Source organism: Lagopus leucura, unplaced genomic scaffold (assembly GCF_019238085.1).
Source record: "Lagopus leucura isolate 7727_CA_CO unplaced genomic scaffold, USGS_WTPT01 Super-Scaffold_100033, whole genome shotgun sequence".
Classification (NCBI taxonomy): Eukaryota; Metazoa; Chordata; class Aves; order Galliformes; family Phasianidae; genus Lagopus; species Lagopus leucura.
In genome coordinates this window covers 3,956,414-4,019,249 of record NW_024962282.1, presented here as the reverse complement: position 1 = coordinate 4,019,249, position 62,836 = coordinate 3,956,414, and the positions used below count along the sequence as shown (strand labels likewise).

At 36.4% G+C, this 62,836-nt stretch overlaps 1 long non-coding RNA gene across 1 annotated transcript; it reads right to left on the bottom strand.

Annotated features, from left to right (window-relative positions):
• Nucleotides 1-20,462: 20,462 nt before the first annotated feature.
• LOC122185942 lies at nt 20,463-44,020 on the bottom strand. Its single transcript, XR_006180998.1, has 5 exons — nt 43,970-44,020; nt 42,123-42,276; nt 33,489-33,589; nt 32,706-32,791; nt 20,463-20,671 (listed from the first exon to the last, which is right to left on the bottom strand). It is a non-coding gene; the product is annotated as an uncharacterized LOC122185942 (long non-coding RNA).
• Between the last annotated feature and the right edge of the window lie 18,816 nt (nt 44,021-62,836).

Below are 62,836 nucleotides of genomic sequence, written 5' to 3'. Positions count from 1 at the left end.
AAAATAAAATAAAATAAAATAAAATAAAATAAAATAAAATAAAATAAAAAATCAGAAAGCTTTAGAAAAAGAAAAAAGCATTCTGAAGAAAAGAGTTCTCTCCCACAACAGGCTAGCATGTATGTGCTGATTTATCCTCAAGAGCTTATATACTTAAGTGTACCTTGTACTTCTGTACTCATCAGAAAATCAGAAAATAGTCTCGATAGCTAACAGCCAACATACCATTCTATCATCTAGAATGAGACAACTGCAACCACCAGTAAGAGGGTCACTGCGCTCTTAATATCAGTCACAGAGCTCCACACAATTTGTTATCTAGACAATAATTTAAAACTTAGTTTCAGAATTTTACGAAGTTCAAAGGAATAAAATAAGCTTCTTTTTCTGTATTTCATGTGTCCAACAGATGGACAGTTTAAAAAAATTGATACAATGGCTACTTTCCCCAGTACTCACAGGTTCTCAAAGTTATCTCAACGTATTATGATTTCTAGGTGTGAATACTATTAGTTATGACATGATTAAGAAATAGAATTCAGTCAAGATGCATGCTTAAACTACTAGAACTATAAAGACAACATCTGAAAATAACCGTCAGTCACAGATAAAAGAAACAGACATGGATTAAAGTCACCAACCTTTTTGTTTCTTTTCAATCTTCTTGCAAAGTATGGATTTCTCAGTAACTTAGCAGGGTTCTAACTTGCAAGAATGGAAGAAAACCAAATGCATCCAGCAGCACCTACAAACACAATGACCACCACGTAGTACTTAATAAAAAACATACTTTTAAATAGCAGACCAAGAATAGGAAAAATAGTAACTAAAAAAATTACTACAAGCAGATAAGTACATATAATCACATTACACTTACAAAAAGAACTCCTAAGAAACTGGTTCACATCATCTTTGAGTCAGTTACCTTTTCTTACATGTCTCAAAGAGCAGGATTGAGTGTTTTTATGATTAAGCAAATTCTGCTGCCTTGTATCTAGAGCAGTAGGTCTTGGTTTTCAGAGACCCTGGAGTCCCATTTTTCCTTTCAGAACGACTAAGATTTGCAGTAATTCAAGACTAGAGGGTAGTATGTCACACTAGCAGTTACAAAGACAAATGAATCCTTTGACAAACGTTAGTCAACACCTTATTTTTCCCTCTTGTGCTACACCCTTTTGTTCCACCACACCTCCACTATTCTCTGTCCTCCATGGCTCCTGCAGTTGTGTACTCTGGTGGCCGCACCCCAGCTGCATGTCATCGTATTTTCCTTACACCTAGGATGCACTCAACTCTCCTCCTTACCCCCGCCTCACTGCTTTACACATCTCTGTGGTTTGTAATTCAAGCTGCCGATCTGAATTGTTAAAAAAAATTTAAAAAAAGTAAAAAAATACAAGTATGAAGGTCAGACTCAATAGAGTCTGAAGCTAAAAGGCAGTATAAAGAAATAATGTGTTCCAATGGATAGAATTCCTCTAGTTCCTAGTTACTATTGCTTATGCTGAAATTCCTCAAAACCATATTAGAACAAAATCTTTGAGAGGGAGGTTATTGTTTTTGTTGTTTATTTTATTCTTAATTTCGGACTGAAATCAAAATATAATGTTGTAACTGAGTATTTAAAAATTACTGAATGTAGCTTTGCTTCTTTTATTTTGTATCTCTAAGTGATGATTTTCCTGGGGAAACTTTATTTTCAAGATTACTTAGTGTCTTCTGATGCCTGCATTTAAAGAAATAAAATGAAATAAAAATTCAGAAGATGGCCTTAGTTTATACGTAGTATTTTAGCTGTGTTTCTTCAAGTACCTGTACTGTTTAGCAGGGCTACTCATATTAGAAGAAAACAGTGGATACTGACTTGAGTGTGTTACATTTGTGCATTCTCTCCTTTCAGAACAGATGGGGCAGCTTTCCTTTTTCCTCTGAGCTTTTATGTGGCCCAAGTACTACAAATGTAACTAGTGCAGTAGTGTAATTAACTCTCGGGTTGACAAGAAAGTGAGAGGCACAGTGCTGTTTGCTTGATAAAATGACCAGATGATGATCACTTGGTGTAAGTGCAGTGTGCAGGACAACAAAGATTTAGTGTAATGTAAGGCTAAGGCAAGATTGATGTGTTACAGTGTTTAGACAGACAGACAGTGTTTGTCACTGTAAGACTGATTGATGATGTTCAAAATGAACACATTCTGTATCTATCCTGTTTTTATCAGAATATCAAGTAGACTATGAGACGGAAAGCAATTGAATGTGGACCTGAAAGAAGAAACAAGTTTCCATACGTACATTTCAATCTTAGTTTAACAGAAATTTTGAAAAGAAATAAAAACAATGACATTCAAAGATTAGTTGTTAAATCTATTACATTTATACAATCTGTTAAATTTATACAATATTTTTTCCACTGTTTATTCTAAACATACTAACATATTAATGTTCTAGAGCGAACCCTAACATCTGTGTGACCTCCTCAGTTGTGCTGACATCAAGTTTTTCTGTATATTTTCCCTAGCTTAACAGATGCATGAAAAGAAATTCAAGGAGGAAACATACACTTAAATTGCATAAAACATTACATTTGCATATTGCATTAAAAAAAAAACCCAAACATTACGCAAACACAAATGCATACTGAGCAGGTAGATAGTGGGTTAAATGGTCTTGTAAAATTTTGAGACTCCCTGAGAAAGAGGGATGGATACCACAGAGAACAAAGTCTATAATTCAGCTTCTGTTTTGTTTTATTACTGTTCTACACGTCTCTTTCAGTATTCTGGAAAAACCATTACATCTGCTGTTTGTAATATTTCTGACTGCGCATGAAAGACATTCTCTGTCTTTACAGGTAGGTTCCAGTGTCAGCCTTCTGTTAGATTGCTTCTTATCAGGCCAGTGCTCTGTATTAAACACTAAAAAAATAAAAATTAAAATCCCACTCGACACTTCATGCCACTGTTCTCCCTAGAAGAAATTTTTAAGAGGAAGCTGGATGTTTTGGCACTGAATAACTTCATTTATAGTGGTAGCTGAAGAAGTTCAAAGTTCTTTTGCTGAGTGAAAGCTCCTCAGACACTTTTTGTCTGAGAGAGCCATAAGCTCTCCATTAGCATTTAACTTATGGGCTTTGAATATCGGAGGACAAAAATCAACCCAGTTTATAAAAAAAAGCTGTTGGTACTAGTGAAATTCCTGTTTGTACTAGTGAAATTATTTCCTACCAAATAGTCCTCTATCATATTAGTCTGCAGAACTTGCCTTCTAATAAGGCTAGGTTCTCAGTCTATATATATATATATATAAGTAATTTTATTTGTTGCTAGCAGCCTTTGTGAAATTTCTCTAAATATTCATTCAAGAAGTTGCATGGCCTCTTATAATATGCTGCTGCCTTTCAGGGAAAAGAATATATTCCATTGCATAGTTAGATTCTAATACGTATGTGCTCATGTACTTTGTCTTCTCTTGTGATAAGACATTAACAATGAAGCATTTTCACTGATAAAAAATAAAGATAAGAAGTCATGGAAGTAGGAAACAACTACAGGGTGGGGGCTATCATGAAAATTTCTTGATAAATTCAATCTTAATGTTTTATGGCACTTTGACATTTTGTTGCCAATGTCATCTTTTTCTTGTATATTCTGAAAAGTAAAACCCTTTGCAACAGCTATAAGGGTTTTCATGCTAACTGTAATACAGAGCAATAGGATGCTTGTTTCCAACACTGGCAGTAAATAAATTTCAAATGGCACGCATTCCAACTAAAACGTATTTGCAGTCTTTCTAAGGTCACTGTTCTTTCTCAGGCCTAACATTTAATTTGAAAGTTACTTGTTTTATTAAAATTATTACTTTTGTGGGTTGTTTTTTTTTTTCTTCCTTGTGCAGTTGTGCTCCGAATAATCCCTTTCAGCATTAATATTGTGTAAGACAGTCCATTCACTGGTGCCGAGCACAAGATGTTCAACATCTTGGGCACAGACTGTAACAATTTGGGTGCCAACCCCATCTGGCAGATTCTTTTAGAAGAAAAGATTACAGGGCAGCCTGTGAAGAAGCTGATGCTGTTGCATGCTCTGAGAATTTGTACTGCGATAGGAGACTGAAGAAAAGAGAAACTTGAGCAAAGTCCCTGGACTACACTTACACAAGACTTACAGCTGTTTTGGTGAAAAATGAGGTGACTGATAGTCTCAAACTTCTGCATGCATAAAACACAGAGCTGTGTGCATGTATTTTTATATAAAGAACTTAAAAATATGTTACAGGATTATATCCCTATCCTTCCACATCATGTGTAAATTAATTGCAATGTGAGGAAACAGAACATGCCTGTTGAAATGCTAGTGTCTTCTTTTCAACTATATCAGTCTCCTTGCACCACATTCTTTATGTGTGGCCACCAACAACAACCTGAGATAAGACTAAGATAAAGTGCGATGCAGTTTTTAACCCAGTGATTAAGATACAGGATTGGAAAAAGAATTTAATTAGATACATTGAAAATAACATGATATTAATTCCTTGACTTCCATCAATAAGATTATTAAAAAATATATTCAGTTGTACTCAGTTATGTGGACTATGCATAGGTGATAGCTTTTAAGCTCTTTGACTTCATTCTCATTTCAGTGCATTTACAAAGTGCATGGCTATGTAAAACCATCATAAATAAGGAAAGTGCAAAGAACTTCAGACTGTGCTGTTATTGAAAACAGTACCGGTATAAACAATTTATGGCACTGCTAAAAGCATGTTACTATTTCAAACCAGAATGTTAACAGTAGCTCCCTGGTACCCTGACTTGCTAATTCTACTCTGAAATTACTTGGACTTCTCAGCATTCTACTTTTTGTGGACTAATAGACACTGGCATCAAGTTTCTCATTGTTTTTTATGCCATTTTTACATATTTTATCCAGTTTTAAAATGAAACATTTTTTTTATTTTCCAGCATCTAAACATCTGTTTTTTCATATATGCAACTATGATTTTTGTTAGAAATTTTTAGTTCTGCTCCATGTGTCTCTTTGCTTCACAAAGCAAAAATATAAATGTATACATGTATACTAGTACATCCAACCTGCCACATTGCCTGATTATGTATAAATATTCAAGGACCAGCTATAAACATTTGCTGCCAGAGCAGAATTTCTTTTTTAAAAGAACATTATTCTTTTTCTGCATATAACGTAATCAGGAAGTGGTGGATGACGTTCATTTTTTCAGTTACTTGTTTACTAGGTACCTTCACCTATAAAACTTGATCGGTACAGAATTTTGCTTATTATCATTTATGTTAAAAGACTTCTCAATTACCTGACAGTTACATTTTTCCCCTTGATAAAATTTCTTTAAAAAATGATAACTTCACAGACTACTTACAGATATGAAGAGATCATAGTGTGTCTTTTTACCTATCTTTAACTTTCTGTCCCTACAGAAGGCAGTATTAAGAATAAGGTTCAAAGGGCTAGTAAGCAAGCTTACTCATTTACTCATGAAGATATGCACTGAAACGCATGGATGCTTTCATGCTATGCACAGAATCATAGAATCACAAGGTTGGAAAGGGCTTACAAGATCATCTAGTCCAATCATTCTCCCATCACCATTGCCACCACAGGCTACTAAACCGTATCTTTAGCGCCTCATCCAGATGCCTCTTGAACACTGCCAGGGACAGCGACTCCACCACCTCCCTGGGCAGCCATTCCAGTGCCTGACCACTCTCTGAGAAAAAAAGATTTCCTTATGTTTAATCTAAACCTCCTCTGGTACACCTTGTGGCCATTTCCTCAGGTCCTGTTTGTCGCTGGGAGAAGAGGCCAAACCCTTCCTCATCACAACCTCCTTTCAGGAAGTTGTAGAGTGCAATGAGGTCTCTCCTGAGCCTCCTCTTCTCCAGACTAAACAATCCCAGCTCCCTCAGCCGCTCCTCATAAGACTTGTGCTCCAGACCCCCCCCAGTTTTGTTGCCCTTCTCTGAACACATTCCAGGGCCTCAATATCTTTCTTGTAGTGAGGGGCCCAAATGTTTGATGTTTCCAGGACTACATTTAGGATTCAAAGTTGGAACTTGTTGGCTGACAAAAGAAAGTGGGTATCTGTGTTTCAACAACCTGCAGCATCTCTGTAAAAATAATTTCATTTCTGTCTGGCAAAGTGAAGTTCGAGTTAATTAGTTTATTAATTTCATTTCTACTGCCAGCATCTTTTTCAGGGTGATGGCAGTGTTCTCTGATCTCAACAATGTAACATTTTTTATGCAGAAATGAATTCTTAGCTTCCTTATTGCTGCTGCCAGTATGTGTAAATAAAAATAATATATTACTGCTCTGGTATGTATTCAGCTGATCTATGATTCTTATATTATGTTCCCCCTTGAACTTGCTTCACAACTTGTTTACTCAGGTATAATAAATGATGTCAGATGTTACACTTTGCTTAAAGATAGCAGCAATAAAAATCATCTCAAAAGCTGAGAAGTTACTCAGCTTTCAGACTTTGAAATATCTGCTTAGTTTGATATTTCTATGCACAGCTCTATATATTGCTTGTAAATTAATATTAAAGTATCAAATATCCCAGGATTGATTTACTGATATAAATCAAAGTGTGACCCTTATCAGTCATAATGTTGTGTGTTTGTTTTGTTTTTTTTTAATTATAGATTGGTTGATCTTTCTAATTAAGAGCCAGAGGACAGTTTGCTACACTAATGCTTAGTCCCTAGGATAACAGTAGGACAGCAGAATAGAAGATCAGAATTTCTCCACACTAGGTGAATCTTCTCACTTCAGAAACAGAAGACCTTCTTCAGGTGTTCGATGGTAAGACCTTACCAAGAATAGGCTACGTGGAACTTCATATGGCCTTGCAGAGGGGTTCCAGAGTGTGTGTTCCTTTTTTTCAGGGATTTTTTTTTTTTTTTTCCCAGAGGAAAAAGGTTCAGACAAAAGGCCACAGAATTTTACTTCTACTATATTTAATAATTAAGACATTGAGGGAAACAGCAAACTGATATGATACTTGTCAATAGCATAATATTGAAAAAGGTATGGGTTATTGGATTGAGGATGCATAAATGAAATTTCTTTTTAAGCCCTTTATTCTTCTGTGCAAGGTCTTTTTATCAACCTATTCAGTAATTGCACTCTAGAGAATAAAATTACTTTGTACTTGTTTCTTTTTTCACATAGCAAAAACTTAAACAGAGATAAAAACATAAAACAGTTTCCCAGTCAGACCAGGAGGACATGGGATGTTTTGCATACTTTTGGACTACAGCAGAGGAAGAGTACCCTCAAGATGTCATTTAAGGGGCAACCCTAGAAAATGATCATAGAATCATAGAATCACTAAGGTTGGAAAAGACCTAAAAGATCACCCAGTCCAACCGTTCACCTATTCCCAATAGCTCCCACTAAACCATGTCCCTCAACACAACATCCAGCCTTTCCTTGAACACCCCCAGGCTCGGTGACTCCACCACCTCCCTGGGCAGTCCATTCCAGTGCCTGACCACCCTTTCTGAAAAGTAATACTTCCTCATGTCCAGCCTGAATCTCCCCTGCCGTAGCTTGAAGCCATTCCCCCTGGTCCTATCACTAATGACACGAGAGAAGAGGCCGACCCCCAGCTCACTACAACCTCCCTTCAGGAAGTTATAGGAAGTTCAGGAAGTTATATATATATGATGTGTGTTACAACTTCACATTTTCTTCAGGATGCTTTGTGCTGCCGAGTTACTGCAAAGCGACAGGAAAACTATATCTGAGAAATCCTATCCTGAGAAGTGAGACACTGAAAACAGAGAAGAACATATAAATATAGACTGAAGCCAATCCTCTGCTACAACCTGTGCGTGAGACTGTTCTCCAAGTGCAACTGGGCGTAGTTGGCTTTTGAATGCCTTGAAAGTCCAAAATTTCAGCTGGGGACATCCAACAGATGTTATATACAGTTCTGAACAAGAAAATAGTGTACTTATTGAACAGTAAGCATGAGCCATCTGAATTGAAGGTTACCCTCACTTAAGTGAGGGACAGCATTGTTATTTTCCTTATTTATTTATTTATTTATTTATTTATTTATTTATTTATTTATTTATTGCCACAAGACTGTACATCTTTTCCGTCAAGATATTCCAGGTCTAGAAATGGCTTCAGGCGTGGGATTCACTGTAGTTTAATCACACACACCATAAACTACTCCCCAGTGAGTTAGATCTGATTCCTCAGCTGAATTTCTAATCTAGATTCTAACCACACACACTTTGGGAAAGCAGATGAGAATTATCTCATGACATAGGAATTTACTGCTATTTTGTCTTCAGCAGCTTTCCTTTCATGTGGTGAGAGAAGGCAATGTTACCAAGGGCTAACACAACAAATGCTTCCTTCTAAGATCATCTAAAATCATTTTGATTTTTTTTGCTAGTGGACAACGGGTAAAAATCTGTAACTGTCGAATAAACAAGGAAATAAAAATTATTTTTAAATGTTTGCCATTTATATCACTTGTTTATCCAGTTCATAATACTCTCTGCATTTTACTGCATCATGAATCCTTCATTCATACAATTACTGTTTTTCCTTTTAACATTTTTCTTCCTTGCGGAGTTGCTGTGTTCTTTTCACTAAGAAATGGCTGTTATCACTGTTAGATAATAGAAAAACAGGCAATGTTTGTTTTGCTTTTGATCACAGTTGCTATTGCATCCTATTACTTTTTTTCTTTTTCCAAGCAGTGAACACCACATGGGTTTCATTTTCTAATCCAGAAAAAAGATGCTGCAACCAAATTAGCTTGGATTACACTGAGATTTCCTTTTTCATCACTGTCTCCACACATAGCAGAGACAGATACTTCACAAAACATTGAGAACAGATTTATTTACATGACTGTAATTAGTCTTATCCATGCAATTACAGAAACAGAACTACACTCTCAAAGCTTAAATATACGCTTTCTACTTAATACTGATCCACTTGAAATCCCTCCCATCTTATTTGTACATATTTCCAAGTGTGATATGAACTGTTTATATCAACCACTTTAGTAGTTCTTCAAAAGCCGTAAATTACTTAATTATAAACAAACGGGCACACTTAATGGGTCTTACAAATAATATATCTAGACACATAGATCACTAGATCACATCTAGTATGTGAATGATATCCAGCTATTAGCAGTGATGCAGTTCACTTAATGATGCCAAACACTAGAACCCTTTTAGTACCAAAAGGCACGTCTGTGTGCTTAGAAAAGAAAATAATGTACCTTCAGTATATAAAAAAAGCACACGTGCACTGTGTACAGATAAACTGATGTGGTCACTTAAGTGTAAGCAACTAACTCTGAACTTACATTAAAAGAGAAAGATCTCACATGATACTTATGTTCTTATAGAATAAACAAGATGCATACTTACTGAAACATCTTGTCACTCATCATCTCAATCAAAAATGAGCAGCTGTAGTTTTGTTTCCCTGTAAAATAAAGAAATATACAGAAACTAAGTACATGAAGTAACTTAATCCTATTTAGCAAACTGACAAACAATCTGTTTATCAACTTATCTAGACTGTTTTACATGGCCATTTAAACATTCTCTCTATGAGAATTAGAACTTATGGTTTTGCAGAAGGCTTCATGGAGATAAAGATATCCAAGGTCCACTTTTTTTTCAGTGTGGTTTGATAGCAAAGCCTTATGAGTGGTAGAGTTCAGAAGCTTCAAAGTACACTCCTGGCTTTCATACTTACTACTAAAGACTAAAATATGGTGCCATATACAGGGTCACTACAAATACCAAGCAGAAGCATGTTGACATCATTCAGCTATGAAAAAAATACTGAAGGGAGATATGGTACAACAATTCATGCATTTCTTCAATATTTTGGGACTAACTTCATTTTTCAAAGATTTGATGCTGTGCCTCCCCTTAGTTCAGTGGCTAAAACCTTTACAAAGAAGAAATCTGGGCTGTTTCTGAGGAGCATTTAAAATCACTTAAACTTTTTCTCCAGCAAAGATGTTAAAGTTTAACTAAACCACTTGGAAGGCAGATAAAGAGGCAAATACAGATATGCTCTCAAAATCAATCTCACAATCAGTTGACTTCATCTGTAATTGATTATCTTTATGTATTTACAAATAAAGATCAACAGCGCTCTTCTGCACAATGTACCACACAACCACATACTGTGCAAAGTTCCCCATCTAGAAGACATCACTTGATGGTATGTAACAATGTGCAAAAGAAAATGCCTTGAAAATTTTCTTTCATGGTACCCTTGCTAAAACAAACCCCAAGCTGGAGCAGTCTCCCAGGGTGTCCGCCCACTAAAATACCTGTTAAACTGCAATTTCCTTTTACAAATGGAAGTCCCAGAAATAATACAAACTGTTTACAGCTGCCTTGCATCCTGAACATACTTTGTTGCGCTAACAAATTCCACTACAGTTGCAGAAGCTTTACACCACTATTAACTTTTCTTGTATTTTCTGTCTTGAGAGAGCTGAATAGGTGACACAGCAGATGTTTTCTACATTTAATTTCTCTATTTGTATATATCACTGGATACATTAATATAAAGACTGCTATGGGTTAGGTCTACCTTGAATATTTTTGCCCTATAACAGCATTATAGGTCTAACATTTCTCTCTGCAAAAGTAACTACAGAGAAGAGTTTTCTAAAATATCTAAATCTAAGTTTCAGTGACAAAGGTAATATATTTAGAGGCTCAAGAGCCCACGGGTTCTGATATGTCGAGGTCTGTCCAATTTTTTAACCTGATTAAAACACATTTAGCATTTTCTCCACTCAGAATACGTACACAAATTTCACCCTGTCTCAGCATCTTTAAAAGTCAAGTTCATTATCGGGCTCGGAGATTTCCTGTCAAAGCCGGATGTGAGACATGTACATTCATCCTTATTCTCACCTGTTTCCAGTTCAGAAAATTTCAAGGTTTCTGGCAGATGAGAATGTTAACCTGTCCTAGTGCTTCGCTATCAGTTATCAAACTAATAGTTCACACAGTTACCTGCACTTCATTTTTCGTTTACTCAGGTTTTGAGCTAGAGTTTCAGAGCACTGATTTATTTCTTTGTTACAGTTCAGATACTGCTGTTTATTAATGAAGTCCATATGAATAATAGCTGTTCTCCTTGTCTTTCTTAAATCACAGATGTGACATCTCTTACTTTTATGCTAAGAATGGAAATATTTTACTTTAAAAGTAGTAACACTATGCACTACTAAACAACATTTTCTTTTATTATCTTATTTGAAGCTCTAGGTTTAGTCATGTCATATAGGTGTACAATATGAAACAATCCTTTATTTAAAAAATAAAAATAAAGATAAAAATAAAAATAGTTCTCCAGTCCTCTTCCACTTTGCTTTGATTCCATGTTGCTTTGGCCTAAACTATTTCACAGGAAGATTTATTCTTCTCATGAACTGTGTTGTTCTCTGTCATCTCATGGGATTCAGCTGAACCACAAGAACTGTTACACCAACAGAATTACCTATAAATAAGGGAGCCTGTATGTCAAAGGAAACGCAAATTATCTCAGTAATGCTGAAGAGATACAGCACTGGTGTGACCCTATTGAAAAAGTTTTGTGTTTTCTTCGCTTAAATAAAACCTGGAATGAGTTGAAGAGTAGCCAGACCTCCCACTTTCTACCATCAACAATTAGGGAACTGTTGACAATTTTTTAAAAAAATGTAGGCACTTCTAATATAAAGCAAATCCCCTAAATAATTAACAAATTAACTTTATTAAAAGATACCTATAAATATTTCATCATCAAATCATCTCTACCTTCTTTGTTTACATGAAAAGAAATGTTTGCTGCTTTGTATCATCAGCACTGCCATCAGCATGTGTGCCACACAGCTTTAAATCACTGGGATTGCAACAGGAAATCATTCATGGAAATAGTGACCTTCCCATAATTCGTTTGTATGTGTATTGAGGAAGAAATCCTTTCAGGCACAAAAGCAACCTGCAAGAAAAGTGTTTGATAAAAGGTGTAGATTTAAACAAGAATCAAGATTCAGTTCACTATCTATGCCTAGTTCCAAATTTAGGGATTCAAGGTTATGACAAGATCTGTATTGTAGGTAATACTGATCATCTTATGTCTCCACTTAGATTCAGTGCATTGCACAGTACCAGAATCTCCATCAATTATGCCAAAGACTATTCAGAGGAATATTTAAAATGGGTGCCATTTCCCTTTTACATATTTTGATATAAGCCAAAGTGCATTTTGCAGAATATCTTGCATAGTATTAATCTCTAACACAAAGTTTTCACTGAGAGCTTTTTTGAATTGTTACAAAATTGTACATCTACCATAATAATATACAGCTTCATTTACTACAAAAGAAAAATATCATATGATTATGATCATTGCTGAACAGTTCAACTAAAATTTAGGCAACCAAAAATGTTATTGTTTTTTAATGAGCAACCAAGATGCAGATCCTACACTTCAAAAATCTTCCAGAGCTTGACATCTGGCTCATACAGCTGCCAAGTCTGTCTTCTAAGGAGCAACACCAACAGAGAAAGCAGTTGAAAGAGAGTCCTGTTTACATTTTTCACCATAATAAAAGATAGGCACTTCAAATGTTCTATTTAGGCATCTGTATTTGAGGCTGCAGTACTACCTCAGTAGCTATTTTTTTAACCTTAAGTAATGTCCTAAAAATACCAGCTATTTTCTGTTCATATGTTCACAAGGTAAGAACTTAGAATGCATGTTAAAAATTTATAAGGCAATATAACAGTTGTTAGCTCCTCTGACAATACAGAGACCAAAATATTATCGAACAGCTAGAGATATCAAGCACCGAGGCAGTGGATTATAACTCCACTAGTCATCTAAGATTTTTCTAAAGGGACTACGATTTTATCGTCACTGGCAAGTCTGGAATGAAATGGATCTTTAGTGTCAAGCAGCTTTCTCATCTCTTTCCTATCTCCACACTATTTCAAGTGATGATAATCATCAAGTGATGACCAAGACACAGATTTATTTTTTAAATCTGTGGACAATGAAGTTCAAACTATAAACTTCATAAAAATCAAACCTCAAGTCTCCTCAAAACAGAGACCAACTGCTTATACATTTACATACGTGCATTTATTAAATAAAAGACCTTCATTGGCTGTAATAATTTAAAAAAAAACTAGATATCTCCTGCTTTTGAACCCAATTCCTTCATTATTATGACAACTGAATTGAAAAATATCACTATGAACACTACAGTGCTGGTAAAGAGCCAATGAAAAGGGGCAATCGGTACCTTGAAACAGTACAAAAAAGGACAAGTATGTCTGATGAAAGGTGGTGTTATGCATAGCCCACGATACATAATTTGAGTTTTCCAATGTAATGTTGTAAGAATTTTCTTTACACTTATTATCTACATGAAATCTCAAATTACTTATGTCATTCATAGATTTCAAGTTTTACACTGAAGGCATATGGGAATACTTTCTATCCTCTCATCAGGTAAGTTCTGAGAACCTGACCATAATTTGGATACTTGGGCAGCTTCATAAGGAACCTCATTCATGTAAAAATGGGTATCCTGCATTGCATGATTTTGTATGGTGGATTGATGATTTATGAAAAAAACACAATTCTTCTTGACAATAAAGGTGATAGCACCTTAGTCAACATTTATACAAATCTTCTTCCATCAGATCAAAAGTGCACACAGAAAAAAGGGTTACCAGTCCACTCAATTGGTGTGGAAATGTCCTCAGAGTTCACAGAAGCTTTTGATGGTGGAAGTTCACATTTTATCATGCTGAGAGTGTTTGAGATTTTATTTGATATTTTATTTTTATGAAATTTTTATTTGAGATTTTATTTTATATTAAATATTTGATCGTATGAGACATACTATGTTTAAAGCACTTCACTGAGAGTGTTAGAAAAAGCTTTCCATCCAGAAATCATTTATGACTGTCCATTTATGACTTAGGTTCTTCTAGAATTCCTTAAACTTAGCATACTTTCTCAGTAATTTATTTCGTTTTGTTTTTCTGTTGAAGAGATGGCATGACCCTAATAAAAAAAAATTCTCAGGTATGCCAGGTTATTCCACTCATGATAAACACTATTCATTCCCTAGTCTTACTCAGATGACAGTTTACTTACTAAAAAGTTGTTTTTTTTTCTCTGTTACTGTGTATAGAAAAGATTTGGAGCTTTACTTCTTCATAAACAGGACATTCAAAAGAAATAGTGTAGATTTGATGACTACAGGTTCTACCTTTTGGCAATGTCATTTTTTCTAGGTTGATCCAGAAGCAGGTGAAGTGCACAGGTTCTCTAACAGATTGAAAGCTAAGGATTGGTTCTGGTTCTCCACTCAGAACTGTGGAATGGACCAGATCTCTAGATCTCCTCTGCACCTTGTTTCTGTAGCCTAGTTTCAGTCATACAAGTCATTTTAGACTGTATGCTTGTATTCCTGAGCAAAGATGAAGAATTATGAAGTAATCATTTCAGCTGGACTTGGGAAGTCCAGATAAACAAAATACATTCTTTTTCTCACCTCTTCTCCTCCCTCTGTTCATTAACAATGTTTAAAACCCCGGTGTTCACTTTCAATTCTGTTACCTTTTCTTAGATTAAACCATTTATAGAACCTCTTCATGAAGGGCTGTTCTCCCCTTCTCTCTTGCTTCATAACTTTCAATAGCTTTGCCAAGGAAATGATGAGCAAGATTCCTGTTTTGTTTCTTTTTAATGTAATGGAATAAAAGCTATGGTAGTTCCATAGTTTTCTACTGGTCATCTGGTGACATACAGTACTAATTACTAGGACAATATTAAAAATTAACAAAAGAAAATACTTAGAAATGATTTTGTTAAATTAAAAAGGCTATCACAAGAAGGCAGATTAAATGTTTGCTTAAAAACTTACTGAAATTAAAGTTATTGCACTGCGAATAATATCCAAAAGAAAAACGTATTTTTGAATCCACCAATGTAAACTGATATGTTCAGAGATGCAACATTCTCAGATTTTAATCATCTGTGAAAACAAAAACAGTCAGTCATTCACTTGTCTTTTGGCTGCCTTTCGTGTAAGCCTCCTTTACGGAGCTTGGAGTCCAGCAGCAAGAAAAAAATCCCTGCTCCTTGGGCTACAGCCTCCTGTTATGATCCTTCACCATCATGTGGTCCTACAGGGCAGAACTGTATGACACCCTCTGGTGATCTACTGTGCAGTGCCTCAGCTTAAAAAAGTTGAAGTCTGTCTTCTACCTGGTAGAATTGTTTTTATCATAAAAAAATAAAGAGTTACTAAATAACAGATTCCAGTCACATCTCACAAAGTATTTCTAAGGAAGGCAGGGTCTCAAAGAGTCTTTTATTTAACTATTGTACTTGTGCCTCAGAGGGATGAAGCAACATTCAATCTAAACCTGCCCTAAAACTGTCTCCTTGTCTCCCTCGGGTCTACTTCTTGTTAGATACTTGCACAGTTCACAGCCTGGCATTGTGTCACAGCCCTTCTCACAAAACAGCAATACCTCCAATGTCTGAACAATGTCATATGAAGGTCAAGAAATTGCTGAAGCCTGAACACAATTACTCATTTACCCTTATAAACACAATTTTCTTTTAATAGATGACGGCAGTTTTGTAGACACATCCACGCAGCTCTACATTAAACATTTTTTAAACTCAGGTTTCTTCCTTCAAACACTGCCAGTTATTCCAAATATTGTAGCATATAGACCCTAAACCATGATAAAAAAGCAAAGAGAAGAGAGTACAACTACATAGCATGCAACTGTGTAGAATAACAACAGTCTGAATCTTAAAACTCTCCAGTAAGATTATTAAAAGATTATTTTGGAGAAGTGTGTTGCCCTGGTTTTGGCTTGGATAGAGCTAATTTTCTTCCCTGCAGCTGGTATGGTGCTATGTTTTGGACTTAGGATGAGAACAATGTTAATAGCATGTCAGTGTTTTTGTTGTTGCTGAGCAGTACTTACACTAGGTCAAAGATGTTTCAGTCACTTGATTCAATGCCAGCAAACCTGGGCTGATGCAGCATATTTCAAAAAGGCACAGTTCCGTATCTAATGGCTTTTATAGGAGTCATATAAATATCTGGAACTTGACCTCTCATGTATGTAACTGTAACTGCAAAAAACAGTTACTGACATAATGAAAATAATTATTCAAACTGCCTGAGTCACTTGTTGACAGAGAGGTTAATTCAGTTTATGCACTTTTCTGAGTATAACCTGAACCTAAATAGTGATATAATAATTAAAACAATTACAGTAACTACATTTCAGGAAACCTGGCTCTGTTCTCAGATCAGAATAGCAGAAGCTTCTTGTTGTCTGTAACTACTAACCAAATGAACATCCACAGATCTTTGCAATAAAATTTGTTTTACTTCTATGTCAGACTTGATGTCTCAGAAAAGTTTACGTCTTTAAATGCTTCTGCGTGCATATAACTAAGATGACAGTTCAGCAAACTTACGGCACTATAACAAAAAAACAATTGCATTAACAATAACAGTGCTTCTGATCTAAGATTTAGCACTCCACTCCTGAGGGAAAGCAATGGGCATTTGGTTGTACTGAGTATATCTACTTGATGTCAGGTCTGCGGGAAAATCCTCAGCAGCTTTTTAACTGATCCTCTGATTACAGCAGAAGTCTGTAGAAGACTGGATGAAAACATTTGGGTAAATTCACCAGAGTCAGTTCAAAGATAATAATGGTATTATATCAGCAAAACTCAGAATACTTTACAAAATAAATATTTGTGCTTCCAGCAAGAGAAACAGCTAGTTTCCAAGTAATAAGAAACATTGCAGCAGGTCCAAGGAACAAGTTGGAGTTAAACCTGCATTCTCTTCATCTGTTTTTACAGTATTAGTCCCAGATTCTACATGATCCTTACAAAGAGCTCACTGAAACAAACAGCAAGATCTCACAGAGAGAAAAGCTTTGAAGCAAATCATACACACAGATCTTGAGAAAGAACTCTTTGAATTGAGCAACAAACAGAATTGAGCTAACACTGGGAGTAAAGCTCTCTATTCCAGCAGAGAATCGTAAATTCATTCATTGACTGTCAACTAACTGTCAAAATGTTTCACCACCCTTGAATGCCAAAACTCAGGTATTACCAATTACAAGCTTTCTGGAATAGTTACTTAGCTAGAGCAAATGTAATTCAGTGAAACACTGCTAATTTTACACTTCCATTGGTTTACATTACAATTGACTACAGCCTCAAGTCATTCTGTTGACTACCTTTTTACGAGGTCATGGGCATGCTCCGTTCCCATTGAAATCTGAGAGGGTTGACAGTGTTTATGCTCTCTCAAGAATGTGTTCTATATGATTTGCAAAAGATGTGTATAGCTTTTTAATAATAAAATATGTATGTATACTGGTCTTCTAGCATTTTATTCTCAATAACATGCTCTAGGAACTGGAGATGATATTTCTCTTTTCTTTGCTTGCTGCCCTGCCCTATACTGAATCTTTCCACATTCAATCCAATAACCTAAAAAATTAACCAAAGAATAACGAGAGTTTAGAAACTGATGGCATAAAGGATTTTAGACTATGAACCACAACACATGACTTTTGTCCCTTAAACAGTTTTGTTCAATAAAATGAAATTACAAACAAGTGACACAGGATTTTCTTTTTCTCCCTGTTTTCCATTAGAAAACAACCAGCTCAAAGAAAAAAATACTAATATTGCATTATCTACTTGACAAGAATGCCAGGAAGAAACAGCATGATTTAAGTCCTGAAAATATCCTGATTTGCGAAATGCTTCGTTCCATTTTAGACTCAGTTATCAATGATTCTACGTTCATCATCTATTACTCTTGTAATTGTTGATGACTGTGAACGTCATTCAACTGTGTTCTAAATCATGAAACTGAGTGTTTTCTATATGGTTGGAATGGAGTTAAATTTCTTTGTAACAGCCCATATGATATAGCGTTTTGGATTTGTTACTAAAACAGCGCCAATAACACACCAGTGTTTTATTTATTTGTAAGAAATACTTGTACAGCATTGAGGTTTTGGTTTTTTCCCAGTTTTCCCCCTCAGTGTCAGCCAAAAGTGGGCAAAAATTTGGAAAGGATTATAACCTGGACAACTGACCCAAACTGACCAAAAGATTATAAAGCTGTAAAAAGTCAAGTTCAGATGAAAAATTGAGGAAAGATGACCTGGGGGATGCAAGCACTGGTCATAGACAGTCTAGTCCTATCTGCCTGCTTAGGGGGGATGGTGAATCAATGCAACCTTGGTTTAGGCATTTTCTTTCTCTCTTCATTCTTCTGTTTCCCAAATTTTTTTGTCTCAAACCACAAGTTTTCTCTTTGGGTGGGGGCCAACGACTGAACAGCTGTTAGCTGGGGCCAACTCACCAAATGAGATTTAAAAAATAAATTCACATCAACTACATGGACACTCCCATATCATATCAGTCTCCTGCAGCTACTGGTTTTGCAGTATACCATACCAACGCTAAAGCTCTGTTTTCCTCCTCTGAGCAGTTCGGAATACTGAGACACCCTGATACCTAAGAAACAAGAGGGCCTCAGAGCTGTATTAAGATCAGCATTGCCTTAGGTGAGACTGTAAAACAGATCCCTAAGTTCTTTTTAAAGCTTTTAGAGAGATTTGAATATATAGTTGGAAAAAAAGCTGTGGGCATGTAAGTTGGCACTGCTCCCTTTTGAGTGGAAATACCCCGTGTTAGTGAGAGATTCACTGATGGGCACAGATGGTTTAATAGAAAATGAACAAGACAACTATCAATTTCCATGCCTGCAATTCTTTTTTACACTGCCGTTCCTCATATGGCTCCTTGACTTAACGGAACAGGTTACACAAGGCTTTAAGGAAGATGCCACAGCTGTGCTAAGAAATAGTGCAATTTCCATTTAAAATTTTCTGAATGTGTAATTTTCCAAGGCTTTAGTCCAAGATTTTCTCTTCCTACTGAGAAAATCTTACCATTTTACTGCCTAGGTATTAGTAGTTCAAGCTAAGTATACATTTCCTGACCCTAAAAACAATTTCAAATTTTGTATTTCATCATCTTTTTAAGTGATCAGAAGTAGTCAGTAGTTTTACTATACAGCTTTTCATCCGGCCACACTACTATTTAATCACTGAGGAAAGTAATAAGTTAAATCTGACACTGGTGGAATACCAAAGAAATTGGGTCTCATAGTTAGCAACGTTAGCCTAGTTTAAATGCTGCTGTTGCTCACCACTGGAAAAGGCATTGCTCAAATTTTTAGAAGATATTTATGAATATTTAAAATCCCTTACTCATATATTGAAATGCAAATTGTTGCTGCCAGGTTACAATAATCACCTCAAAAGACTGCACTATAGATTGCAAATATTTGCTCCAATTTTGGAAAAATATTTATTAGCAATGGATCCTGTAAGCTGTACTTTTTTTTTCTTTTTTTTTTTTTTCTGTTGGAATTCCTTCAAAGGTTTACAAATATTTGTGACTTACTGCTGATTTTTTACTCAGTGCCAAAAAAAACTCTGAATGCTTTGCAGATTAAACACACAGGCATTTTCTATGTGAGCTTATAACTCAACTGCAGGGTAATAAATGGAAAGACCAAATAATAGATCACAGGAAATATTAATATTCCTACTGAGTTTAGCAATAAGTTCAAAATAATGGGCACTATGTACTGATTAAGTTGCCTTTGAGGTAGACAATATATTTTGCACTAGGAAATGTACCATGCAAGATAGAAAGTACCTCAGAGAAGTGAAAGGGGCAATAGCTAATCACACCTTTTGGTTAATCAATTTCAAAAATCTGCTCCACAAATCTTTAAGTTAGTCCAGTGTACCGTTGCTTGAAAAACTGATCAAAAACATGAAACGCAGCAAGTTCTTAAGAAAGGTCCCAAGTCTAAAATTACATTTTCCATTACAGTCTTCTAATTTCCGCAGTTTTAAAATACACATTTTGAATATACCTCTAGGGGAAAAAAAAAAATAACAGATAAGCAAATCATGGATTGCTTTTCTCCTTCTGAAACAATACAGACTACACTTACAAACTTCCTCTTCGTTCTTCTGTGAACATTTCATTGTAAAGTCACAGAAAATGGACATTTCCCTCCTGAAGCTGATCACAGATTACTTTTCTCAGAGCAATTCCGTACCGTTTTCATGCCAGTTGAATCCTCAACAATGCCATGCTGTGAGTTGCTGATTATATATCAGGTATGTATCACAGCTTGATGATTTCATAGCTCAGAGAAGCGCTCAACTAGGAAACATTTCAGTTACACTCCAGACTGTCACAGATGTCCAGACCAGACCCAACAGTTAACATCTAACACTCATTAGAAGAAACCCACATAGAGAGGTCCAGTAACATTGCTAAGATTTACAAATCAGAGTAACACAATGATAATTCTTTCAAGATGGAAATATTAATTGCTTCTTTTTGTCAGCTTCAGTTTCTGTTGTGTATTTATGCAATAACTTCTGAGTAAAGACTTGGTGTGTATCCAATCTGCATGCAGCCACTGATATAATTGTTCTCAATCCTGCTGTTTTCAACCATGTCTACAAAACAAGTACATAGTAAAAAGGGAACCATTCATTTTGCCACCAAAAAAAAAGGATTCACAGTCCTTGCAGAAAGGTGGTTTCAGTTCTAATAAATGCTTGCTATTGAGTTCTTTGGGGCTGAAATAGCTGCTGTAGATTTAATAGTGAAGTTTAATTCATAGTTAATAGTGAAGTTTAATTCATAACTCTGTTAATTGGTAACATACTGTAATATTCAACATCAACAGCTAACGTACATTTACTGCTGTATCTTTTTCAGATTCATGCAAGGGATGACAATATTAGCCTTCAAAATATTGTCCATATGCTCTTCAGGATCTAAACTGTTCTTCATGCTCATCAAAGTATATGGTTTGTTTAATTCTTAGCTTCTCTAGAAGTAGATTGGTCCAAACTGCTTTTCCCAAAAGGAGCAAAATCAGAGAATACTCTTCTATTCCAAGTACTAGCAAACTGCATCACAAACTCTCAGTTCTTCAGTGCACTCTTTTTCCAAAGACTTTTTCAGTTGGCTGTAACCTCTACTGAATTTTTCTTATTGAAAATTCACTTCAGGAATAACATAGAAATAGCTTGAAGAGATTTATACATTTTTATTTCTTCACCTTCTCTTAAGTGAAATGACCTAACACTGTAGCATTCTTTGTTATCAAAAAATTAAACACCTAATTACTTTTGATAGGGCTTTTGACCACAAATGTCATTAATTTCAGTTATCCCCATGCAAATTGCACTACATTGCAACTGTGCACAGAAGATTATTATCATTTTCATCTTCAGAACAATTTAAATGAGTGTATTTATAATTTAATGTCAATCCTGAATCTACTTTTAAATCTTAGCAACTTTTCCTATACTTCATTTACTGACAGTTTTCTTCTAGTCTGCTTTTAAACTCACAACTGACTATGAATAAAAAGGCTACTAGGTTTTTTATTTTTTATTTTTTCTATTTCCCTCTAGGAATGGTTACCAATAATGCAAAAACAATGGTACTTCTTATGCAGTGAAGGGGAAGATAAGCCCAAATGTAAAGCAAACAAACAAACAAAAAAGCACAACGTTGAATATTCAGATACGGATACACGGAGAGGATAACAGAAGGAATGCATCAGTGGAACAGGACTAAGTCCTCACACAATTTCTGTACTAGTCTAACAATCCAAGCACGAGGCTTCAGAAATGCAGAGCATTGCTACAGGACTTTTATAGCTGCATAGGCAAAGTCTGTGCAAGTCTGTCTAATGGATTCTGAGTTTTTGTTGTTGTTGTATTTATGTATACACCTGCAGAAATTACTAAAATGTATGTATTTGTCTTCAGGTTCAAATAACTAAATGCTACAGACTGAAATACTTAATCCTAGCAGAACATCCTTTCAGAATGCCTTCTGTCTGTGAAAGTCAGTCTCCAAAGAATCCATTCTAATGAAAGTTTACAGTAAAAAAAATGTATTCTAGCTTTTAGTACAGTCCAATTTTAAGTCTGATTCCAAAAAAGACAGTGCTGAAATACAAAACCTTGGTAGTGTGGATCAGCAGGATGAATCTTCTGAAGGCTGTAATTTATTCTTGATGCTAAAGAAGCTAACTAAAGATACTGTAGATAAAAACATATTTTGTATAATAAAGTAAAATTTCAAGGTTTTTGCCATCTTTGAATTAACTGCAGTGACAGATAATGAGACATCAAAAGGAAACAGATGCTAGACTCTAACTCAGTACACAGTGGAGGTTCCTACCCATGTAGTACAAGAGCACGTATACTACACAAAAACATTTCCAGAGGATATTAAAGCCGCGTGATTGAACTCCCAAATAAAAAGACATAATTGTTCTAATGCAGTACTCACAATCCTTTTTGCTCATATTTATCAAAGCACAATACTATACTCCACTATCACATACAATTTATTACATATAATCCAAAATTATCAGCAGGTTATCTTATAAAGAAATTGTCACCAACACCACACAAAAGCCAGAAATACATACAAAAAAGCTAAACAGTGGCATATTACAGTAATTGGATTGACTTTCTGCCATCATCTGTACAACATCTGAATGGAAAAATTATGTTCATCCCAGAAAAAATATCTCTTGCCCTGGCTTCCTGACAGTGTGTTAGTGTTGCTATAGTTCACATAGCTGAGACAGCTGTCTTCTTCAAACTTAGAGAAAGGAAGATTTCCTTTGGTATATTAAATAATCAGGTCATATCAAACCAAATCCTACAGAATCTAAAACGAAATACTGCATTACATGACAGTCTGTCAGTGGCATAAACATTAACATAATAGGGGCTGCTTAGGGTAGAAAAATGAGATGGGAAGAAACGTCCTGAACAGAGAGATTAATGAAAATAGATAAATAGGAAACCTAATTACATCTCCTAAATAACTAAAGTATTCATGCCATCCAGAAATGATGTATTATTTGACTATTTCTACTACTAAGAATAGTACTAGCATTCTTCAGTAGAAAGTCCAACTCTAAATCTGTATTTCTGTCCTAATTACATGTTTATTTCTTGATTAAAGAAGCATTTTTAGTCGTAATAGTACATAATTACAGACTTCATTTCAAGCACTTACAATATGGTTCATTTTAGATTTTTGCTTACCTCCTACTGAATAAATGTTTTAAAGCCAAAAATAATTTGCATATTGAAAATGAACTGTTCTATTTCTCTTGGGGAAATTCTGGGTACAATAAATAGTGAAGGAATCCTAAATATCAAAAAGGAGAAAAAACTGAATATTGTATCCAGCTGAAACCCTGAAAATTTGGCCATTCAACTGTATTTTTTATTTTGAGCTTTTTAGGGTGAAATGGACCTGACAGTAGAGCTCAAATGTGTATGTGAACTTGCAAAGAACTGGATTTGATTGTCTACAATTATGCCTTTCAACACTTTTCTACAAATTTAAATACAGGGAAGTGGAAGACTGATAAGGATATACACTTGTGCTAGCTATAAGGCTCTGCTCTTTTCCTATCCTAATTTTCTCTGTTCTTGAGTCTTTTTCTGATTTCTTTTTTCATACTCTCCATTTTTTACCCTCAATTCCATGTTTTATTGGACACTTTCTCTATTCTGCTAGATCCCTAAATAACTTCCACCTCAGCCCAGCAGTTAATAGCAATAAAACTCTTGATAACAAACAAGAATCTTTCAAAGGACAATACCATTCTCATTCTTGTGACCTCAGGAGAAGACAATAGTATCTTGTGCTTTTTGAACTATAAATTCAAGAAGCGTAAATGGCAATACATTTAGTTCACAGCTTGAAGAAAAGATTCACGAGCTGAAAGATCATTTAAAAAAAATAATAAATTACTAAAAGATTAATTCTCCTGTGCCCATAGAAGACAGCAAAGATAACTACCTGATATCTGTGGTATCTCCAGGGAGAAAGAAACTCGACTGAAATTAGATCAGTGTAAGTAATTTCCTTCCTGCATATTACGTAAACAGTAATACTGAAGCAACAAAGATTCTGAGAGGCATGGCACAGAATTACAACTTGAACGAAACAGTGAGCTAACATAATCAATTTCAGATCCTGTTCTGATGTAGTGTTGTGACTTATGCAGTACTCACTTGGTTTTTGCTAAATTAATCGGTGGACAGATTCACTCTATTCCATTATTCCATTTGGCATCACAAAAAGTAATTAAAGAAACCTAAACCCTTTATGCACCATAAAACTACTGAATAAACTCAAAAGATTAGGGGAGAAGAGTTTTATATTGGAATAATAAATGAAGGGTTTTTCTGATACAGCCAGTGCTTGGGGGGTTTTGCTTCTTGTCTGTGGGGATGAAAAAAATAATAATCAAAAGTGTCTGAATAAATTACCAATCTTGCTTATGGCAACAGCCTTCTCTCCCTAAGCATTAATACATTTCATAATAGAACACATACATAAAAAAGAACATGCAAATGTCTTTGAAGAGTGCAACAGGATTTCCCCCCCCCCATTTTCCTGTACTTGGAATAAAACTAATTTCTTAATGTTTTGGAATATTCTGCCTCTTTTCTGGCATTCTCTGAAGTCCGTTCAATGCTGGAATTTTCAAGGAAAAGGGTAAAACCAAAGATCATACAAGTTACTCGTAATTTGGGTATCATCTGAGAAGTCAGTGAATGGTTTGTAATTAGGATTAGAAAATAAGGCCATTTTATTTCAAAAATTATCACATATTCAAACCACAGTTTATCACTGGAGTTTGTAAATGAGATATTCCAGCCTGTCTAACGTTATAGCTTATTAGTAGATTGCACCTTTCCCACTTAATTTTTTCATCAGCTTGCTGCTGCATCACAGTTCTACTAACCTCTCTAGAATTCAATACATTCTCCTTCACTCTCTAGTGGTTGCTTTGTAAAAAGTGTTTTTCTCTGAAGAAAGCACTCAAAACAGAGGTGTAGTGGAGACTCATTGTAAAGGTACTGTGGAGCAGAGTATATCTCTGAAATCACAATCTGTCCAATAAAGCCACTCTTCCCAAATAAATACTTGTAAAGAAAACTTCATGTAAACTGACTTCAACTTAGTCCCCAGCGTAATTCATAGACTGTCATGAATAGGTTTTTAAACAGGTTTGAGGATCACAACTCACATGCTGACAAATACCAGCAAAGGAGAAGGGTAATTCACACAGGGGGAAATCTTTGGTCACAGAGATGACTTTAGAAATCCCCCACTACCCTGCACTAAGTCTCCTGTGAGTCACACCATGCTCAAATCTTTAAGTTGCTGTTTTAATTGAAACAAATTCTGTTCAATCACTGTGTTAAACTGGCTGATGATTAAGTGCCAATTAACTGCTGTTAAGAATCATATGATCTAATCTCATGACTTACTAGAAATAAGTATTAATCAATCCTAAATTATTGCTAAAGTAAAGATTTTTAGAAATCTATTCACAGCATAGACAGGACGCTTGTCTGAATTGCATACACTGCAATTCATCTAGTGCCTGTGAATGAACAAATAGGGTCTGTCATCCATGACATCTCTTTATGGAACATTCATTGAGTACAAATATCTGCACAGAGGAGTTATATCTCATGAGGTTGGTAGCATAGGAAAATTCTACCATCGAGACTTCAGGACATTATTTACATTTTAATTGGAAATCTAACTCAGTAGATGGTTTTCTAATATTCTGGTATTTTTCTACATCCTAAAAAGAACCTTAAGAGCATACATCCAGGAAAATGACTTGTTTAAAAATATCCCTTAGAACATGTGCTATGCCTAGTAGAAGACACATCTCACATCTCCTGCAATAAAAGAAGGTGGTCCTGTTCTGCAGCTGACCCTGCATTCAGACTATTCAATCTTTCATCACTAGAACCAGCTTAGTAACATCTGCACACTCTACATACTTACTATATACAAATCTTAGTAGAAACAACAACAGAGAAAGCAGAGACAGCATTTCAAGGTTAAGGTACTCCATTTGCAAGACATGGCAATGGTGTGAAATGATGATTTGGTGAATAAAGCCATTCACAACTGGAGACTACAAGTCCTGGCATGGCTAATGAGATGGTGAAAGATAGAAGAAAAGCAGAAGATTGGTGGATGTGCTGTAGCTGCCTCTGGGCACACCACACTGAGTTGATGCCAAACATAAATATGGGAGGTAAATACTCTGGGCTTGATTCCATAAATGAAAAAAAAAAAAAATAAATAAATAATCAACCACTTATTCAGAGTGAATAGGATGTTAGCATATCTCCTGTATAACGACAATAGCAGAAAGAGTTGTCTATTTTATGCCAAAGGACTTAGAAGTGTTCTGTGGAGCCCAGTGGAAATTTCCAAGGGGCAGCACTGAAGCCTAAATCCATTCTGTGCACAAATACAGCAAGAGCAGCAGCAGTGCAATCTCTCCCTGATGGTTCTTCTCAGATATCTCAGTTCTGAGCTTCTGAATAAAAGTTAACGTATGAGCCATACTTAGGACACTTAAACTGCCTACACTGCAACTGAGAGGTGAGATCACAGTTCCTGCTAATATCCCAAACATGTCAGAACTACCTAGAATAGGTAACTGTAGAAGAATGACTGTGGCATTCAACACGGAATAACTAAAACTTTTGCATAACCACAGCAGAGCATTTAAATGTAAGAAAAATTATCAAAACTTGCATCATTGAAGCTCTCTGGAAATTGGCAGTTAGATGTCTTTACAAGTAGAGTTACACCCATAGATTTTGGTGTTCATGGGCCCTCAATAGGGCATCTACATTCAAGGTTTAGCTCTAATCAGCGGTACGTATACTTTCAAATAATTATTCTTATTGTTGTCACTTTTCACAGTGCGTTACTTTGAATCATCAGTCTTCAAGCTTATAAAAATGGATTTTTTTCCTGAATAAAATAAACTGGGAAATGTACTTCAGAAAGTCATCTATCTTACTAAAGAAGAAAATGGACTATCAGCTACTAACCAGACTAAAGTTGTTGGATGTAAAAGAATTCTGCAATTTGTATGGCAGTAAGCCTATTTTCCTCTAAAGACCTCTTTTTTTTTTTTTTTTTTTTATTTTGGAAGCTATTTGCATGTATAAATACTGAGAGCGGATAACAGGCATTCAGCTACCATTAGGATTCTGCTCATTAATAACTAGCAGCGATGAGTCACCATATTTGTAACATATTGCTAACTGGGTTCATTCTCTAAGAAGAAAGTCCACAAATCCAAGTCCAAAAATTACAAAAAATGAGAACAGAAATATAAATAGCTCAATAAATATCATTCCTCTCCACATAGTGCTCCCTCTTCCTAGTCGTGCAATTAGAGGTTATGTTGTTTCTGAAGAGTATTCTGCTTTATTTTCTCTAATGAGTATAGTAAGAGCATTGCAAGGCTGCAAACAAAGACTGTGTAGAAGCGCACAAAAACAAAATATATGAATGCAATATGTTTACAGTAACTGAGAATAATACTTCATAGTACTGAGAAGAATAAAGTTATGAATTCTAGATATACATAGGGATCCAATGGTGGTGACTGGCTCGTTATGACACTAATTGCGGTGGCAACACTTTTATTGCTTGAAAATGGATTATGTAGTCAAACACATAATTGCAAAACTGCCTACGAAATTTCAATTCCAAAATACGTTAGCTAAAACTCAGGCTCTTAAAGGATAGAAAGCTTCAGTATAAGCAAAAGAAGATTTTAATATATTAATAGAAAATTAGAAGTTAATAACTTCATTGAAGAATCTGCATTAAAGTTATAGATGGAATTGTTGAAAAAAACAAAATGGAAGTGGTTATAAGCTTTGGGGCACGATAAAAAAAAAGTAATCTTCCAATGTTTATGCAGCTAAGAGAGGCATTTTGAGACTGTACCATTGATCATATGGTATTTCAATTACCCGGAAACTGATGTTACAAAGAATTGTGAAATATCTTAGGCAAGTTCACAAAAAAAAAAAAACTGTTTTCCTGCCATAGTCGGTTGAGTGTCAAAAAGATCATGTGTCAAAAAAATTCAGCTCTTGAATATGGCTTAATAAAGAGGATGCTGGGGAAGATCAGGCATTCAGTCAGTATCCAGATAATCATATTTTAAGTTACTTGCTCACAAGGAATGGAATTCCTTTGCCTTTCTAAATGCAATCTGAAGAAAAATAATTGAGAAACAGACTCTTAACTGTGGGAAACCTAAAAGAAAAGAATATGGATGAGAGAAGTGCAATGTTACCTCCACAAGGAATACTTATTAACAGTAAAATGTTGCATTTTGACAATTAGATAAAGGTGTATTCTTGTGGGAAGAAACAAGCTCCTGCTTCCTTACTTCAATTATGCTACCTCCTTCTGACTATTGGATGCATCTCCCATAAGGGAAGAATCTGAATTTTGCAGCAAAAAAGTGAACAGACAGCACTACAAATTATTAAAAGGTACATTTTCTTACTCAAAGTGACTTCATCTTAATTGTACATTCTCTTAGCAACTTTTGGCACGTAATGTTATGATTAGGGTGCTTGATCATGGGAGAAGATGCTATGTCCTAAATCCTGTACTTTTATTCCAAGCCATTTCTATTTCAATTTAGAATAGTGCATCTGTCCTAGGAAAAAAAAAAGAATAGACTCAGAATCTTCTGTTCCAAATGTTTCCTGTGAACTAAAATAATTCCTAAAGTAAATCTGAAGGGCATCTTCTCACAGTATTTTCATTGGCATCTGTAATGTCCAGGCTTACATGCTTCCAACATCTCTCTTTGTATCTACTAAACTCACTCATTGTTTTTGTTTCTTTCCTTCACATCTGCTACTTCTCTCCCTGTGTAATTAATAAAGTCACATCATCAAACCTGAGCAGTATATGTACAGGAATGTGTCTTGAAACTCCAGAGAAAACACAAGGAAAGGAGGAGGTGCATAAGGAGAAGAATGAGCAAGAAAGGAGGAAAAATACCGACCAACTGATCCTTTTCACATCAATGAGCTTTCATTGTGGTGGAAATTGTGTTACTACCTGGTGGAATTACACAAATAGCTTAGGGTTAATTCAGAAGATAAAGACATAAGTAGCACTTGAAACAGAAAGGAATGATTTGACAAGCCAGTGAAACAAAAAAAAAAAAAAATGCACTTTCAGAACAGAAAGGCATCAGTAGGTTATAACGGCTATAACACAAATGCTCCTGTTGCTGCCTTGTTTTTTCAATAAGCTGTACAGATTTTACCTCCTATACTTCAAAGGCACTGCCTATATTTCCCTTTAAGATTGATGCTAAACTTGAGAAGTGTAAGGTCTGAGATCTGATATATGTGAAAAATGTTATCCTTAAGATTAACCTGTCTTTTACTGATACTCTGTGTATTCAGGATTTCACCCATCTAGTTCCTTTTTGTATCTATTTGGATAGATTTCAAGAAGGAAAACAACACTCTTAAAGGGAATAAAGCAAGTAGCAATACAACATAATTGTGATTTCCTCTCCTTAGTCGTAGCACAAACCGACATACTGACAATACACAAGTACTAGTTAATTCTGTCTCATCTTTTATTACTGTGCAAACATGATATGAAAGAAAAACAGGAACGTTGTTAGTCTTGCAGGGTGAATTGAAACAAACTCTATTTAGTATAAAAAAAAAAAAAAGTAAAATTAATTTTTAAATTAATTTTAAAAATAAAAAAATAATTTTTAAAGCGAATACTGTTGTTAAGCCACTAACATCAAATAGGAATGCTGTGGTGTTCAGACCTCATTAATATGTTACAGAACTTTGTATAATGCTGACACAGAACTGTTTGAAGAAATCTTTCATGTGGCACACATTACCTTCTGCTGTATGGGTGTATTTAAGAGTTTAGATACTTTAAATAAGGAATGAGATTCTATTTCACATCAAATTCCACTGAGGTTCCTCTACATTACAAAAAACGTGTTTCTGCAGTGATATAAGCCTATGAGCAATTCAAACATAGCTCTCAGCTTCCTTGAAAAATCATACAGAAAACCTACAGACTCAGGCCCTATAAGATTTTATCTGGTAAAACACTGCTTCAAGCTCAATGTGACCTCTATAATATGGTAACAAATAGCAGGGAGAATTCATAACAAATGGCAATATTGCATGCAACTGTGCTTCAAACGCATTGCAGTTTTCTATTACAATTCTGTACTTAGAATCTGTAAATGAAAGTTTGAAAATGCTGTTACAAATGAAGACAGAGATACAATACCAAAAGGAATGTGCTACAAATAAAATCACTGGCATCACAGAATCTCCAAGAACTATCTGGAAAGTGACCAGATGCCTGCAATGAAGTTTCTTAAAATGCAATCTAGTAGTCACTTAGTTATCTTCATTCATAGTGATTTTCTGGTGTTCCCAGTTCAAAATAGACCTCTGTCCCCTATTTCAACTATGCAAAAAGAAACTGTTGGAAGCAGCTTTAGGTCATGTGCTGGGATATTTAGGATTTGAGCGTGTAAGTGCAGAAAAACTGAATGATCAAATTAGAACTGCTAAGGCAGCATGCTCTTGTGACATGACTCATGATTTTGGATGACTAAGTGAGAATACTCTTAAGAGAGCTTGATTTTCCATTAGACATCCTCAACAGTGTGTGGTAAGAATCACAGCTCTATCCCATCTTTCAGCATGATGGAACTGGAAAAAATGGTCATTTCTGAAAAATGAACTCTTCAATAAACTGTAGAAATTTAGACCTCAAGAACAACTCTGTATAAAATGTTACTGCTCTTCCTAACAAATGACCATTGTGTAGCCTTGAAAAATCAGATTGTTCTCCTTTGAGGTGATTTTGCTAACTTAGTTTTGGACAGAAACCCAACTCAAAATTCATTACAAAAGCTTCACCTCCCTTCACTGATCATTAGAAGTAGTCTTGATCCCTTCAAGAAAGTATTACCTCATTAATTACTGTGACTGTTCCACCTGAGTTTATCTGATATCAAATTAGAGATGGAAAAGGCTTATTTTTTAAAGCAAAGCTTTTTCAAAAGTATCTCCTTGAAGGTGTGCCATGGTTTTATGATTTTTATTATCGGTATTCCACATCATAACATCATGTAATGCACTGGGACTTAAAGAGTTAATGCTGCAGTGCCAGCATTGGATTGTTGATAGTTCTGGGCACTCGGTCATAGAAGTGAAGGATAAACTACAGCTCCCAGAAGACTTCACTATTCCATTTCCATTTTCCATTCAGGGGGAAAGATAAAACTGCTCGTGAGCCATAGGTTTGTCTCTTTCTGCTCGTCTCTGCTATGTTCTCTCTCTTATTTGATTTGTTAGCTTCAATTCCAATTATACTGCAGTATATTGTGTTCTCTCAAATTTCACTATCACATTTTGTAAATCAAGATTTTCTCATTAGCTTGGTACTGCTGTTTTCCTCCTCTGGGCCTACCCTCCTCCTTCCTCCTTTCCTGGAGTCCATGAGTCCCTCTGCCCCATTAGTCACAGAACTAGACTGAAACAGGCCACAACTGACGACAAGGTGGCACAGATACATGTGACAAATGTATTAAACACAAAACAAAAAAACATAGATAATGTCAGAGAGCCTTCTGCTTCACAGTGCTTTTAACGTAGAGAATAAATCAAATACCTTAAAACAAAAAACCTGTACAATGTGTATGACAAAGACAGAAAAATTAGTACTGCAGTTCTTCTAACCTCTCTTTTACTGGCAAGAATGACCTAGTTGTTCTAGTTGTCTCTTGGGAATTCACAGTTTTAGGCAGGAATATGGGGAGGAAAGACAGCCTTCCAGCCTGAATTCAAGCAGCTGCTCTTCAGAGTTAATGCCTCACACCATTTTGCAACCCCTGTTTCTGCAACAAAAATACTTCCTCTAGGAACCCAGAATAAAACATATAAAATAAAATACCCTCTAAAGATAATTTGGAAAGAGCAGATATATATTGTACATGCCTCACAGTTAAACATGACCGAAGAATGTTGCAACACTGAGATAGCTTTTTGCTCACAAAAGTGACTGCTGTAGTTTAAGGGAAATCAGGAAACTGGATTGCAAACTGCAACTCATTCCTCACTATTTTTTTTTTCCCCTCTACAATAGCATTAACATTACCTTAGCAAGCAGGCTTTCACTGATACAATACAGCTAGTAGGATTTTATAGCTGAGTGAACTTGAATGTCACAACAATATGGATTATAAAGACCTGGAAACTGACCTCCTTTTGGAAAATTCTCAGGTAAAAAAGGGTGCTGGGGTTGAAAATGAGTGTGGCTTTTTAAGTTATGCTGTCATTACTGCCCATTTTAAGTTGTTTCCTTCTAACTTTTCCCTGGGATTTTGCACCTTCAGTAACGCAAAACATATACATAATTAAAGATGCAACATGCACGTGACTGGAATCTCTCTTGGATCAGGAGACCAAAGGTGAGGAGCAATGCAGCAGACATCAAAATGCACGTGTGGTCTGCATAAGTTTTGAAGTTCATTCATAGAGCTTGAATCTTAATCAAAAAAACTGAACTTACCAGCCCTGTGCTGGTGATCAGGCGATTTCCTGATTCTTCTTCACCATCAGACTTCCATTCTTCCATGTGTAACAAATAAGCACGTGCTAAAATAACAGGTTTCAGAGTAAAGAAAGTAACAAAGATTACTTAAAAGATTATAACAGGCTACAATAACTGTCACCATAAATGTTGTTTGTTTTCAGGTATGAGAAGTATTCTTAAAAGCAGAAGTGAAAGTGAAGGTCCCTTAGTTTCAATCCTGCACAGACATTAACAAAACAAATGGATAAAAAGATAGAGAAGTAAACAACTTCTCCTTTAGTGACATTACTGTCCCTTATCAAAACTGCAATAGCTGTGAGGTTTATACCATCATCAGCTTCATAGATGTTAGTTATTTATTTCCCAAGACGCAGCATTTTAATGTTAAACTGGTGTCACAGTGGGGGTATTTTAAACAGAACAAATCTATATATGTTATTTTTATTTATTTATTTTTACATCAAAATACTGCAGACTATAACCAGTGCTGTAAAAACTTGCTTGTGAAAACGTCTCTCATAGGTAACGAGCATTAACTGCCAAACCACTTGATAAATCAAGAGGAATATTTACAGTTAAGGTAACACAAATAAACAAGAAATCAAAAGAATATAAAACATATGTAGGGCATGATTGAAAGTGAGGGGATAGCCAATACCAGTTTTCAGCTGTGAAGCATAACATAATGAAGGCCTATGTTTATTCAACATATGTTTTTAAGACAGGAAAAAAAAAAAAAAAAAACAAAACAATCCACACCTGCCAGATTTCAGTACTGTTTTGTAGCTTGTTATCTGTGGACACTGTCCTCAGTACGCCACCACTGTGCTCCACTTGGTGCAAAAGAACCTGACCAAAAGCTGAAAAACAGCATAATTGAAATTCAAGCAGTGACTGTCCCACAAGCCCCCAGTGCCACCAGTCCTTCAAGCAGGGTATAAAAAGAAAGTAGACCCAGGTCTTTTATCTGTAACATTGTCTCTCCCTCCAGATCAGTATGCAAAAAAAAAAGCACTTTCACAGGAGTCTCAGCCAGGATTTAGGAAGTAAGTAGCAAGCCAGCTGAATGTCTCCAGCACTTAGAAATCTGAATAGATCAGACACTTGCCTTTAGTACAGATGCACCAACCAGTGTAAGTGAAGCATGAATTCGCCACTAGGGCAAACACTTTCAGTAAGTGGTGTGGTTTCCTTCTCCTCCCTTGATTTCCAGAGACAAAAATTCTACACCCTACTTCCTTGCATACGTTTTTAAAGGCATGCCTCTCTCTCACATCTTTCCTCCTGTCTCCTACTACGCTCACTTCCAAAAATTTTAACAGAGGAATGTAGAAGTTAAAAAATGTTTTTATATGCCTTAACAAGAAGTTAAAGTTAACGTCACCTTACACCATCCTGACATTAAGCAATTGAATTATCATTCCCATGCTTTAAAATTCTTTTCCACATCAGTTTTAAAAATGGAAAAGGAGTTCAGATACTATAGTATGTAACCTGGTAACACTCCTGAAAATACGAAATGAAGATAATAAAAGAGACTAGCAGCTGTAGCTTCTGTCACTCATGCTCTGTGGTCATATTCTTGCAGACTACAGATGCGTCCTAGCCAAAGCCCTTATTTATTAGATATTTGCTCTAATTACCCCAAGTTTCTGAAATGCTCAAATGATTTATAAATTCACTTTAGAACTCTAAGCCTTAAAAATGGGCCTAAGATTTTCATATAATTTCTTCTTTATAATGAGGTCTTTACATTTTCATGCAAGTTTCTATCCCCCATAACCTCTGGAGTGGATTAAAATGTCAGTCTCACAGACTGAACTGTGGGAATCTTTCAGAGGTCAGGAACTTCAGAATCCAGCTTTGGCATAAGTTCATGAATGAGATAATTGTTCCTTCAAATATTACTTTGATTTACTTGATACAAGTAAATATTTGCTTGATTTATTTGATTACTTGATTTAATTCACTTAAATGGAAGAGAGGAAGAACAAGATTTTGGAAGCGTAAGGGAAGAAGACTCCTTACAATATTTAAATTGCAAGGATTTATGATTCAGACACACAAATCAGTTCTGAACAAGTAGAACAAGACTGACATGACTTCAACTACAACTGCAGCAAGGAAAGTCTCAAGATTCAACATCAAGCTCGAAAGGCACCTCTGAATCAGCATAACACTGTAATTCCATGAAAGGCCAAGGTGTTCACATTTCAACCTAGTTTGCCACTCATTACCACTTCTTAAAGTGCTCAACATAACAAAGAAATAAATGGTACTGTGAATTATTATACCATCATCTAAATATTTTCCTATGATTATCCAACAAGTAGTTATCCAGTTTCTTAAAGGTTTTAAGATATGTTTTTCTTTTCTGTGAAAAATAGACTGGAAAAAAAACTCTGTCCATTTATATTTTCCTAACACATTATCCCCATGACATTGAATTTTTTTTTTTTTTTTAATGTTTCCTTTGTTTTCCTGCTCTCAGCTGTCTCAGAGGTAAAATTCTCATACTGTGAGCTCCTAATTCACTTGCATTTCCTAACGAAATTGCACTAAATTTTGACTTTCACATATCCATTTTGAAGGAACTCTTGTTTCCACAAGCAAATGATTTTTGCAGAAGAGTCAGACAGGTTCTAGCCTGTAATCTGTTACTTAGATGACAACAAGGCCGTTCATAGGCCCTTGAAGTCAGTTTTTCTCCAGATTGAAGACTTCCCCCTCCCTTGGTTCCCAGCAATGGCTTTAACTGACCTTGAGAGTCTCAATTCCTATTTTATTTCTACTGATACTCCAATACTCTCCAAGATTCTCTTTTCTAATAATCCTGGCACCTTGTAATAAGTTCCAAATTTCTTCATGTTCTGGGGAAATAAAGAATCTGTGTCAGCCTCCAGCTCCTTTTACCAGCACATTTGAACCAAAGTTGTCCAGCTGCCTCAGTGCCCTCAGGAAACACACCATGTTAACATGTTTGCTAGTTGTCTGGATTCTGTCACCCTAGTAACACTTCTTCATTTGAATGCTTCACAACCAAGTCCCTTCAATAATTTCTTTCATTGCTTTCACATAATGTGATCTAACTGGATTTGCACTGATGTCATAAAACTGAGCATACTGCTTGCCATTAATGTACAATTACAACACTGTAGTGCTACACACTGATGTAAAACTGATTTTGAATACATAAAACTTAAGCACTTAATAATCATATTCTTTCAGGTCTCTTCCAATTTCAAAGTATACTAATATTCCTGGGGTGAATTACTGCTATATTGTTGTATTTTCAGAGATAGTTAATTGACTTTGTACTGGCAGACAAGCGTCATTAGCTTAAGATGAGCATGCACTAATTGTCCAAAGTAGTCAATTACAGAAAGTAGCTTTTGCTATCTGAGTATTTAAAACCCATTCAGAGATTTGTTCTTGCTAATGGCAGTAATATTTGTGTTCTGAGAGTGGAATTAGTGTGTATTTCCATCTACGTTGTGTAGCAATTGGATCAGGTAAGCCGTGGTGAGTCGCAGTTTATGAACAAACTTCAACCATATCATGACTAAAAATCAGAATAAAAAAAGTCTCCTAATTTTATATGCTAACTGAATCTAGTTTACATCAGTTAAAATTTAAATAATTTTAGCTGAACTTCGGAAATTCAAAACATATCTTGCTTACAGCTGTAAACAAAGTCCAAAAGATAATTTCTATGAAAGTGTACTTAGCATTAAAGTTAAATGAACAATTGTAATACAAGGCAAGCTTAATTTGTCCTATTATGTATGATTTCTAAACCATGAAATGCTAACATTTTTCCACATCCAAGGAAGCATAAACCACATAAATTCTAATATTTTTTCAACAGTGGTATATTTTTTAGGCAGTTTGTAATGGATTTGGTAAGCATTTCATAGGTAGCAGACTAGTATCCAACACATTATGAATCTGTTTTTCTCATTTTTCATGGGCCTCTGCCAACAACTCAAGTAAAGTGAAAGCAAAGGTCTTGAAATTCTGGATTTCCTTGAATCCAAACTTCACTACCTGTGATTTCTACAGGAAAACATAAACTAACTTGATGAAAACCAGGGCACTTAAGGAGCTTAAAGACTTAAGAGTATTCAAAAACAGTAGGACTCAGTGAGAACCTCACAGTGAAAGTTCTTAGAGCCAAATGTTTAAGTGAAAACAACAGGTGATTTTCCAATAAATTAAAGACAAATAAATCAACCCCAGAGTAAAACTTCTTGGAAAGGTATTGGGAAGGCAGTTGTTACTGTGTTGAAACAGAATTCTCTAATACTTAAAGTATTGCTTGTTACTACTGGATTTGAATTCCAAATATTAAGAACACTACGAAAACTGTTATTCCTGGTTATATCACCATAAATTTCATGCTGAGTGAGATAAACAAAATGACCAAGCCTTGAACAAAGTAACAGTTTGTTTTCAGAGTGATGACAGAGCTGGGTTTAGGGCTCCAACAGTATTTTAAAGTTCCCTCTTCACTAACCATAGATACTTCAGTGGTGAGAAAAAGGTATCAGAACTCAAAAAGCTCACAGCAAGAGCCAGCACTGAGGTTCTGGCCAAGTTCTTTCCACTTTCTTTCATTTGGGTATATGGATGAGTATAAATGGATTCTGATTTGATGCTTCTCATTAGAGATTCATAAAGTTAATCCAGATTGCCTTCAACTATGGCTTGCAATCAGCTCCAGGAGATGTAAAATTTGTAATAAGTGCTCTCTCTAGTAACACACCATACATTCTCTAACAGAAATCAAGCTTTATCGTAGGCTTTTCCCATTTCCTAAAATTTCATTTTAACTACACTCTCTATTACCTACTACAGTATTTTGCAAAATCCCTGGATTAAAGATTACCATGATCAGATCTGCAGTCTTGTCATGTGTCCATCTCATCTGAACCAGAAATGCTCTCTCACCTTACAAAACTTTATTTCCCTTACTGTATTGTATGCAGAGACAGGCTGTAGAAGCATAACTGGAATGAACAAGCCCAAAGCGTTTATAAACAAGTAATTCTGATACACTGAAGAGAATAAAAGTGCTCTGCAAGGATTAAGTTGGTTTCCAGTATAGTCCGTGGTCTAATAATTGACAGAACAAATAAATAAAAGGGAGAAATATGTTCAGATTTATTTTTATGGCAACTTCCCCTCTGTTAAAAAAAATAAGGGAGAAAATGTATAAAGTATGGCCCTAGATATCATGACATTTAATTCTTTACAGAAAATCAAAACCAGTATCAGAAAAAGAATTAATCTTCTTACAATGAATATTTTGGATTTCTTTTCTCTCTTATATCTGAATCTTGCTGAGAATTAAAATCTGCACCAATCCTAATTAGTATGCAAATAAACTCTCCCTGCTGACGCTACAGGGTAAAGTTCAAAGGAATTTACAAAGGATGACTGTGTTTTGAAATTTTCTCCCTGGAAAGATACCAATCATAAACATGGGTGATCTATATTTCAGGCAAAATACTCTGTATTGTACTTTTGAAATAACTCATTTAAAAATATTAATTAAAAGAAAACAACATTCTCTTTTGTTTATATCTTATACAGATGTACTTTCCCCCCATACTTAATATTCACAATAAAATACTTGAGAGCAATTAAGTCAGAAAGGATTCTTAGCGTTAATGTTACAAACATCAAAAATTGAACATTCTGTTGATTGTTTTATTTCATAAAACTTTCCCATCCTTAGACTTCTTTTGCCTTTTTGGTTCCAATGCAAAAATAAATTTAGTGGTTTTCTCAGTAGTCAATCTGCATCTTTGTTTCCATGTTAACTCAAAATGAGTCAAAGTAATCATCTCTCTAATTCTCTGCTCTTCACAGTTTACTTATTGCAGAAGATCTAACACTGTTCCCCCACTGAAACACATCCCTTAATAAAACATCTAAGCCTTCCTTGAACACTTCTGCTCAACCACCTCCCTGGGAAGGCAATTCCAGTGCTTGATAGTTGCATCTTTTTGAAAGAGGACAACACGCACATCACCCTTAAGTGGTGCAAAGTAAGTCATCAAGGTGACATCATATCTTGTGTTTAGTTAACCAAGGTCTGCCACAGCAGTAGGCCAGAAAAATGAAGGCAAAGAAGCAGCAGAAGGGAAGAAGTCTCTTGAATTGGCATGAAACTAGTGAAAGCCAGCTGTAGTCCTTTCACTTCACTTTCACATCCGAAGTTCTCTGCATCAGATCCTAAATACAAGAAGTCCAATGTGGAATCCAGCTGGCAAGAAACAGCAGTTTAATGCATACTGTTTGTGCAAGTGCCTACTTACAAACATGGTTGATAATACTTAACTGTTTAATGAATCCTCTTCAAAACAGTCTGGTCTGTTAAGGAGCCAAGAGACTGTGATTCTATTTTCAGCTTTACTGAATATCTGTTAGGCAGCCACACACAACTCATTTTAATTCTTTAACTCTTGCTTGCTTTCCAAAATAAATAATTTTTAATTTATTTTTGTTTATTTTACATTGTGGCCTCTTGCAGCCAGGAAATACCTCTAAGTGTCACAATCCCATATCTTAAGATACTCAAAAAACCTGGGCTTAAATGTATTAAAATCCAATTGGAGCTCTGATTTGAGGGCATTTAGGTGCCATGGTAAAATCACGTGTAAGTGATAAACACTGGACAGTTCTGCAGTCGTATTGTAGCCTTGTTTTCTCCATAGTAGACATTCCCTTTGTCAGTGTGAGTGTGAAAGAAAAGTTGACCAGTACAAATCAAACTCAAAAACGTTCTTTCAAACAAGTCAACTTGTTCTGAGAGGAGTTTACTGCATCCTGACCATGCCTTGAATGATATCATATGCAAACACCAGATTCTTTCTTTTAAACCCCTATGCTATTCCAGACTGTGCTTTCAAAAGGAAAAAAAAAAAAAAACAAAAAAAAAAAAAACCACCCCAAATCTTTTAAGATTCAAGAGCAATTATTTTAAAAGCATTTATGCTAAAGAAAGTACTATTGATCATTGCTTATCAGCTTTCAGCACACGTACAGCACAACAAAAGGAGAACTAAATTGAGCTGTCTAATTGCAAGGGATGCTTTGAATTACCAGAAAACAGTTCAGTAGCTCACCCTGAGAGCAAATACTGTAGATGCATGGCGTTCGACATCAGAATTTCAGACTGGATTCCTATCATTAAGGATCTGTATGTATTCCAAATGTTTCACAAGATGCTTTTCACAGGACATACATAGTATTTCACCGCTAAAAGCTAATAATTAGAACTTCAGAATGTATCTATCTAATAGAAGCATAAACAAATACACTACATAATTTGCAGATGACTTGTATTTAAAATTTGGAATTCTAAGCTTAAAAACTTATTAGAATGCAAATTATTTCTGGAATATAAAAATCCTACCTGAACTGAAAAGTGAACAGCATAAAAATTTAACCAATCACCTCACTGTACACTTACTGATATTTGGAAGGAGATTAAAGATGTATATATTTATGTTTCAAGTGTGATACATTTGAAGCCATGCTCAAGTCTCTTAGTTCAGTTGCATTAAAACTTTCTACATTTATTAAGTTAATTGACAGATTTCAAAAGCTAAACAAAACAAGGCCACTAAAATTATTATATATAATTTAACAACAACTAAAAAAACCACTATCAAATGCCAAGATTAATTACAGAAGTGGACACTAAACAGAAAGATTTGCAACGCATTGAAAACGAAGTCAAAGCATCTGTCATCGAGTCAAGGTTGTCATTGGATAGGCAGTGCAGAATGCATGTGGATGTGATTAAAATAATCCCTCCAGTAAACATATGTAGACATAAAATTTATCGAACTTAAGTACAGAGAGGATTGAAGGAGTAGCCAGCAGCAGATTGACACATTACCTTTCATTTATGCCATAATCAGCATATCTCGTGGCCTAGAAACGCTGTATTTTAGTAGCTTTTATGTATGTTTAATTTTCACACCTCTATTGCCAAGATAACTGTAAAGCACTTGCAGATGCACAATAAAACTGAAGCAAGCAAGCACTGACATAGATATAGCCTGGGGATATAAAAATGTTGAGATTAAAAGAGCCATATTGAAAAAACTCTTCCTCAGGATGTTTATTTGCTTAGTTTTGAAATGCAAAAGTTCACAAATTTGAGCATTTGTTGTGAATCAGTTGGCACAAAATTAGATTATTTACTTTACATCTTTCCATACAAGTCTGGGATAAAAACACAGACATCAATATGTTTTCTACTTGAAATGTTAATGAATTTGGCCTCCATTTCTTCTGGATGGCCAAGTATTTGGCAGAAATTTAAGGACAACCACCAAAAACATTCAAGTATTATTAAGAGAGTCTCATCCCATTCATTCTGGTTTGACATTGGACTACAACTACTGACTTCACTAGAGTGTAAATAAGAGGTAACTCAGGCTCATACCTTATCAGCTGTCAGTTTTTACATGATCTTTCATGTTTGATGAACATACAAAAGATCTTTTGCAGAAGTTGTTCATTTTGTTCCATGGCATTTTAGTAGTGGACTAGTTAGATATTTGCTAATGACAACTTTGATAATGATCAATAAAGGCAGCAGGTGGGCAGTCAGCAGGTTTATGCTCACTGCTGCAAGCAGCAGCTAGAAGCAACATCAAAGAAAGGAACTATTAACAGAGTTATCAGACCTGTAAAAATGTGTTTAAGTAGTTTCACAGAAACTGTTTTCAAAAAATTTCTATTAGCAATATTGATCACACAAAACCTGAGTTCAGCTATTACATTACACAAATCACTTAGTTATTACAACATGGAGACATCAGATTCGAGGTTCCACATCAGTTGGTTGCCATAAATATTATGGTGCAATAATGACGTTGTGCACCACTATCTAGGACTGTAAATATAAGAATGGGAATTTAAGCAACAGAGTTAAGTCCAAATTATTTGGTACAACGAGAGGGAATGGCTTCAAGTTGCACTAAAGGAGGTTCAGGTTGGATATTAGGAACAATTTACTTACAGAAAAAGTACAGGAACAGGCTGCTTAGGGAGATGGTGGAGTCGCTGTCCCTGGAGCCATTCAATAAACAAGTAGACATGGCAAGTAGGGACATGGCTTAGTGGGCAAAACTGGTGGTAGGTGGATGGTTAGACTAGATGACCTTAGAGGTCTTTTCCCTTCCTAATGATTTAACAATTCTATGTATTCCTCTAGAAAAGAGACATGTTAGACCATCTAATCATCTCCTAAAGCATGCTGTGCTTCAGGTTGCACTCTGAGCACACACATTTGGATTATCTTTCTGTCAATAATGTGTAGCAACATTGTTTAGTAGTTTAAAAGCACTGCTTATATTGAAATTTACAAACCTCTTGTAGACATTCCAGCAGTAAATTGCATCTTGCTGTCACGCTGGCCAAGCTCCTCCCCCTTTGTCAGGATATCCTGGGTGACGTTTTAGTGCTTCCATGCAGAACTTTCCGTGCCAGTAAACAAGCTTTACTGCATTGATGCAATAAAGGGCTGATAAAGAGATAACAAAAAAGATCAAAAGATTACCAAAAAATAATCACATTCTTGATTCATTTCTCCTACTGCCTTCTGTGTATGAAAACACTTTTTTTTTTTGCATATTCAATAAACAATGGCCCAAGTATTAAAAGCAAAAACAATCACATCTGTTAGAAAATTAATTACCTGTTTCATATATGCAGTAATACCAACCAAAAAAGATAAGACTGCTCCGAAGCAGCAGTAAATAACATTTACCAGAATCTTGGGAATATTTCCTAAGCAGAGGTGCTACAGATTTCCTTGACTTTTTGTTTCCTCTTATTATTACATTTAAATATATCAGAAAAATCAGCATTTCTCACTCCTTTCATGTTAAAACATACGTGACTTACAATTTTTCTTAACATCACCCAACAAAAAAAAAAGAAAAAAAGGAAAAAAAGCAGGAAGTAATGATTGTGAGATAGTGAAGCTGTGAAAGTTTTCACTAAGAAGAATTTGTCCCATCTTGCAGTCACTTAATACCAAAGTTTGGTCTTTATTATTGCTTTTTAAGTAGACTCATCTGCGATAAAACAGAATACGTCAAGAAACATGGACATATACAGATCACATTCTATGGGGAAAAAAAAAACCAAAGCACCAGCATTATTTTGTCTACAGAGAACAGATTTAGAGAATATCTTCAAAAAATATATAAAAAAAAAAAATTGCCAAAAGAAACTGTTTTCCAACTATGTCATACACATGAGACAAAGCAAAAGTACAAGATTTCTACTTGGTTTTGGACTCGGCAAAGATTTTCTAATGTAAGGGTAAAAATGCTAAAGGTATACTGTTCTATTTTCCACAGAACCTCTGGGATGCCTAGTCTAGGTCATCTCAGACAAGATGATGGACCCCTGGAGGAAATGACACTAACGCAGCTCTATTAAGTAATTGGTTTTGAGTTTTTCTGTATCAGAAAATTTGTAAGGTAAATAGCAAATCTCTTTTGACAAAATGGACGTTCCTATCATCAAAACTAAAGTCCCTTCTCCAGATGTATTTTACACATTTATTATTCGACCTTGCTTCCTTGTTCATTTAATCTCATGCGTAGAAATTAGCATGTAACATTTAAAAAAAAAACAAAAAACACAACAAACCAAGCAAATTACACAATAGTTATTCTGAAATCTGTGACACTGAACAATCTGTGCTAGGGAACAGGTTAAAAAAACCCTTTGACTTCATCGATTTTTTTTGTCAGCTGTACTAATTACAACCCGCTTACAGATTGAGAAGCAAGGAAATATGCTAAATTCATTCACTGAGTTTCTCCCTCTGAGTATTCAACTTCGCATAAGCCAGAAACCACGCTTCTTGAATTGAAAGAATACAGAAGATTTAGAATCTGTAGGGGATGAAAAGTTTTCAAGTACATTTCTTGAAAAGCTTAAACTAGAACACTTGGATTTATTAAACTTTCTACTGGGTCTTTGCACGTAACAGCATCATTTATAGGTAAAGAATTAATCTCATCTATTTAAAAACAAGGATAAAAGAAGAAAACAAAACTAGTTAACAGCTTTTGCCCCTGTTTTGCTTACAAAGAAACAAAAGTGCTTCTGACAGGTTCTCAGCATCCAGGAAAGTATTCACAAGTAGACCACTAGTCATATGCAGAAAGAAGAGTCACCCAAGAGTTACTAGCACTCACCCAAAAGGTGAAGGGGCTCTCTGACTATGCAGCACTCCCCAGGAAGTAGCCTAGGTCCAAAAGAAGAGCTCCCAGCAGTGGTTGGCCATTATATGAGCCCAGGTGGGCTCCACTCTGGGTCTGCTCCTTCTGGTCACATGAGGAGCACAGGTGCACACAATGTGACTGTGCTCCCTAAGCCAGCTGCACCCCTACACCAGGTGCTCAATCACCAGCTCAAGCTGTGACCTAAGGTTTTCCCTACAGTTCCCATTACCATCACTTTTAATTAACCCATGAGACATCCAAATTAAATTAGAGAAAATATTGTATCAACAGGCAGCACGTGCCAACGCTTGGTCTATTTGATAATAACTTGATAATAAGCATTTACATACACTCTTGATCTCAGCATGGAAAGCAAAAACATTACACTAGTAGCAGATAAGTTTAATGGTGCAATTCAGTTTTATACATCAATCATACATCTTATTTTAATGTGGTTTCTCTAACCACACTTATAGGAATATGGAAGCACCAGCAATACGAAAAATTTCTGAAGTGTATAACCTTTCTGAACAGTAAAAACTTTGGCATATGGTATCTCTGCTGCCCTTCTTTCAGCTTAGAAAAAAGTCACCTTTCAGTCATCATAGGTGTAAATGAATACAACAAAAGGACTTTAGTGTAAAACTAACCAACATGCGAGATCTTGTGGGATTTTTTTATCTTTATTTTTTAATTCTACAATAATAACTAAAGTATTCTGATGGCTATACTTCAATACTAATTTATAATTAACTTCAGGTGCTTCTTTGATCTTACTGATATATTTTTTCCCATTTTCTTATCAAGAGTCTCCATGCAGTCTGTAATTATGCTTCTTAGTGTGACAGTGAGTTTGACTAAGTAGATGCATTAATACACGCTTTGGGAAAATATTGTTTAAGCCAAAGCAAGCTCTTACCACTGAACTGGAGTATCATCTGAAGCACTGTTGATTAGAAACATATTATATGAGCTCATAAAAGGTTTGCCATAAAAAGTAAAATGTGATTCTCAATTTAAGGTAATGGATGACATGAATAATAAAACTAGTACCTGCCCAACAATATGCACATTAAGGCATTTAGAGCATTAATATCACAACTCTACAAAAGGCATGTGTCATGTTTTACACATGTGTAGGCTCCTTTTGCTAAAGAGGAAGACATTTCAATTTTTTTCTGAATAATGAACCAAAAGATTTTTTTGAAGTGTTAAAAGCTGTTGTAGTAAGGCAGCGATACAGCATAATGTACCTGAGGCAGTCAATAAGTAACACAGGGGTGCAGGGCAGTGCAACTCTTTCCCCCAGCTGAAGGAGTAAGCTGTAATTCTCAGAAGACAAACTTCATATTTTTGACACATAAATAAGATGTGCATCTGCAGCAAGGTAACTGAGATTCTCACTTTAAGCATTTATCTGAGAAATACTAAACAAAATCTGCCATGGAAGTGCTAGGGGCAGCTCATCTGTGAAGACATTAGTCTACAGCTACAAATTGGGACTGATGTAACTTCTCCAGTCAGGAAATGAGTGTTTCACCATCAGGCTGCTCCTAAGTTCAACAGAGACCACAATTCTAATTACTCATAGAAAATGTGCTTTTCACAATACAGCACTTCTTTCTACAAGCAGAATAAGTGCACTGCGGGCTCTGATAACATCAAGATGCATGAGGAGTTTGTACTGAATAACATCAGTACCAATTCTTCCCTACCTCTCCTACGGGGTTCTGTGACACACTGCAGAGACAAGACTGCACAGCATCACCTGTCAAGTTCCTTTCTGAAAGGAAGAATCACATCTGATGCACTTGCACAAGCTCCCTTCAGCTTCTGCCTCCATAAGAGTAAAAATAGAAGTAAATTAACAAACAAGAGTCAGAACAAGTAGTTCAGTTTTGACTGCTTCATTATCACCTAGACTGTCCCCATTTATCTTGCCTCCCCAAAATGCCTGACAATAAAGAAAAAAAAAAACAACAACACAGTGCTAAAGAGATTACCCAAAACTAAAATGGCTTGTTGCCTCCGGGAATCATGAAAAAGTCTTTTAAGACAGAAAATTACAGTTCCCAGTCAGATAACACAATAGATGTTCATTTTCTTCAAAATGTTCAGTACTATAAGGCGTAAACCAAGAAGAACCAGAATGAAAATGAAATAAGAGTTAACTGCATGATTTACTGCAAGGCTCTGGAGCCTTCTCTTGTCCAAGCTAAACAAGCCCAGTTCCTTCAACCTTTCTGCTTAGGAGAGGTGCTCCAGCCCTCTGATCATCTTATTGGCCCTCATCTGCACCCACTCCAAGAAGTTGACTTATTATTAGACAAGACCAATTCATTATTTATTTATTTATTTTATTATTTTCCATCCTGGCTGGCGTCACAGCCCCTTCCTGACCCCTGCCTGCCTGCCTTGGCTGGCTGGCTGGAGTCAGGACCCCTGCTTGCCTGCCTTGGCTGGCTGGCTGGAGTCATGGCCCCTGCCTGCCTGCCTTGGCTGGCTGGCTGGACTCGTGGCCCCTGCTTGCCTGCCTTGGCTGGCTGGCTGGAGTCAGGACCCCTGCCTGCCTGCCTTGGCTGGCTGGCTGGAGTCGTGGCCCCTGCCTGCCTGCCTTGGCTGGCTGGACTCGTGGCCCCTGCCTGCCTGCCTTGACTGGCTGGCTGGAGTCGTGGCCCCTGCTTGCCTGCCTTGGCTGGCTGGCTGGAGTCCTGACCCCTGCCTGCCTGCCTTGGCTGGCTGGCTGGAGTCGCGGCCCCTGCTTGCGTCGGCTGGAATCGTGGCCCCTGCCTGCCTTTATTTGCTGGCTGCCTTGCATCACAGCTGGTGTTCTGTTGCCAGGTTTCCCATATTTAGAGCTTTTGTCAGGGAGGTGGCTCATGGCATCATAAAGCCTTGGCTATGCATGCCTTAGAATGTCCCTTGACATCTAAAACATGGCTGCCCTGGAGGACTGAGTGACTTTGTCCTGACAGTTGCCCTATGTGTCACCACTGGGATTCTGCAGTGCTCCATTTTAAGGCCATTTCTCTATCTTGTTTTTACTGTTGATTCCAATAAAGATCTGTTAGTTGTATCAATCAATTTGTGGATGATGCTAAGCTGGGAGGAGTTTAGACCTCCTTGAGGATAAAGAGGCCTTGCCTTGAGATCTGGACAAAATGAGGGTGTTCCCATCTGCACAAAGAAGGGCGAGCGCTGGGTTCTGCACCTGGGATGGGGTGCCCTGGCTCTGTGTGCAGACATCAGGGGGAAAGTTCTGGAGCGCAGCCTGGCAAAAAGGGATCTGGTTTGACGGCCAATGGAATCTGAGCCGGCAGTGCGCCTGGCAGTCAGAAGGCTCAACCGTACCCTGGGCTGCGTCAGGCCCAGCACTGCCAGGCCAGGGAAGCGGCTGTCCCGCTCTACTCTGCGCTGTGCGGCCTCGCCTCCAGCGCTGGGTGTAGCTTGGGCTGCCACTCCATGAGATGCTAGGAGAGAGTGTCCAAAGGAGGGCTCCAGAGCTGGAGAAGTTTACATCACTGATCCTCCAGACGAACCTTCCCAGGAACGCACACTGTAGATAGGTGTACAGAGGATACACCTACAGTAGTGTATATATATATATGCCCGCCTATATATATATCCCCACCTACCTACCTATCACTGCCAGGTATCAGTGATGTGATTCAGTAAGGCTATGGTCACCTGTAAGATTTGTCACAAGCAAAAGGGTGAACATACAGCTCATCAGCTAGTTATTCATAGACATGCTGCTGTCCTGTCACACAAAGTTTGTGTTGTGGTAGAAAGCCTCATATTAATCAAGAAGTGAAGTCAAACATATCAGTAGCTACCAGAGAATACTAGCACGCTAAAAATTCTTATTCTACTCGTGACACCTGGCTCCTGTCCTAATAGCTTGCTATGTATCTCGGGTGCCAGAGCTCCTAATTAAAACAACTTTCCTCTCAAAAGTATCTGTAACTCTGTATACATGAACATATTGTCATAATGAACCTCTGCCTCCTCTAAGGAAAGAGCCATACAAACAACCAATTAGTGATAAAAAACAATGCATGTTTTTTGCATGCACTGTACTAGCCAAATGTGTAAACCTGCATGTATCCCTTCACGTATTTCTGCAGCTAAATTCTTCTTAAGGAAAGAGACCAAACATTTTGGAACAAATCTTGTAGCGTCATAAAAGTTTGGAATGATCCTTTGTGGCTAACTGCTTCAATATATACAAATTCTGGTTTGTGTGGAGACACATACTGATCTGCACACATAGATTGACATTGACTTTAGAGGCAAAGTGCGAACACATCCAAATCAAGCTTTCCATTCAGTAGTAAGAAGTCATTTGTCAGGAATAAGCCTTAAGAATTACAAATTATAGTCACTTTATGCAGGAATTGCTGCATGATGACTGCATCGAAATGTTGTATTTGATGCCCACTGAAGAAAAGCCAACACAAAGGCTGCAAAACTAGCCTGCATAAAGTATCTGTTGTTTTTATTAAAAGTCCCCATAATTTGTTATTTATCTTCCTTCAAAATGAGTGTTGTCACTGAGTAACTAATCCTGAGAAAACAAAGCAAGGCTTATGCTAGCACTGAGGTCCTTCCTTTCCATGTGAAAAATCCTGCTGAGATTGAGGGGAAGCCGCAACCTGTGTCTGCCCCAAATCCACAGCACTGTGCAGCACTTTAGGGTTGAAGGCTAAAACCAGTGCAAAGCCAGCGGTTCATTGTTCAATCAGGATGCCTCACTGCAATGTCCTTCTGCCTTGTTCCCAAAGCCATGCTGCCTATCTGGCTGGAGACAAGGTGCTCACCTCTTTGCAAGAGATCACTTCTCCTGCTCTGATGTTCTGACAAAATAGGCCAGAACTAACACACTCTCCTTTCAAAAGCTAGTGAAAATAAAGTAATAGACAAATACTGGCTTGTTCACATTACAGTAAGCAGTGAATTGAAATGGCTCCATCTATGAATATTCCTTTATTCGGCAGAACCATGGAAATAATTTATTAACCAGTTAGATGGGAACAGCTGAATACTTTGAACCCTCAGGAAAACAAATGGACAACGGAAGCAATCAGTGCAACATGAAATACTACAAAATGCACATATTTCTCTGTAAAAGAGATAAAAGCCCAAGTCCTCATTACCTCTTATTTTCATCAGCGATCCTTTTCTCAACACTCATAAAACCCCCACTATTACAGAGGAAGATCTTTGACTACAAGGAGCCTGTTTCCCCACACAGATATACAAAAACATGTTGCCGCTATCTTTGTTCTGCTTTAATGCTGTAGATAGAACTGAAAACCTCCCATGAATAAGAATATATTCAAATTCCATCTTTAATCCCAGGTTAAATATTTCTTCCAGAATAAAAACTGCATTTTCATAACTCTAGAAGACAACATTATAATGTTTACAGGAAAATTAGTTACTGCTTTCATTCCTTGTAAAAATAAAAATAAAAACAAACACAAAAAAAGCACCCCTCCCTTGTATCACAGACAACTCCAGGGACAATCCTGTAACATAAAATACACAGCAAAGATTTGCTAACAGAAAATCTTGCAAACCCACACCACACACAGTGATCGCAGACTCATAGCACTTCATGGCATGACTCAGACACCTGTATCCTACCCTAATGCACACATTAAACTACACATTTTCCAAACTGACTGTTCCCGGACGCTTAACGCTGAATCCTGCGTTACATATAGGCTGAGGAAGCCTGCTTGATGCCTGAACCCACTCTGTCTTGCTCTCAGCCCTCACCCAGGGCAGCCCTGCAGGTGCCATATCTTGCCCTCAGATCAGCAGTATCTACACTGGCAGGAGCTCCTTTAATGGAGGCTTTGCCGCTCTGTGCATCCCACATCCAGCCACAGCTTTCATCCCGATCCACTTGTCTAAACACCAACAGACCATGACAAAAGAGAAAATGCTTCTCAGTAACATTTATGTCCTAATAGCAACTGCTTATAAAACTTTATTTTATAAATTCAGTTATACTGCCAGTGATCCATGGGAAGAATTCAGGCAGTCATCGCTTGGTTTTGCTCAATGTCAGTAATCACCTTGTGAAGTGAATAGCTTTATCCCAAATAACAACAGAGAAATCTCATTTGCCAAGACAATTAACTCTATTGTAACTGGAAAAAGATGTCACTACCAAGCAAAATTAGTGTTTCGCTGAGAAAGGACACTTTTATTTGCTTATTTGGGGATACTTGGATTCAGAGTGAATATCTCCAGCCTGCTGGAGGCCTTTCAGCATCATGGTGTGAGCCAGCCAGAACACCTCCTGATCTCATGAACTATTTCTTCCCACTACAGCTTGCCATGTACCACCTGCCTACCCTGTGGGCTCATATGTGTGCTCTCCAGGTGCAACAGTCAATGGCACACTGGAGCAGAGCTCATCTCAGAGCTGCATCCCAGGGAACCTCTCAGACCTGCAGGCATGCAGCGCTGGGGGCATGTTGGCATCCTGGTGTGGCTCAGAGAGCAGTAAGTCTTCAGCAAAACAGAAGATCCTGCTCAGCCATATGCAGACATCAAGTTAGAGATTAATTAAGACATTTCAGTTTGGAGGAGGTTATACCAATACCTTCAGTTTAAGACCACTCTGAATATTTTGTTCAGCATGAAGTTTTGATGCTTGGAGTTTCACTTGCTTAAGGTTGAAAATAATGTTGTAGTGGCATTTCCCTCAGGAAAAACTCTACTTTTCAGTCTTTTCTAGCTATCATTTCAATCATATCTCTTAAAATACATATACACACACATATGTTAAATGGTCTGGCTAGGCATCAAACTGAGAATTATTAGAGAAAGTATGTTCTGTTATTCCACTTCTCAAAAATCCATTTACAGAGTTGCAAAGCTTTTACATGCAGCCTGTATTTTTTTCTGCCCCCATAGCAATTTTGCTTTATCTCTGATCTAGCACTTTAGGAAAGAAAAAATAGAAATATTTATTTTCTACATTCAGAATTAGTTTTTCAACTTTTTCAAGTGTTCTCAGCCTTCTGTTTATAAACAAGAAGTGTTTTTTTGTTTCTTCAAAGTCTACTTCCATTTTACTGAGCATCTATAAAGAAACATAATTTGCAGCATGCCTGGCCACCTCTCCATCATTGTGGCAGCTTCTGCCCTGCATGCCCAACCATCACTCAGCTGCAACGGACTGCTGCACGACCCCAAACCCCACCTGGGCTGAAACCAGGGTATAGGGAGGGCTTGCTCACACGATGGGTAATGGATGGATGGGTTTTGACTCACTGACAAAACACAGCCCTGTGAACAGTGAAATATATACATCCATGCTTTCTGCTCTGATAAAGGAATTTGAGTATAGGCTTGGAAATTTTCAAATCAGTGTAGAGTTGCAGTCTGAATTCCAACTGTGTCACTTCACCAGACTTTCTTCATAAGCCCTCTCTTACCACAGAGAAGTACCCCTCAGCCCCAGTCACACCGTACTTGTGTCATCACTTTTTGGCAACACATGCATTTGTGAACAGCAGTTTTCAAGGCTGAAGCACACGAACAGTGCTGTGATCTGGATCTTTTCAACAGGGCTATCTAACAAGCACCTTGAGAGCTCACCACACATTGCAGCTGCTTCCCTCCAACCAGGCTGACACATTACTGTCACAAAAACGTGGTCACATCTCCCATTGCTTTCATGTTTTTGTTACTCTCTTCTTTACATTTTAATAAAAAGCATTTCAAATTAAAATAAGTTTTGTTAGTTACATACATTGACTATAGTATATATTTTATGGTGGCTGCTCCAAAAATAATACCTCCTATTTTATGATGTTGGCCCATACGTCAGAGGCAGATGGTGGTGGTACAACAGTAGGGTCTGAACCTTCATACCAATATCCCATTACCTGTTGCTGCTGTGTGACAGACGGCAGCAGAGGGGAACTCTGACAGAATGGTGTCTGACATGGAAGAGCAAGAATTCCTCAGTGTGGAAAAAATTGCACACACTGACATTCATCCCTCCTTGCTGAACATTTATAGAGGATAAACAGTGGATGTGAGCACAGTGAGGAGGTGGGTGGTGCATTTCAGCAGTGACAGCAGCAACAGTGGCTCATGTTTTCTGGTGCAGATTTTTATCAGCACAACATGCAGGCTTTTGCTCATCACTGGTGAAAATGCACAGCTAATGCTGGTGACTATGTTCAAAGAGAGTGTTTTGCAGCTGAGAATTTGCTTTTTTAAATAGTGTTATTGGGCTCTTTGAAGCAGTTGTACTTTAGATGGAAATAATTAGGAGACATTACTTCTAGAGCAATGTTGTTAGTTGCAGCCCTAGACAATTCCTCTTCACCCAGTGTGACCCAGGAAAGCTGAGAGGCTGAACACCTATGATTTGCAGTGTAAGAATTGCTAAAACTTTTCCTCTACTGCAGTTATTCCAGTTTAAAGCCATATAATGAAAAGGTGTTAAAAGAGAGCCAGATAAAGAATAAACCTGTTAGACAAATGAAAGTAGCCAATGGTAACATGATAAAGTACTGAAAGAACTATTAAAAAAGCCCATATCTCAAACTCTCAGCTAGATGAATACATATTTTAATACCACTTGATGAAGTGCACTGTCTCTCATTTTTCTTCTACTACACAGTCTGTATAATGAAATTCTTTACAGGAATAGATCTGTTCACCCAAGTGTTCATTTTTCATTGGCATATACATCTTAACACTCCATCTTTGTCATAGGAAGGAAATTTGTTTTACTTACCTAAGTTTGGAGCTGGAAGCTAGTGCTTTATTTACCTCCGTATCATAGAAGCAGTTTCCCTATCACTTCTACATCATACCGGCCTCTACTCCTGTTTCTACAGAACAATGTTCCGGTGACGGTAGACAGCAGCCCTCTTTGTAATTTTCTTGTCCTCTAACTTTTAAGCTTTGGAAAATTCTATACATCCTCTGAGAAAAAGTATGCAGCCAAGACCTGCTATTAGAAATACCTTTGTTCCAGGGTAATCAGGAATATATATTTTTTGAAGTTTTATGTGACCACTACATCAATATAAATTAACTGTAGTAATTCTATAAAATTACGATATTCAACATTTTTAATTTAAAAAACAATTATTAATCACAGCAGTTTAACAAATGATATCTAAAATGATTAATTTTTCTTTTTAATTCCATGAAATATATTTATCCCTTATTGGATGTGAACAGGTACAACTTAGCAGGTAACGACCTAGGTTATAGCCTTTCTCTGAAATTAAGCATTATATTTGAAAGAGCAAAAGAGTTTGATCCACACAGGCAGTAATTATTAATGAATATATAAAGAATTGTGTGTATTTAATGCAGTGTTATGACTCACTACAATGTGAAACAAAGCCAATTTATATCACATCCCGATTCCCCCACAGATTTGCTGCACGTATGCTGTTGATCTCTGAGTGTACATATGATGTACTTTGTGAAATGCATGAACAAACTGGCCTCTTCGTCTTCTATTGTTCTGCATCCAGGACTGTGCTTTGACAGAAATTAGGTATTCAAACAGTTACAAATGAGATCTTCTAACTCCACAAGAAAAATGATTGTGAGGCAACTTAGAGACAGGGTAGTACTGAAAGGTCTGCGCCTGTAATACCAGTAAACCCCCAGTTACACTGGATGATTTAGGATTCCTGCTTCCTCCAACAATTGAATCAGGGTTAAGATGGAGATAAATTATTAATTATGATTTCAGTTTACATGCTGTTGGGGTACTATCTTTACTCATCAGTATATGAAAACAGCAGTCAGTATATATAGTCTGTATATGTTGTTTATATTTACTACACCACACATTTGCAAGTGTTAGAGTACAGAAAGATTGCTAAGTTATCAGGAGTTATCAGCCTAAATTTCCATACAAGCCCATCGATTACCACTATTCATTGGCATTGGTTTATTATGAAAGTAGACTGAATAAAAATGTGGTGTTTGTGTCTGCACACATATAAACTCATAAACACAGCTTCAGCTACAAACCAGTTGTCTTCTCCATTTGCCACAATATCAGCTATGTAGCAGAAAACATGTTCTCTTGCTTCTTTTACCTCATCTTTTCAACACAAAGTCACATTCAGCTTCATTTATTTAAATTTTAGTCAGCTCTCATTAATTTCTGTTAAGATCTTGATATTTTCACAGAAATCTTAAGAACATTAGGTTCATATACATACCATCTATATTAATAATACATTGCATACATATAGTGCATACAAGTGTTCTGGAAAGAAATGCATGAAGAGCAATCACACATGCACATGCACAATCACACATGCATAAATCACCTATTTATTCCATGTGAAGTTGTGAGATTTTTTTCTCAGTATTACTAACAGTCATGATGTACCTCTTGTATCACCTAAATAAATGGCCCTCCAAGGAAAACTGGAAAACATTATCCAACTTTTTTTTTTTTTTTTGGCTGGCCCCAGCAGAAAAACATTTCATTACCACAGAATTTAAAGATTTTCTTTTTCAAGTCAAGCAACCAGTTCTACTTCTTAAAACATGCCTTCCACATTCATCCATTGCTGTTAGTCTTACAGAAAATTTCTTTGTAGCAGGCCAACCCCCACTGGGTGCTTTCATTACTACCATACCATGCTTAGCTTAAATATTGCTGAAATATAAACAGTAGATCTAGTTTTGTAGTAATTATTTAAAAATACTTCACATCCTCTTTCTGCTGTTGTTCTTCTACTGTGACTCTTAAATCCCTCATTTAGGTGACTGCGCAAGTAATTTGCAAAATTCATTGAACATGTGGCATTTCCATTTCCTATGCTATTAATAAAGATAGTAAAAGAACTGATGTATGCAAGGCACATTTCTCTTCTGGAAATTCTGGTTATTTGGGTAAGTAAAACATTTTTTAATGATATGGTGTATGAATTATTTTCACATTTTAGCTGTCAGAAAGAGTAAAGCTGATACTTTTGAAGAAATTGAAGGTCTAGTTGCTAAGCTGAAGGCACTTAGCATTCCTGTCATATCATATCTGATTAGGAAGACCAGTAAAGGATTACAATTGTTAGGCTGTGTTCTTCTTTCAAAGCTTGTGATGTTAAAAAAATTTCCTGTCTCAAAAAATTTTATTTACTAAGATTCTGCTAGCAAATGAAATATCTTCTGAACAGCAAAGGTTTTATTTTCCATTCTGCCACCAGTGAACCTGAAAGGTTCTGTGGCGTAGAAGGTTGACATAATAGATGTTTCCTGTGTAAAACATGATTCCATCTGGGATGGATTTTTTAATCTAACAGGACAATCAGAGTGGTAAGCTGTTAGCACATTACCTACTGTTTCAATCATTTCTTACAGGGTATAATTTCTGCCCCCCACTGTTCCCATCCAGCAGTGCATGGAATAACTTGAGGATGCAGTCAAAGATAGAATATTCTTCCACAAGAAATACCTCTAAGTCTATTCTGTTTGGTGGTATACATTTATAGTTCTCACTGAAACCAAACATCTCAGATAAGCATACAAAGAATTAAGCAGCTTCTTAATTTTTTCCAAACAAACAAACAATCAAAAAACCAATACTGCTTTCATTTTGTAGGTCTTGTGATTAAAAGCAATACTTGAATTTTCTTCCTTGCAGTCAGGGCAGCCACGTAGAATGCTAGGGGAAGTGCAGAGGTCTTATCCACTGTGTCTGGAGGTAAAATAAATGTTTCTGCCTTATGATATCCATTCAGCCTTCTCTGTGCGTCTACCAAGTCTCCTCATATGTCAGACTCCTATACATTTCTGGACCCTGCTTGTTTTGGCTGAGTACCTTTTTGGTCCTCTCTGTAGATAACAGAGGTCAAGTATCACTCTTGTAAAAAAAATTACATTAACAGATGAAGGGTTGAATCATATCAAAAAGCATGCAAGTACCTCTCTGAAATCTCCTAAGCTAAGAGGCACTTTTCTTGTACAAATTGAATGTTTTCTTGAAAAAGCCTTAGGCAAAGCCTTCTTAGACTGCTGGGAATGTATCCCCATTAGTACCCATTGGCCTTTCTATTCATGAAATTGGTTGACAAATAGTGGCAGCTAGGCAGTACTGGGGAACACTCCTTGCATTCACATTTTTCATTCTGCAGTTTCTGGTTCCACTCTCAGTGCTACTGCTACTATTCAGTGCTCCTGCTTCCTTACAATTGCGTCTCTACTTACACTGCTACATCATCAGATGCCAGGCCATAGCACACATGTATATAATCCTTTCAAAATTTGCTCACCTTGCAACAAATAATCCTGCTCTGGTTGTTGAATATCCAGACTGATCTTTGTGCTGTGGCCAGTCAACAGAACTGGATTAACTTGACCAGTAGATACTCAGGTGCTTTGAAACTGTGTGATCAGAACTGGTTAGTCTGTTTCTGTCAACTCAAGCATTTGTTATATGTAACTGCTCTTCTAAGGGGCTCTCCACAGCACAGATTCTGGAATTTACCTTTTCCATACACTAAGGTTCATTTAGTAAAATGCACTTTCCTTTCAAGCCAGATTCCTGCATTTCCTACCTAATTTATCTCTGTAATAGCACTGTTAACTTTTCCTGCAGGCCAGGGAAAGAAAGCAGGAAGGGTAAGAAAGCTGGTGTTACTAGTAAGACAAGTGAGAATAAACAATACTGTGGAACAATTTATCTCTTTGATAGGAGAAAGTATCTGGGGAGATTTAATTATTGGGTAGAGGTGACAATTTTGATTTTTATCCTGAGGCTTTTACAAGGTGAGACTGAATCTTTAGTCAAGCTTTAACTAAGGGGCATCAACTACAAGCTGAAGGAAACAGAGAAATTACATGACAGCACTGCCAATTCTTTCTGCAAAAGATCTACAGCATCTCACCGCAAATGAGATGTCAATCCTGTAATTAGCAATTCAGTCAACATTAATTGTGTGTATGTTACTTCACATCAATCACTGTCATTTCCAGGATGCTTTATAAGACCTAATTTGTAAACAATATGCAAAGGTTTAATACACTTTAAATTAAAATTGTAAAACATCTAGCATAACCTTCAATGAATATAGATAACTGTGTGCACATGTGCTTTGATTCCTAAGTAGGAAAAGGGAATGTTTCTCCTACGTGTTTCCATACGTAGACTATTAAAATTGTATTAGGTCCTAGAGGAAAGCAGGGATTTATCAATAGCCAAAAACATTGTAGCCAATCTGTAACATTTACCTTCAAGAATGAAAAAAGAACTGAAAAAGCAGGAGTATTAAAATGAGTTAAAGGCAAAATTCATTTCAGCAATTCATAGCTTATGAAGCAGTATCTATTCTTGATTTAAGATACTTCCAGAGAAGCATAATTCATGGCAATCCTTGGTAATTGTGGGTCCAGATACTAAAAATATTTTATCCTCCAATTCTCATTTTTCAGTTTCAAAGATCACAACTGTTTTTAATATTTATTTTTGTGTGATAGACTTTAAGAAGTCCTCCATAGGAAAATTTCTCATATATTATGACAATATATATTAAACAATGATTACTAGGACTGCACTTACACCTTTAATTTGATAGAGTAAATAGATGGAGCTCTGAGAACTCTTCCTCCTTAGTATGTTTTTCCTAAGCTTTAAATATTATGCTGGCTCTTCTTACTGATGATCAACAACCTTACTCAGTTGTGAACATTTGTCTTCCACTGGGAGACCTCTGAAAGTGCCAAATAAAACTTCTACTTAATAGCCTCATGATGACATTAAAATCTTTTCTCTCTCCTATACCATAACTACTTCTGACTCAAAAGTAATTGTTCATCCATTACTTGTGTTCCAGTTAGATACTATACTTAATATAGGCAGAAGGTTCCTTAGACTTGTCTCTTACTGTAAGATTAAGGAATTGCTGAAGCACAAAAAGCATAGAAAATTTCGTCTGACAGAATGTCACAAAATTAAGTGGATCCTCGGCTTTAGCCTGTCTCCTCTGGAGAGCTCAGCTCAGACCACAGTCTGCAACTCTTGAGGGAAGCTGCCAAAATGCAAATTTCAAACTGGCTGCTGTCTTTTCTGTCACCTGAAACCATTAATCTAAAAGCATATACATTGTAAAGCTTAAACGCTGGTTTGCATAGTTTTCAGTTTACAAGTCAAACTTTGTAATAGTATGTTACTTTTTTAAAATACGAAATATCTTGTTATACAAGTGGCCAGAATCAGAGGGGCATCTTTTGCTTTCAAAATAAGGCAGTATTTTCAACACTTTATGGCTTTTGCTTACCCTCCCCCTTTTTTTTTTTTTTTTTTTTTTTTGCCTAATCCTTCCTTTTCACATTGCAGTCAAGAAAAGATTTCCTTTTCTGCTACCAGTTTAATATCTCAGATTCTTTTCTACAGTCGTTGTAGTCAATCTTTCTATCCCCAGTTTTTCTCCAATTCCTTTCTACAGTCAGTGCTGTCTATACTTACTAGCTCTTAGTCACACGTACGTGCTTGAGCTCATTCTTCAACTTGTGTTCCCACTTTCTTACCTTTTTGCTACAGCCAATTCCCACTAAGTCTGATGACTAAAGACTTTTTCTCTTACTTGTTTTTGCAAAACGTGTCAAAACATCAACATGAGTGGCCCTGTGTGTTTCTTCAAACGGGCATTTATTTGCAGAGCTCTTCTCAATAACATGCACAGCTAGCAGATGGAAAAGGATAGGAAAGATCAGAAGATCCTTCTATCAAAGGATACAAACCATCCACGCCAATATCTTAGGCAAAATTGACGTACATTCTAGGGCAAAAAGTATACAAAACAAAGACTAAGAAATTTTAATTACCTTTCTGGCTAATAGGTAGAAACATATTCAATTTACTTATATGGACAGTGGATATATTTTGCACTGTATTCTACTGTTATCTACAACTAAGTAATGACTTATCTACAAAACTCACTTAAAAATATGGATACAATAATGGAGTAGACGGTTTTGCCAAGAAATTAATTCTGGAAAGCAAACCGAGTTTCAATATTTTGAGAACTTATGGATGACATTCATGGGAATAAGCTCTATCAGCAACTGTAATTTACTGTGCATGCCTTTTTTCATTGGAGGAACTACAGCAAAACGAAAGAGCCCGAAAGGAAGCCTGAGCCAATGTTGCACTAGGTTCTGAAGCCACTGTTTAGGAAGACGTTTAAGACAATGCTTGGCTTCCAGAATGATTAATCTTATTACTTTCAATGAAACTGTCGACATCGTCCAGTTACACTTGCTGAAACAGGGTATGTTTACACAAAGTGATAGAAAAGAAAATCACTGTCATCAAATTTTCACAAAACAAACTGACTAAACTAGTATTTTACTACTACAGCTTCAGCAGTTGGCTGGCCTCAAAGAGCCATTCAGCAATCAATCCACCTAAGCTTAAAGCTATGCATCATCAATCCTTTCATTTTTTTTTTTTGCAAATGGAAACACTTTTGCTCAGTTAAACATTGACTGGATTCCCAGCATACACCTTGTTTCTCACTTTGGCTTCTTTCACGCAGAGGAATTAGCCCTCTATTGCACCACTCAAGTGCAATAGGAAACAATGCAGAGACATAAGGCAGCTTATTCAGAAACAACAACACTTAGAATGGAAAACATCTAGGTCAGGATAGACAAGCAAAGAATATATCTGTCAATATCTGGAAGCATTAATTACTTCTGGATTGTTCCTGAATAACCGTTTGTGACTCCTTTTCACAGTGTGCTTGCCAGCTTGCTTTTGTAGAGATTTTCCTGCATTCTAAGGCCTTTAAGAGCAAATGCTCACTTGGTCGTGGTGTGCCTGTTGTATGGCCATGGTAACACTGCTCATTTCAAGGTTCTTGCAAGTTCATTTGGATTTGCATTTCTGACAAATAGCTCAAGAAGGAAATTACTATCTTTGGTTCTATTAAGACACAATACAAAAGCAGATGAAGAACAGCCTCAGGTTCATTTCACATAGAAAAAAAAAGCAACACAAGAATTGACTGCTTCTTCTACAGCTATCATTCCTCCTCCAAGTAATTTCTGTTTCTTTGAGAGTACCATAGTGAAATTCTGCCCTTCTGAAATTAATGGCACTTTAAAGGAGTTGAGACCTCCCATGGACTCATTCCATCCATCCCCACAAACTGATTGATCGTTCTGAGTGGAAAGACTAGGCCAAAACCAGGTTTGTACTAATATGCCAGGACCCACCAGCAGATCTGTTATGTTACCTCCAGACATCATTTCCATGCTGTCACTACTCCCACTCTCCAAAATTAGAAAATCAGTTTTTGTTCTCATGTGGGTTGGAACAGAGTCTATGCCATAAGTGACAAAAATGGTGTCTCCACATTGCTCATCTCAGACACATGACTTCTGTATATTTTGAGTCACAGTTTGGAGATTATCTGGCCTGATAAATCCCATTTCTTTTTAAGACATGTTTCTCATCTTCAAATAGTCTTGGATCTTATACTTGCTGATGTTAGAAGCGCCCAGAACATAGCAAGAAATTTCATCAATATCACAATTAGATTTCTGTATACTAATGTCTGCCTTTAAGTCAAGAAATACTACATATGAATTTACCTTTGCTATGAAAGGAAAGTGCATTTTGGTATATGGACAGAACAGACAGATATTCTGTACTTCACAACACCTGTAGGAATATGTTCATAATAAAGCAGATAATAAACTATGAAAATATCTTATGAAGTTCTAGCTATTAGTTTACATGGATGCTAAGATATTAATAATCCACTCTTGCATATACTGTCAATCTATGCTCCACACTGCATTGGAACATATGCACATCAACAACTTCCTCTGCATAAGCTAATGTTGACATGGGAGCTAAAAAAGCAGAGGGTTTGATAAGCTTTTGTTTCCAGTCTGCAATAGCAGATGGAAGATTACCAGAGAACAGAAGAGAATGAATTTTCCCCAACATTATATTTCAGAGATGAGGAACACAAAACCGATTCCATCACATGTTTGGCACAATGGGCTCCTGTCTTTGGGCCAGATGTGAATTGCTCTTTAAAGGAAAGTGGAAATTTAATTAGAACATACTGTGGAGAGACTGACCTTACACTCATCTGAGTTTTCATTAAAGTTGCTATATAAAGCACTTGATACATTGTGGGCTGCAGCTGTCAGCTTCAAGAGCTAGTTTTGAAAGCCCTAAAAAAGAATTAATTGCACAGTAATGTTTGTAGCACTATGATTAACACAGCTTGCAGTTCCATTTCAAGAATAACCATTTAATTACCAGCAGTCAAAAGAGGCAGTTCATACAGACTCTGGGTCAAACTTTGAAAACTATTAAGCATGCACAATTCCCTTTAATTTTGGAGGAGCTTGCCAGCTTTTATCACCTCCCAGGATCTCACTCAGTAAAAGTTAATTGCATTTTTTTTTCAAAAAACAAATACTTTCTTCTGAAGTTTCTAATACTAAGTCATACTTTTGGTAGGGCACATGATGAGGGCATTCACTTTTTTAAATTTTAAAATGGCATATTTACTTACAAAGAAGTGTCTACTTTAAAGAGCCTGGAGGTCTTTGTTTACAAATATACTGTATTTTTTCCGCAATGGTATCAACCTACAGCATCCATTTTTTTGTGACCTTATGCAAAATGACTTGAGAGGATGTCACAAAAAGAACTGAGTACCAAAGTATTTGCCAGTTTATCTCCTGCCACAATTAAATTCATAGTTTTAAGAATCCAGAACTCTTTCTTGAATTGACAGGTAGCAGAACAAAGCACTTCTATTTTAGGTGTTATTTGTCATGTTTTATCTGAGAAAAATTTTTTACATATTTCAACAATGCCAAGAATACAGGCTTCCAGATTCACATACAAAATGGTAGCTTTCATTAATCACTGATTAACTAGGCAGCGAGCCAGAATAGCAGCTTGCTCTGAGCTTGATACCAACTGTACATCCATCAATAGATCTCTAATGTATCCGAGAACATTGCGTACTTCCACTAAAAATTTCAGAAGCAGAAATGCCAGAGATTGCAATAATGAATAATTATTCATTATTACTGCCAATGAGTTAATATACTAATGGATCTCTGCCTTACTCCCTGCTTGTAAGCTAACATAATGTTAATGTATGTTTTTTATGTGGTAACATTACTCAAACCCTGAAACACGACATTAATCTTAGCAAGGAGGCTCTGATACTTTGCTGAGTAAAAATATTGAAGCACAGAATAAGTGCTCCCCCATTGTCTTGCAGTACCACTGCAGTTCTGCAGAAAGCAGTGTTAAAAGCTGCTGTCTCTTCAATGGTTTCTAAATTAGCATATACACTATTACTGATTGCAGAAACATAAAAATAAATGCAACTACAATTCATTTGTTCTGTTCTCCACACAAAAACACTCAAGAGGTGAAATAATCACTGTTGTCACTGTAAATCTTTTAGCATCAGATACAGTAGTGCAGAATTGGGCAGACATGCCCAACTCAAAAATACAAGGTTGTCTGTACAAGCACAACTGGTATTCATCTTTTGCTAGACGTGGTGATCCTATCTCTTAAAAGTTTCTGCAGCTACATCGTTCACCCAAACCTCTTGGACAAACTAAGCCACAGCCATTGAAAAAGGCATCTACCACTGGCCTAATTCTAATACTGTCTATTTGTAGAATTAGCACAAAATGTTAACCAGAAGTTTGTTCTCAGTCTCAGAATTGCCTTCATTATTACATTTGAAGTAGTCTTTTTGTTAACTTTGATGCCTCCTTCTATATCCATAAATCAACAGCTGCTTGTATCTCTATGCGCTAGCATATATTTCT